This window comes from Salmo trutta, chromosome 27 (assembly GCF_901001165.1).
Source record: "Salmo trutta chromosome 27, fSalTru1.1, whole genome shotgun sequence".
Classification (NCBI taxonomy): Eukaryota; Metazoa; Chordata; class Actinopteri; order Salmoniformes; family Salmonidae; genus Salmo; species Salmo trutta.
Genome location: NC_042983.1, coordinates 42,105,404 through 42,177,492, shown reverse-complemented (window position 1 = coordinate 42,177,492; position 72,089 = coordinate 42,105,404). Strand labels below are relative to the sequence as shown.

The following is a 72,089-nucleotide window of genomic DNA, read 5'->3' as shown; positions in this document are numbered from 1 at the left end:
GTGTGATGTTGTGGTACAGGGATATGGTGTGATGTTGTGGTACAGGGATATGGTGTGATGTTGTGGTACAGGGATATGGTATGATGTTGTGGTACAGGGATATGGTGTGATGTTGTGGTACAGGGATATGGTGTGATGTTGTGGTACAGGGATATGGTATGATGTTGTGGTACAGGGATATGGTGTGATGTTGTGGTACAGGGATATGGTGTGATGTTGTGGTACAGGGATATGGTGTGATGTTGTGGTACAGGGATATGGTGTGATGTTGTGGTACAGGGATATGGTATGATGTTGTGGTACAGGGATATGGTGTGATGTTGTGGTACAGGGATATGGTGTGATGTTGTGGTACAGGGATATGGTGTGATGTTGTGGTACAGGGATATGGTCTGATGTTGTGGTACAGGGATATGGTGTGATGTTGTGGTACAGGGATATGGTGTGATGTTGTGGTACAGGGATATGGTGTGATGTTGTGGTACAGGGATATGGTGTGATGTTGTGGTACAGGGATATGGTATGATGTTGTGGTACAGGGATATGGTGTGATGTTGTGGTACAGGGATATGGTGTGATGTTGTGGTACAGGGATATGGTGTGATGTTGTGGTACAGGGATATGGTGTGATGTTGTGGTACAGGGATAGTACAGTATTATGGTATTGTACAGTATGTTATGATGCTGTCTTGTTTACGGTGTGCTATGTGATGTTTTTGTGACGTTTTGTGGTGTGGTATTCTAAGCAGCTCTATGTTTAGTCACAGTCTGAGGGACGATATGGTATGAGTGGTGAGAGGAGCTGTGAGCTCCAGAGACCAGACAGTGGACTGAATGAGGAGAGGAGGAGGAGTTAGACTCGCTCAGTCTGCTGGGGGTTAGGAGGGTTAGGTGGGTTAGGAGGGTTAGGAGGGTTAGGAGGGTTATAAGTGTTAGGAGGGTTAGGAGGGTTAGGAGGGTTAGAAGGGTTAGGAGGGTTAGGAGGGTTAGAAGGGTTAGGAGGGTTAGGAGGGTTAGGAGGGTTAGGTGGGTTAGGAGGGTTAGGAGGGTTAGGAGGGTTAGGAGGGTTAGGAGGGTTATAAGGGTTAGGAGGGTTAGGAGGGTTAGGAGGGTTGGGAGGGTTAGGAGGGTTAGGAGGGTTAGAAGGGTTAGGAGGGTTAGGAGGGTTAGGAGGGTTAGAAGGGTTAGGAGGGTTATAAGTGTTAGGAGGGTTAGGAGGGTTAGGAGGGTTAGGAGGGTTAGGAGGGTTAGGTGGGTTAGGAGGGTTAGGAGGGTTATAAGTGTTAGGAGCGTTAGGAGGGTTAGGAGGGTTAGGAGGGTTAGGAGGGTTGGGAGGGTTAGGAGGGTTAGGAGGGTTAGGAGGGTTAGAAGGGTTAGGAGGGTTAGAAGGGTTAGGAGGGTTAGGAGGGTTAGGAGGGTTAGAAGGGTTAGGAGGGTTATAAGTGTTAGGAGGGTTAGGAGGGTTAGGAGGGTTAGGAGGGTTAGGTGGGTTAGGAGGGTTAGGAGGGTTAGGAGGGTTAGGAGGGTTAGGTGGGTTAGGAGGGTTAGGAGGGTTGTAAGTGTTAGGAGCGTTAGGAGGGTTAGGAGGGTTAGGATTGTTAGGAGGGTTAGGAGGGTTAGGAGGGTTAGGGGGTTAGGAGTGTTATGGGGTTAGGAGTGTTGGGGGGTTAGGAGTGTTATGGGGTTAGGAGTGTTGGGAGGGTTAGGAAGGTTAGGAGGGTTAGGAGGGTTAGGAGGGTTAGGAGGGTTAGGAGGGTTAGGAGGGTTATCAGTTAGACATGGTGGGATTTCCTCTTTGTGTGTTGTCTGTGTCTATGAATGACTGGTTGACTAGTCTATAGTAGCCTGCCACAGAGCCAGAGCCATGCCAGGAGATAGGAGCCTGGATAAGAGGGCTCAGACAAAATGTGGTATGACCGTCCGCAAAGCTGACAGCCGTTTACCACTTCCGCCTCTGGTGTGTTGAGTTATTCTCATGAAATAGTATTTCAAAAGACTGAAAAGAAGGAGAAAAAAACACAAACGTGTTGATTGGCTCACGGCACACTGCCTGATTCTGAGTGCATTGTGATTGGCTGAGAGGTATGGCCTCACCTTAAAAGAGGGTTACTCCAGTTCAATGACATTCTGAGAGTGTGTGTGTGTGTGTATGTAAGAGAAAGAGTGGGAGAGAAAGAAAGAGAAAGAATGTGTGTATATCAGTGTGTGTGTGTGTGTGTGTGTGTGTGTGTGTGTGTGTGTGTGTGTGTGTGTGTGTGTGTGTGTGTGTGTGTGTGTGTGTGTGTGTGTGTGTGTAAGAGAAAGAGTGGGAGAGAAAGAAAGATTGTGATTGTGTGTGTGTGTGTGTGTGTGTGTGCGCGTGCGCACGCGTGCATGTGCGTGTGTGTGTGTTTCCAGGCCTATTTCATTGTGGGTTTGTAGGAGGCTTTTCTCAGAAGAAGCACATGTCTGTCGTCAGCAGTGTGAGCAGTAGTGGCCAATACCAGAGCCCAGATTAAAACCAGCTCTCCTGATGCCATCACAACCCAGTGTGCAGGGAAAAGATTACTGCCACGACATACGTTAACACACACACACACACACACACACACACACACACACACACACACACACACACACACACACACACGGGGCATTCAGACACGTAGAAATACACTAACTAGAACGGGGCATTCAGACACGTAGAAATACACTAACTAGAACGGGGCATTCAGACACGTAGAAATACACTAACTAGAACGGGGCATTCAGACACGTAGAAATACACTAACTAGAACGGGGCATTCAGACACATAGAAATACACTAACTAGAACGGGGCATTCAGACACGTAGAAATACACTAACTAGAACGGGGCATTCAGACACGTAGAAATACACTAACTAGAACGGGGCATTCAGACACGTAGAAATACACTAACTAGAACGGGGCATTCAGACACGTAGAAATACACTAACTAGAACGGGACATTCAGACACGTAGAAATACACTAACTAGAACGGGGCATTCAGACATGTAGAAATACACTAACTAGAACGGGGCATTCAGACACGTAGAAATACACTAACTAGAACGTACATCTTGACGGTTCAGTTGATAGAACAATGCGCTTGCAAAATGTACGCAGACACAAACGTGAGTCGCTTTGGATAAATGTATTATACATATACAGTATTATATATGTACAGTATTATATACACACTGATCAAAAAAATAAAGGGAACTCTAAAATAACACATCCTAGATCTGAATGAATGAAATAATCTTATTAAATACTTTTTTCTTTACATAGTTGAATGTGCTGACAACAAAATCACACAAAAATAATCAATGGAAATCCAATTTATCAACCCATGGAGGTCTGGATTTGGAGTCACACTCAAAATTAAAGTGGAAAACCACACTACAGGCTGATCCAACTTTGATGTAATGTCCTTAAAACAAGTCAAAATGAGGCTCAGTAGTGTGTGTGGCCTCCACGTGCCTGTATGACCTCCCTACAACGCCTGGGCATGCTCCTGATGAGGTGGCGGATGGTCTCCTGAGGGATCTCCTCCAGGACCTGGACTAAAGCATCCGCCAACTCCTGGACAGTCTGTGGTGCAACGTGGCGTTGGTGGATGGAGCGAGACATGATGTCCCAGATGTGCTCAATTGGATTCAGGTCTGGGGAACGGGCGGGCCAGTCCATAGCATCAATGTCTTCCTCTTGCAGGAACTGCTGACACACTCCAGCCACATGAGGTCTAGCATTGTCTTGCATTAGGAGGAACCCAGGGCCAACCGCACCAGCATATGGTCTCACAAGGGGTCTGAGGATCTCATCTCGGTACCTAATGGCAGTCAGGCTACCTCTGGCGAGCACATGGAGGGCTGTGCGGCCCCCCAAAGAAATGCCACCCCACACCATGACTGACCCACCGCCAAACCGGTCATGCTGGAGGATGTTGCAGGCAGCAGAACGTTCTCCACGGCGTCTCCAGACTCTGTCACATCTGTCACATGTGCTCAGTTTGAACCTGCTTTCATCTGTGAAGAGCACAGGGCGCCAGTGGCGAATTTGCCAATCTTGGTGTTCTCTGGTAAATGCCAAACGTCCTGCACGGTGTTGGGCTGTAAGCACAACCCCCACCTGTGGACGCCGGGCCCTCATACCACCCTCATGGAGTCTGTTTCTGACCGTTTGAGCAGACAGCAGGCACATTTGTGGCCTGCTGGAGGTCATTTTGCAGGGCTCTGGCAGTGCTCCTCCTGCTCCTCCTTGCACAAAGGCGGAGGTAGCGGTCCTGTTGCTGGGTTGTTGCCCTCCTACGGCCTCCTCCACATCTCTTGATGTACTGGCCTGTCTCCTGGTAGCGCCTCCATGCTCTGGACACTACGCTGACAGACACAGCAAACCTTCTTGCCACAGCTCGCATTGATGTGCCATCCTGGATGAGCTGCACTACCTGAGCCACTTGTGTGGGTTGTAGACTCCATCTCATGCTACCACTAGAGTGAAAGCACCGCCAGCATTCAAAAGTGACCAAAACATCAGCCAGGAAGCATAGGAACTGAGAAGTGGTCTGTGGACACTCACCTGCAGAACCACTCCTTTATTGGGGGTGTCTTGCTAATTGCCTATAATTTCCACCTGTTGTCTATTCCATTTGCACAACAGCATGTGAAATTTATTGTCAATCAGTGTTGCTTCCTAAGTGGACAGTTTGATTTCACAGAAGTGTGATTGACTTGGAGTTACATTATGTTGTTTAAGTGTTCCCTTTATTTTTGTTGAGCAGTGTATATATATATATATATATATATATACAGTATTATATATATACAGTATATGTATGTAATTATTATAATAAAGGGGCAATTAGCAGGTGACATAATAACAAAGCGCCCTCCGGGTTTCTGTAAAAAGGTCAGCGATTGGGTTGGAGAAATGTAACCATTCTCAATAGTAAAACAAACATGTAAATGTGGATGTGTGTGTTGTGCGTGTGTGTATGTGTGTGTGTGTGTGTGTGTGTGTGTGTGTGTGTGTGTGTGTGTGTGTGTGTGTGTGTGTGTGCATGTGTGTGTGTGTGTGTGTGTGTGTTCTTGTACATTATGCTGCTTGATCAGAATGTGTTAATCCCTAATTCCAGGTATACAGCCAGACCCTACACACTGCACAGCCCGTGATGTGTTGCCAGATATTTGGTTTAATCCTGATTAGTCTCACTCTATTTCCCACTCCCAGTCTCTCTCTCTATTCGCCAGTCTTGTCAGCGTCTGTCACTGTTAGTGTTTTCATAATGAAACCTGGAAAACCAGAGCTGAATAAAAGAGGGAAATGATTACTGGAATACTCAGAACACACCCTGAAGAATGTAGTGGTCCTGTGAAGTGTTTACTATAGAGAATGTAGTGGTCCTGTGAAGTGTTTACTATAGAGAATGTAGTGGTCCTGTGAAGTGTTTACTATAGAGAATGTAGTGGTCCTGTGAAGTGTTTACTATAGAGAATGTAGTGGTCATGTGAAGTGTTTACTATAGAGAATGTAGTGGTCCTGTGAAGTGTTTACTATAGAGAATGTAGTGGTCCTGTGAAGTGTTTACTATAGAGAATGTAGTGGTCCTGTGAAGTGTTTACTATAGAGAATGTAGTGGTCCTGTGAAGTGTTTACTATAGAGAATGTAGTGGTCCTGTGAAGTGTTTACTATAGAGAATGTAGTGGTCCTGTGAAGTGTTTACTATAGAGAATGTAGTGGTCCTGTGAAGTGTTTACCATAGAGAATGTAGTGGTCCTGTGAAGTGTTTACTATAGAGAATGTAGTGGTCATGTGAAGTGTTTACTATAGAGAATGTAGTGGTCCTGTGAAGTGTTTACTATAGAGAATGTAGTGGTCCTGTGAAGTGTTTACTATAGAGAATGTAGTGGTCATGTGAAGTGTTTACTATAGAGAATGTAGTGGTCATGTGAAGTGTTTACTATAGAGAATGTAGTGGTCATGTGAAGTGTTTACTATAGAGAATGTAGTGGTCCTGTGAAGTGTTTACCATAGAGAATGTAGTGGTCCTGTGAAGTGTTTACTATAGAGAATGTAGTTTACTATAGAGAATGTAGTGGTCCTGTGAAGTGTTTACTATAGAGAATGTAGTGGTCATGTGAAGTGTTTACTATAGAGAATGTAGTGGTCATGTGAAGTGTTTACTATAGAGAATGTAGTGGTCATGTGAAGTGTTTACTATAGAGAATGTAGTGGTCCTGTGAAGTGTTTACTATAGAGAATGTAGTGGTCATGTGAAGTGTTTACTATAGAGAATGTAGTGGTCATGTGAAGTGTTTACTATAGAGAATGTAGTGGTCATGTGAAGTGTTTACTATAGAGAATGTAGTGGTCATGTGAAGTGTTTACTATAGAGAATGTAGTGGTCATGTGAAGTGTTTACTATAGAGAATGTAGTGGTCATGTGAAGTGTTTACTATAGAGAATGTAGTGGTCATGTGAAGTGTTTACTATAGAGAATGTAGTGGTCATGTGAAGTGTTTACTATAGAGAATGTAGTGGTCATGTGAAGTGTTTATTATAGAGAATGTAGTGGTCATGTGAAGTGTTTACTATAGAGAATGTAGTGGTCATGTGAAGTGTTTACTATAGAGAATGTAGTGGTCCTGTGAAGTGTTTACCATAGAGAATGTAGTGGTCATGTGAAGTGTTTACTATAGAGAATGTAGTGGTCCTGTGAAGTGTTTACTATAGAGAATGTAGTGGTCATGTGAAGTGTTTACTATAGAGAATGTAGTGGTCATGTGAAATGTTTACTATAGAGAATGTAGTGGTCCTGTGAAGTGTTTACTATAGAGAATACAGCTGTACTATATGTAGCAGTAATTTGTGGTTGGACACACACACACACACACACACACACACACACACACACACACACACACACACACTAACCTCTGAAATACACCCAAGGCAAGAAATGGAGTTTGAACGGAAAATATAACACAGCATTTAGATGTTTCTATGTATCAAGGATTCCTTCATTCCTTAGAGACTACGATTATACAGCTGTATTATACTGGTTGTGATTAATGGTCCGTAAGCACAAAGACGGATCGTTGTGTGAAGGACTATCTATGCCATGTATTTCTCACTGTTTATATTACTCACTGTACACAGATGAGAGGCTAGTGACGTTTTCCTAGTCATCTCATAAAGGTTGCCCCTGTATGCTGAAATATAGGTCATCTTCACACCAGACTTGAAATGCTTTGACCTTTGACTACAAGGTTTCATCTCATACAATGTGTCTGTGTTTTATTCATACAACCTACATTGTATGAATAAAATATCTGAGTCCCAGAGGGGCACATTGAGGTTACAACAGACAGACAGACAGACAGACAGACAGACAGACAGACAGACAGACAGACAGACAGACAGACAGACAGACAGACAGACAGACAGACAGACAGACAGACAGACAGACAGACAGACAGACAGACAGACAGACAGACAGACAGACAGACAGACAGACAAAAAAGTATTTGATCCCCTGCTGATTTTGTATGTTTACCCACTGATAAAGAAAGGATCAGTCTATAATTTTAATGGTAGGTTTATTTGAACAGTGAGAGACAGAATAACAACAAAAATATCCAGAAAAACGCATATCAAAATTTTTATAAATTGTATTGCATTTTAATGAGGCAAATAAGTATTTGACCCCCTCTCAATCAGAAAGATTTCTGGCTCCCAGGTGTCTTTTATACAGGTAACGAGCTGAGATTAGGGGCACACTCTTAAAGGGAGTGCTCCTAATCTCAGTTTGTTACCTGTAAAAAAGTAACCTGTCCACAGAAGCAATCAATCAATCAGATTCCAAACTCTCCACCATGGCCAAGACCAAAGAGTTCTCCAAGGATGTCAGGGACAAGATTGTAGACCTACACAAGGCTGGAATGGGCTACAAGACCATCGCCAAGCAGCTTGGTGAGAAGGTGACAACATTTGGTGCGATTATTCGCAAATGGAAGAAACACAAAAGAACTGTCAATATCCCTCGGCCTGGGGCTCCATGCAAGATCTCACCTTGTGGGGATGCAATGATCATGAGAACGGTGAGGAATCAGCCCAGAACTACACGGGAGGATCTTGTCAATGATCTCAAGGCAGCTGGGACCATTGTCACCAAGAAAACAATTGGTAACACACTACACCGTGAAGGACTGAAATCCTGCAGCGCCCGCAAGGTCCCCCTGCTCAAGAATACATATACATGCCCGTCTGAAGTTTGCCAATGAATATCTGAATGATTCAGAGGACAACTGGTGAAAGTGTTGTGGTCAGATGAGACTAAAATGGAGCTCTTTGGCATCAACTCAACTCTCCGTGTTTGGAGAAGGAGGAATGCTGCCTATGACCCCAAGAACACCATCTCTACCGTCAAACATGGAGGCGGAAACATTATGCTTTGGGGGTGTTTTTCTGCTAAGGGGACAGGACAACTTCACCACATCATTTGACGGGGCCATGCACTGTCAAATCTTGGGTGAGAACCTCCTTCCGTCAGTCAGGGCATTGAAAATGGGTCGTGGATGGGTATTCCAGCATGACAATGACCCAAAACACACGGCCAAGGCAACAAAGGAGTAGCTCAAGAAGAAGCAGAATTAAGGTCCTGGAGTGGCCTAGCCAGTCTCCAGACCTTAATCCCATAGAAAATCTGTGGAGGGAGCTGAAGGTTCGAGTTGCCAAACGTCAGCCTCGTAACCTTAATGACTTGGAGAAGATCTGCAAAGAGGAGTGGGACAAAATCCCTCCTGAGATGTGTGCAAACCTGGTGGCCAACTACAAGAAACGTCTGACCTCTGTGATTGCCAACAAGGGTTTTGCCACCAAGTACTAAGTCATGTTTTGCAGAGGGGTCAAATACTTATTTCCCTCATTAAAATGGAAATAATTTTATAACATTTTTGACATGCGTTTTTCTGGATTTTGTTGTTGTTATTCTGTCTCTCACTGTTCATATAAACCTACCATTAAAATTATAGACTGATCATTTCTTTGTAAGTGTGCAAACGTACAAAATCAGCAGGGGATCAAATACTTGTTTCCCCCACTGTATAAATAGAAGATGCATAAAGGATATATAGAGGATATATAGAGGATACATAGAGGATATATAGAGGCTATATAGAGGATACATAGAGGATATATAGAGGATATATAGAGGATACATAGAGGATACATAGAGGATATATAGAGGATACATAGATGCTATATAGAGGATACATAAAGGGAATATAGAGGGTACATAGATGCTATATAGAGGGTACATAGAGGATAAATAGAGGATAAATAGACTCTATTGAGAGGACATATAGAGGATACATAGAGGATACATAAGGGATACAAAACAGATATAAAGAGGACATATAGAGGGTACATAGAGGACATATAGAGGATATATATAGGATATATAGAGGATACATAGAGGATATAAAGGGGATACATAGAGGATATATAGAGGATTCATAGAGGATATATAGAGGATACATAGAGGATACATAGAGGATATATATAGGATATATAGAGGATACATAGAGGATACATAGAGGGAATATAGAGGATACATAGAGGATATATAGAGGATACATAGAGAATACATAGAGGGAATATAGAGGGTACATAGATGCTATATAGAGGATACATAGAGGATACATAGAGGATACATAGAGGATACATAAAGGGAATATAGAGGGTACATAGATGCTATATAGAGGATACATAGAGGCTATAGAGAGGACATATAGAGGATGCATAGAGGATACATAAGGGATACAAAGCAGATATAAAGAGGACATATAGAGGATATATAGAGGATACATAGAGGATACATAGAGGATATAAAGAGAATATATAGAGTGTATATAGAGGATATATAGAGGATACATAGAGGGTACATAGAGGATATATAGTGGATACATAGAGGATACATAGAGGATACAAAGAGGATATATAGAGGATACATAGAGGATACATAGAGGACATATAGAGGATACATAGAGGATATATAGAGGATACATAGAGGATATAAAGAGGACATATAGAGGATACATAGAGGGTACATAGAAAAGACATAGAGGATGTATAGAGGATATATAGCAGATATATAGAGGATATATAGAGGATACATAGGGGATACATAGAGGATATACAGAGGATATATAGAGGATACATAGGGGATACATAGAGGATATACAGAGGATATATAGAGGATACATAGAGGATACATAGAGGATATATAGTAGTTATATAGAGGATATATATAGAGGATACATAGAGGATACATATAGAGGATACATAGAGGATATATAGTAGTTATATAGAGGATACATAGAGGATATATATAGAGGATACATAGAGGATATATAGTAGTTATATAGAGGATACATAGAGGATACATAGAGGATACATAGAGGATACATAGAGGATATATAGAGGATACATAGAGGATATATAGAGGATACATAGAGGATATATAGAGGATTCATAGAGGATATATAGAGGATACATAGAGGATATATAGAGGATACATAGAGGATATATAGAGGATACATAGAGGATATATAGAGGATACATAGAGGATATATAGAGGATACATAGAGGATATATAGAGGATACATAGAGGATATATAGAGGATACATAGAGGATATATAGAGGATACATAGAGGATATAGGACATAGAGATACACACAGTGGACGTTAGCACCTGTCTGTCTGTCTGTCTGTCTGTCTGTCTGTCTGTCTGTCTGTCTGTCTGTCTGTCTGTCTGTCTGTCTGTCTGTCTGTCTGTCTGTCTGCCTGCCTGTCTGTCTGCCTGCCTGCCTGCCTGCCTGCCTGTCTGTCTGTCTGTCTGTCTGTCTGTCTGTCTGTCTGTCCGTCCGTCCGTCCGTCCGTCCGTTTGTTTGTTTGTTTGTTGATAGACCCAAACAGGGACATAGAGGAGGTTATAACAGGTTATATGAGTAATGACTGATGCAACACCATATCTCACTGTGTGTCTGTTCACACACACTTCACACAATTACACACAGTAACTGCAGCCCTTTGTATACCCATCCAAACATACACACACACACACCAGAGTATGTGAGTGTGGCTGAGAAGTCGGAAATCTCGCTCACTGTTCATGGAGCGTTGCTTGGGCGTCCCACATCCTTTCCAACCACTCCTCACTCACAGGGAAAAAAACTGCAGCTCCAAATTCACTCCATTCATTAAAATCACATTTTAACCAACATCCATCTATTTTTGTGACTACCAGGATCCACCATTAGGTTTTGAAGTATTGTAACCAAACCATAGGGATTTGAATGAAAAGTATTATGATAAACATGAAAAGGTGACTGTGAGAAGCGCTCATCATTTCAAATAGGCTCCATGTCATATTAAACATTATTTAGGGTATATTATTTCAATTATTTCAAGTCTACAGCCTACAAAGAAATACATTGTGAAGCATTTGTGAGTGTGACATACTAGGCTGGTAGGGAGTCAGGGACATTAAGAACTCAGCATTTAAACATCGTTTTGTGGTATTAAATCACTATAGTTTAGAAATTGCGCATATAGGCTGTGACTTCGAATTAAATACAAATTAAACAAACAAAAAATATCTTATTAAGCTCAGTCTACAGTTCATTTTTAGAATTCTTTTTTAAAAATGTTTTAGAAACACCAGTTTGGTCAGTCGGTGGTTTCAGGCGATGGTGCTTGGGGAGCAGACCAGCAGCGAGGAATATACTATCGGTGCTTACAGAGCCACTGGGGATGCTTAACACCCCTGCAGGCCAGTTTTGCCAGGCTGGACAGGGATGTAGAGTCGCTTTTTTGTGGGTTTTTTCTTCTTCTATAGGTTGGCCTAAATTTTTTATAAATTTTTTTTGCGAAAAATAACCCAATCAAAATGGAAAGCTCCTTGATAGTTGGAATATGCCAACATCAATGATGGTTTATTTATATAGATAATAGAATAAAAAATGAAGGAAACATTTAAAATAACAGATTTTTTGGGGGGTTTATAAATACTTTGCTACAATGACACATTTAATTAGCTACCCACCTCATTCCTTTCTTTTAGCATGTGCTAAAAGTAAGTAAACAATCATGCTTTCGGGATATGTGTATTCAGATTACACAATAATTTTTTTAGTTGTGAACATAAGAGTATGAGAGCGGGAGCAAAACTGGAACGGAGCGAGGAGCAGAGGAGCAGAGGAGCGAGGAGCAGAGGAGCGAGGAGCAGAGGAGCAGAGGAGCGAGGAGCAGAGGAGCCGAGGAGCAGAGGAGCAGAGGAGCGAGGAGCGAATAGCGAGGAGCAGAGGAGCAGAGGAGCGAGGAGCAGAGGAGCGAGGAGCAGAGGAGCGAGGAGCAGAGGAGTGAGGAGCAGAGGAGCAGAGGAGCAGAGGAGCGAGGAGCAGAGGAGCAGAGGAGCGAGGAGCAGAGGAGCGAGGAGCAGAGGAGCAGAGGAGCGAGGAGCGAGGAGCAGAGGAGCGAGGAGCGAGGAGCAGAGGAGCGAGGAGCAGAGGAGCAGAGGAGCGAGTAGCCATTTCATTAGCTGTTCCGGAGTCTTATGGTTTGGGGTTAGAAGCTGTTTAAAAGCCTTTTGGTCCTAGACTTGGCGCTCCGGTACTGCTTGCCGTGCGGTAGCAGAGAGAACAGTCTATGACTAGGGTGGTTGGAGTCTTTGATACTTTTTAGGGCCTTCCTCTGACACCGCCTGGTATAGAGGTCCTGGATGGCAGGAAGCTTGGCCCCAGTGATGTACTGGGCCGTACACACTACCCTCTGTAGTGCCTTGCGGTTGGAGGCCGAGGTGTTGCCATACCAGGCAGTGATGCAACCAGTCAGGATGCAACTCGATGGTGCAGCTGACTCCCTACCAGCCTAGCATGTCGCACTAGCAAATGCTTCACAATGTATTTCTTTGTAGGCTATAGACTTGAAATAATTGAAGTAATCTAGCCTAAATAATGAATTTCCGTTGCTTCTTAGTCTCGCTGTCTGTCTCCTGACCTATTTAGAGTGTTAATATGCTGTTTAATATGACATGGAGCCTATTAGAAATGATGAACACTTCTTACAGTCACCTTTTCATGTTGTTTAAAGTACTTTTCATTCAAATCCAAATGGTTTGGTTTCAATACTTCAAAACCAAATGGTAGGTCCAGGTAGTCACAAAAATAGATGGGTGTTGGTTAAATTGTGATTTTATTAATGAACAGAGACAATTTGGAGGATGCAGTTTTTTTCTCTCCCTGTAAGCGAAGAGCGTTTTTTAGTGTAGTGGTTGGAAAGGATGTGGAGCGGTTAGCCTCAAGCACTGCTCCGTGAGTGACGAGATGGATTTCCGTCTGCTCATCTCTGCTCACACACTCCCTCTTTTGCTCTTGGTCCTCCTCATCTCTGTAAGTCACCGTGATTTATCACCTGCATATTTCATCAGTTTCTTTATGAAAATATTTGAGTGAACTCCATGACAGTAGCTAAAGCAAGGAGCTATAGCAGCACACAGGTAGACTCCAAATGCATGCTGGGACACGCATTCCCTGAGCTCCTGAAGTGAGCGCTACTGGTGGGAAATTGGAGCGTGCGAGAAGGCGGAAGCTCCAGTATTTGGGAATGTCCCTCCATGTTTCAGTCAAATTGGGAACGCTCCCCTCCTCACTCAGCTCCAGCTCCCCTCCTCACTCAGCTCCGGCTCCCCTCCTCACTCAGCTCTGGCTCCCCTCCTCACTCAGCTCCAGCTCCCCTCCTCACTCAGCTCCAGCTCCCCTCCTCACTCAGCTCCAGCTCCCCTCCTCACTCAGCTCCGGCTCCCCTCCTCACTCAGCTCTGGCTCCCCTCCTCACTCAGCTCCAGCTCCCCTCCTCACTCAGCTCCAGCTCCACTCCTCACTCAGCTCCAGCAGCTCCCCTCCTCACTCAGCTCCAGCTCCCCTCCTCACTCAGCTCCAGCTCCCCTCCTCACTCAGCTCCGGCTCCACTCCTCACTCAGCTCCGGCTCCCCTCCTCATTCAGCTCCGGCTCCCCTCCTCACTCAGCTCCGGCTCCCCTCCTCACTCAGCTCCGGCTCCCCTCCTCACTCAGCTCCAGCTCCCCTCCTCACTCAGCTCCAGCTCCGCTCACATACTCTGACACACACAAACATATACAAACACACACGTGCACATACACACACACACACACACGGACACAAGCACCCACACACAGTAACTCCGCCCATGTGTATACCCACCCACCCTTTGCAAACATCAGACCACCCCACTGGCAGGGCAGGGGTCTCCAGTCTGTGCTGTGTCGCGGGGCCTAGGGGTCTCCAGTGACAAACGGGTGTGTGTGGGGAATACGGCCTAAGGGAGGTTTAGGGTTTCATCCACTATCAGGGGGTGGGGGTGGAGGGGGGGAGGTAAGTTTTCATCCACTATCAGGGGGGGGGGGAAGGAGGAGGGGGGAGGGTAAGTTTTCATCCACTGTCAGGGGGTGGGGGAGGGAGGGAGGAGGGGGGAGGTTAGGTGAGGGCTGTGTTACTATGGAAACTGTCACATTGCGTAGGGTCTGGTTGTGGGTACGGTGCGGTAGGTTCCCGCACCACAAGTCCGGTCAGAACGCTGGGCACCTGATCCTGATCCTTTTAAAGCTCCACATAACCTTTCCCGATCCTTTTAAAGCTCCACATAACCTTTCCTGATCATTTTAAAGCTCCACATAACCTGATCCTGATCCTTTTAAAGCTCCACATAACCTGATCCTGATCCTTTTAAAGCTCCACATAACCTTTCCAACTGGAATATTTGGTGGGATCCGGTTTCACGGACGTAGGACAACGACTAGATTTTCTCCGCCACCGAAAGCTGTCTATCTTTACCTCTGTGAAGACCAAGCATGCGTCCCCAATGGCATCCTTTTCCCTACATAGTGCACTACTTTTGACCAGGACCAATTAGTAGTGCATTACTTTTGACCAGGGCCAATAGTAGTGCATTACTTTTGACCAGGACCAATAGTAGTGCATTACTTTTGACCAGGACCAATAGCAGTGCATTACTTTTGACCAGGGCCAATAGTAGTGCATTACTATAGAGCAGGGCCCATAGTAGTGCACTATGTAGTTGATATGGTGCCATTCGGAACGCAGTCCAACAGAGAGTTACGGAGCAATTGGAACCTGATACGGTTTCTGGCTGCAGTGCTACATGATACCAGGGGAGAGGAGGAGACCCTGAAAGTGCTTCACCGTTTCCATGTCACAACTGTTTCTGCAGTTTTCTATTCACATTAGGGCCTTCTTTTATCCCTGTGGTCCCTGTGGTCCCTGTGGTCCCTGTGAGCCACTGTGTGTCTGTGAGCCGCTGTGAGCCGCTGTGGTCCCTGTGATCCCTGTGGTCCCTGTGAGCCACTGTGTGTCTGTGAGCCGCTGTGAGCCGCTGTGGTCCCTGTGGTCCCTGTGGTCCCTGTGAGCCACTGTGTGTCTGTGAGCCGCTGTGAGCCGCTGTGGTCCCTGTGATCCCTGTGGTCCCTGTGATCCCTGTGGTCCCTGTGGTCCCTGTGAGCCGCTGTGTGTCTGTGAGCCGCTGTGTGTCTGTGAGCCGCTGTGTGTCTGTGAGCCGCTGTGTGTCTGTGAGCCGCTGTGAGCCGCTGTGGTCCCTGTGATCCCTGTGGTCCCTGTGATCCCTGTGGTCCCTGTGATCCCTGTGGTCCCTGTGGTCCCTGTGAGCCGCTGTGTGTCTGTGAGCCGCTGTGTGTCTGTGAGCCGCTGTGAGCCGCTGTGGTCCCTGTGATCCCTGTGGTCCCTGTGAGCCGCTGTGTGTCTGTGAGCCGCTGTGAGCCGCTGTGTGTCTGTGAGCCGCTGTGGTCCCTGTGATCCCTGTGGTCCCTGTGAGCCGCTGTGTGTCTGTGAGCCGCTGTGTGTCTGTGAGCCGCTGTGAGCCGCTGTGTGTCTGTGAGCAGTTCTGTTTCTGCAGTTTGCTTAACATTAGGGCCTTCTTTACGCCAGTCTGAAGGGGGGAAATTATGTTGCTCTTAGTCAGTGATCTGAGATCTGAGATTGACGTACAGTAGCCATGTTATAGTAGCCACGTCACTGATCTGAGATCTGAGATTGATATTGTCACGGCTGTCTGAAGGAGCGGACCAAGATGCAGCGTTTGTGTAGTTCCACATATTTTATTCATCCGTGAAACGTAATGCAAACACCAAATACCAGAAATAACACAAAAACAACAAACCGTGACGCAGGAGGCACAAACACACTCACAAAATATAAACACCCACAAAACACAAGTGAGACAAACACCAACTTAAATATGACCTCCAATTAGAGACAACGACAACCGGCTGCCTCTAATTGGAGGTCATGCCAAACAAAAACCAACCTAGAAATACAAAACTAGAAACTAAACAGAGAAATACAAAAACGGACAAACATCCCATGTCACGCCCTGACCTACTCTAACATAGAAAATAACAACTTACTATGGTCAGGACGTGACAGATATACAGTAGTCATGTTATAGTAGCCACGTCCTCCTGTGGAACTAAGATTACGGTAAAAATTAGACATAGCCACGTCCTCCTGTGGGACTAAGATTACGGTAAAAATTAGACATAGCCACGTCCTCCTGTGGGACTAAGATTATGGTAAAAATTAGACATAGCCACGTCCTCCTGTGGGACTAAGATTACGGTAAAAATTAGACATAGCCACGTCCTCCTGTGGGACTAAGATTACGGTAAAAATTAGACATAGCCACGTCCTCCTGTGGGACTAAGATTACGGTAAAAATTAGACATAGCCACGTCCTCCTGTGGGACTAAGATTACGGTAAAAATTAGACATAGCCACGTCCTCCTGTGGGACTAGATTGGGGTTAAGATGACGGTTTGACATAGACATGTTTTCCTGTGGAACTAATGTAGTTGAGGAATGACTCCTGTGGGATATCAACAAGATGTCATTGTTTTACAAATTTGACATCAGATTCCGATGTTTTAACCCAAAGTTTCTCCAAAATTCTAAATTCGATGTTTCTCCAAACGTGTTCATCGTCCATCCATGTCTGAGGACGTCGGGAGATGACTTGGAAACCGGACACTAGGGGGCAACAGTGAGCGCTGTTCCGTTCAAGTAGGTTTTGGTTTTGGATGAGCGTTGTGGACGGGGATTGCGGATGGGTGTAATCCAGAGATAGAAAGCTGTTTTTTAGATTTTTGCTTTAAGCCTATCCCAAAACCTTAACTCTTACCTTAACCATTCAGAGTTAATGCCTAACCTTAAAAAAAAATCTGAATTTAATTCCTAAACTTAATCTTGGAACAATATAGGGAAGTAACCAAACACTTTAAAATTTGACGTTTGAAAGAACTTTTACATTTGACGGTTTGAGGAACATTGATGAACGTCTAATTCTGACGTGAGAGTGTGAGAGCTGGTTGACCATGACTGTCTTCAAAACAGTGTTTTATTTACACATTTTTCTACATTCACTATAATGGGGGCTCCTGTTTACTGCTAACAACGCCTGCAGTACCGCAGTCAGCCTTGAACTCCTGTAGCTTCAATGAGAAGGGACAGTCATTGTCCCCTTGGTCACACAACACAGACAAACATGAACAATACCCTGACTAAAATACTGAAAACATCAAATCACTACATCTTATTTTGTCCTCTCCTCCTGGGAAAGAAAAAAACACTTAACAACAGTAGAAATAAAACAATTTCAAAGATTTTACTGAGTTACAGTTCAAATAAGGAAATCAGTCAATTGAATAAATTCATTAGGCCCTAATCTATTGATGTCACATGACTGGGCAGGGGTGCAGCCATGGGTCGGCCTGGGAGGGCATAGGCCCACCCACTTGGGGAGCCAATCAGAATGAGTTTTTCCCAACAAAAGGGCAGACAGAAAACAGATAGAAATACTCCTCAATACCCTGGGCATGCACATCTTCCTTTGTGTGCACAGACCATATAGTCTCCGGCACAGCCTCACACGCTGCGATTTGTAAACAAACCAAAAAGCCATATGTCAGGGTAGCTTCGCTAATCGCTACAGAGCACAGCACACCCACCCCCCCCACCCCAAAAAATATTTTGTCGACCCTTGTTATTTTTTTTGCTGTATCATGTTTTGATAACATTACACAATCCATAGATATTAAACGCTGGAATGTAATTTTCGGCGGAACTTGATGTGCAACAGATTCATTCATGTAGGAACAAACTGCAGATCCAACTTAAGTTAGACACTCTGGTGTCCCTTGCCCATTTCAAAAATGTTATGGAGGATCAATATGATGTTGTCTGTGATTGTTTCTGTTGAATTGTGTCTTTGTTTTGTATGTTTGAAATGTTCTTGTCTGTATGCCTAAAACTGTACATGTCAACATGTTTACACAGGGCACAGCCGTAAAAGAGATCCAGGTCTCAGTCTGTTTTCCCTGTTAAAATAAAGATTTAAAAAAAATATATATAATAATAATAATTTACAAATTAACCGACCAAATTTTCTTTGAGTCAAAGTTGTTTGTCATTTTGGTCTGCGGCTGTAAATGTACATGTTGGTCATTTAGCAGACACTTCTATTCAGAGCTACTTCAGTCAGTACATTCAACAAAGGTAGGTAAACAACCACATGTAAAAAAACATAATTTTTTTTTAAAGTACAACGTTTATGTAACCATTACTGAGAATGTTGTTGTAGTTCACCTGGACTGTAGGTTAATTCACTGTACCTTGAGCCCTGCTGGCTCCTAGAGCTGGTCGGAGAATCTCATTGGAAGAGAAAGAAGCGGAAAACATAGCTGAAATCCTCCACTATACCATTGTTAAAATTGTAAATAAACTTTTGAATGTGAAGAAGTGTTTTATTCATTTAGGTGTTACGATGAACACATCCCAAAGAACTACAACTGACACATTGGACTCATTGGGGAGGTACTTGTTCTAATTGAGTTAAAACAATGAGTACATTTTGTTAATCTGACATAATCATTTCTAATTATTATTTCTCAATTCAGTAGTGTTTCAATAACACAATTAAATAGAACTGTACTAATAATTTCATTTAAAATATAACCTGTTTTCATTTGAAGTAACTACTGTCCAAAATAACCTGTTTCCATTTGGTGCAACTACTGTCCAAAATTGAATTAACTTCTATGGGCTATGTGGGACGCTAGCGGGACACAGCCAGTGAAATATCAGGGCGGCAAATTCAAAAACAACAAAATGTCATAATTCAACTTCCTCAAAAATACAACTATTTTACACCATTTTAAAGATACACTTCTCGTTAATCTAACCACATTGTCCGATTTCAAAAAGGTTTTACAGCGAAAGCAAAACATTAGATTATGTTAGGAGAGTACAAAGACAAAAATAATCACACAGCCATTTTCCAAGCAAGGACATGTCAATAAAACCCAAAACACAGCTAAATGAAGCATTAACCTTTGACGATCTTCATCAGATGACACTCCTAGGACATTATGTTACACAATACATGTATGTTTTGTTCGATAAAGTTCATATTTATATCCAAAAACAGCATTTTACATTGGCGCATGATGTTCAGGAAATGTATTCCCACCAAAACTTCCGGTGAATGTGCACATCAATTTACAAAAATACTCATAATAAACGTTGACAAAATATAAAACAATTATTGAAGAATTATAGATAGATTACCCCTGGATGCAACCGCTGTGTCAGATTATAAAATAGCTTTACAGAGAAAGCACATTATTCAATATTCTGAGTACATAGCTCAGCCATCACAGCGAGCTATACAGACACCCGCCAAGTTCGGGGCAACCTAAACTCAGAATTAGTATTAGAAATATTCTCTTACCTTTGCTGATCTTCGTCAGAATGCACTCCCAGGACTGCTACTTCCACAAGAAATGTTGTTTTTGTTCGAAATAATCCATATTTATGTCCAAATACCTCCGTTTTGTTTGTGCGTTCAGACCACTATCCAAAGGCATAACGCGCGAGCGTGGTACCAGAGACGAAAAGTCAAAATGTTCCATTACCGTACTTAAAAGCATGTCAAACGCTGTTTAAAATCAATCTTTATGGTATTTTTAACATAAAATTGTGATAATATTCCAACCCGGACAATAGCGTATTCATTCAAGGAGAAAAAGAAGGAACGGCGCGCTCGCGGGATCGCGCATATCCAATCCCTTTGTTGCCAGGCAGACCACTCAGTAACTGAGCTCCTATTATCTGCCCAGTAACAGGAGAAGGCTCAAACCACTTTCTGAAGGCTGTTGACAGCCAATGGAAGCCTTAGGAAGTGCAACGTAACCCCACATATACTGTAGTTTCGAAAGGGACTAGAAAGAAGAACTACAATTCTCAGATCCTCCACTTCCTGGTTGACTTTTTCTCAGGTTTTTGCCTGCCATATGAGTTCTGTTATACTCACAGACACCATTCAAACATCATTATGTCTGTCATGGATTGGTCATCACCGGGCTATCTGCATTGTGTCCCGCCACCCACCACCTGCCAACCCCTCTGTTACACTACTGCTACTCTCTGTTCATTATATATGCATAGTCACTTTAACCATATCTACATGTACATACTACCTCAATCAGCCTGACTAACCGGTGCCTGTATATAGCCTCTCTACTGTATATAGCCTCTCTACTGTATATAGCCTCTCTACTGTATGTAGCCTCTCTACTGTAAATATCCTGTCTACTGTATATAGCCTCTCTACTGTATATCCTGTCTACTGTATATAGCCTCTCTACTGTATGTAGCCTCGCTAATGTTAAAGCCTCTCTACTGTATATAGCCTCTCTACTGTATGTAGCCTCTCTACTGTATATAGCCTCTCTACTGTATATAGCCTCTCTACTGTATGTAGCCTCTCTACTGTATATAGCCTGTCTTTTTACTGTTGTTTTTATTTCTTTGCCTACCTATTGTTCACCTAATACCTATTTTGCACTATTGGTTAGAGCATGTAAGTATGCATTTCACTGTAAGGTCTACTACACCTGTTGTATTCAGCGCACGTGACAAATAACCTTTGATTTGATTTGATCCGAGCTCATATATTACCCTGAGGACTGAGAATCAGGCAGGGATTTTCTCTCTCTCTCTCTCTATCTCTCTCTCTCCCTCTCTCTCTCTCTGTATACAGTCAAGACAGTGCTGTGGGGGTTCCTACCCACAATGCCTGCGTCGAGCAACCATGATTGTTCAGCCTTGTTGTAGTCCTGACTCTACTCTACTTCAACTAGGTGGTGGAGGGATTTTAGCAGGGTTGGACAATCAAAGGACAATGATTTGCATTTAATTGGGGGAAAGAGAGAATCCACTTTCTCCATTTTCTGGGCGTATGTGAGTTATGATGTTCTTTACAGTGACATAAGCCTACTTTAACAAAAAAAGCTACTCAGATGAATGTACAGTAGACACCGCATTTTACTGGACAAACTTCAGAGAGGCTGGATTGTTGTTGTCTGTTGACTCCTGGGAACACAGGCAGAAAGGAGGAGCTAGTGGATAGTCACATTGTCTGTCATGGATCAATATATAGCCTAAATTCTATGAACTTGACAGTGAGATACAATGACATACTCAAAACATTCTCCACGTGGAGAGAAAGGTGTCTGTCTGACCATGGTTTACTTCTGTGGCTAGTCAGAGCAGAGGGATGCTGGGATGGGTAGCCTAAGAGAAAATGGCGTATATAGGCAAATACAATATTACTTCTCACATCTGGTCCCTGTGTTAGATAGGACAGAATGTTACTCTGCTAAACACAGAAGTGCAAAATTGAGGGATGGATCAAGGCTGCGTCACATCCGGCTGTGATTGGGAGTCTCATAAGGCGGCGCACAATTGGCCCAGCGTCGTCCAGGTTTGGCCGGGGTAGGCCCAAAAAAATAATGTATAAGTTAAGAATTTGTTCTTAACTGACTTGCCAGCAAGCACAGCTAGGTTTATTACTGTAGAGACACCTTGCAATAGTTGGAGACAGCTTTGTGTTTGGTAAGAAAACGAAGGCGATGCGGTAGAGTAAGTACTGGTACAACAATGATTTACTCAGTGAGCTATATATTAAAGTTATATTATATGGATCTACTTCATCGCATAGTTAGCTATGCTGTAGCTACAGCTAGCTAGATAGCCGTACTTGTATAGTTAGCGAGAAACTGCTACTTGCTAGCTAACTACACTTTCGTTGTGGCGGCGCCGTGCATGTGTTTCCAGAAACGATGACGTGTACCAGCTGTGTTGACATTTCACCTATCCACTTCAGCAACTCGTCAAAATGAGATGGCTCTTTTCTTGCTCACTGTTTCCCCCGGCTTCAGAGGGTATTGCAGACTGCAGTAAGCCACAGTAGCAACAGGTTGTAAACAGGAAGTAAGGAGCTCACACGTGTTTGTCAGAAAGAATTTACATTTTAGTCATTTAGCAGACGCTCTTATCCAGAGCAACTTACAGTAGTGAATGCATACATTTCATTTTCATTTAATACATTTTTTTTTCTTTGTACTTGGCCCCCCGTGGGAATCAAACCCACAACCCACAACCCTGGTGTTGCAAACACCATGCTCTACCAACTGAGCTACAGGAAAGGCAGACACAGATTTCCACAAAGTTCCCATTATGGATTTCCCACTTCAAACAAAATAATATATCATACTTTGACTAAAACAATGACTTATTGACTTAAATCGTTGTACAACATCACAAATAAGCGCTGGGCATCGATTTTCATCGGTGTGTGCGTTTAAAAAACGTTGAAAGTAATGGGTATGTTAAAAGTGAGGTCATGTAGGAGAGATTAAATTTATGTACAATGATACTCTGTTTGTTTCTATAATCTGTGAGAGTGTGTCTTAATAATATGTGAATGTGTAGAGCTAAGATTCCAAACCTCTGATAAATATCAAGGAAACCTGTTGTTTCACAGCAGAGAGCAGTGTCATGCAGACCCGACCTGCATGCATATGTTTTTGTTCGCCACGGACCAGGTTGTGTAATGGTCTTACATACCTGGAAACCTTAGTAATCTTTTCCCAGGCGTGTATTGCATTATTCTGAGAATTCTTCACAGTATGTCACTGTGTTGAAAATTCTCTTATCAAATCGGAATGTTTGTTAGTTTTGTGATGTTTTCCTAACCTGTTTTCATCCCTTTTAGCCTATTTTAGCTAAAATCTAAAAACTCACCTGTAGTATTGAGCCTGGGGAGGACATGTTACGTTTTTCATGTTCTGAGTTTTTCTAGGAATTTGTTTTTTGAGTGAAGTCAAATGGTCCAATGGTGTTTTTCTGCAGACGGGGCCCAAGGGCTGACAATATTCTACACTCAGCTATCTGTCGACCTGCCTGCCTGTTCCTTTTCAGTCAGTCAACTTCGGTACAACATACTATGGGAGAATCGCACTCACGCGACTTCGGCTGAAGGATCTACAATCACGCCTAACAGGGCCAATGAGATCTACGCCTCGCTGGAAGCCCCAACCTTCCACAAGGTGATAAGTGTGAGGCTCGGATTCATTCCTTCCATTATTCAGCCCTTCACCTCGATGTGAACCGGAACGATTCACACTACTGAAACAAACAATTGGAAAACGAGACCGTCTTTCGTTTGCACCAACTAAACTGTCCCTTAGTGGTGGAGCGTTCTCACCCCTTGGACGTTGTGTGCTGAAGTTAGTACTTGTTTTCATAAGTTTCTAATAACAACCAATGAGTTATTCTTCAAGTAAGACGGCAAAGGAAATGACCGGGACGACGACGGCTAGGCCGGGACCGAGGTGTAGGAAGTGGAGATAGAGCAAATGTCTTGTCTGCCTGGGAGTGGGGTACCTAACCTGGCTCCTGTGTGCTCTGTCGCTGGTTACGGGAGGCTACTCGAAGACAGAGGACGGCCAGGTTCAGTGGGTGCCGCCTGTGTCTGTCTCGGTCAAGCACTACTTGCCTCTCTTCCCGGACTTGTTGATTGAGGGTCCAGTCCCAGCTAGGTGATCCGGTCCTACGTGGACATTCCAGACCGGGCTAGCTAAACGAGCACTGCATAGCATGCTAGCCAGGTTGGCTAACTCTCATGTTTTATTGGTTTTCAAATCCACTTTATTTCATTGTCCAGAAGCCAAAGGCCCTTAATTATTTTATTAACCTATCCTAGTTGTTTCGTCTTTATATTCCTCCTCTTTCTAAGTTTCTAACAGACGTTTTCATCTCTGTCTCATATGGAACCGCTATCAGGTGAGCTGTTCAGAATGGTGTTTTCACAGGTGAGCTGTTCAGAATGGTGTTTTCACAGGTGAGCTGTTCAGAATTTTGTTTTCACAGGTGAGCTGTTCAGAATTTTGTTTTCACAGGTGAGCTGTTCAGAATGGTGTTTTCACAGGTGAGCTGTTCAGAATGGTGTTTTCACAGGTGAGCAGTTCAGAATGGTGTTTTCACAGGTGAGCAGTTCAGAATGGTGTTTTCACAGGTGAGCTGTTCAGAATTTTGTTTTCACAGGTGAGCTGTTCAGAATGGTGTTTTCACAGGTGAGCTGTTCAGAATGGTGTTTTCACAGGTGAGCTGTTCAGAATGGTGTTTTCACAGGTGAGCTGTTCAGAATGGTGTTTTCACAGGTGAGCTGTTCAGAATGGTGTTTTCACAGGTGAGCTGTTCAGAATGGTGTTTTCACAGGTGAGCTGTTTAGAATGGTCTTTTCACAGGTGAGCTGTTCAGAATGGTGTTTTCACAGGTGAGCTGTTCAGAATGGTGTTTTCACAGGTGAGCTGTTCAGAATGGTGTTTTCACAGGTGAGCTGTTCAGAATGGTGTTTTCACAGGTGAGCTGTTCAGAATGGTGTTTTCACAGGTGAGCTGTTTAGAATGTTTGGTGACACTGTACACCAGTCCCAACGTCAACAGTGAAGAGGCGACTCTGGGATGCTGGCCTTCTAAGCAGAGTTGCAAAGAAAAAGCCATATCTCAGACTGGCCAATAAAAAGAAAAGATTAAAAAGAACACAGACACTAGACAGAGGAACTCTGCCTAAAAAGCCAATATCCCGGAGTCGCCTCTTCACTGTTGACGTTGAGACCGGTGTTTTGCGGGTACTCTTTATGAAACTGCCAGTTGAGGATTTGTGAGGCACCTGTTTCTCAAACTAGACACACTAATGTACTTGTCCTCTTGCTCAGTTGTGCACCGGGCCCTCCCACTCCTTCTATTCTGGTTAGAGACAGTTTGCGCTGTTCTGTGAAGGGAGTAGTACACAGCGTTGTACGAGATCTTCAGTTTCTTGGCAATTTCTCGCATGGAATAGCTTTTATTTCTCAGAACAAGAATAGACTGACGGGTTTCAGAATAAAATAATTTGTCTCTGGGCATTTTGAACCTGTAATCAAACCCACAAATGCTGTTGCTCCAGATACTCAACTAGTCTAAAGAAGGCCAGTTTTATTGCTTCTTTAATCAGAACAACAGTTTTCAGCTGTGTTAACATAATTGCAAAAGGGTTTTCTAATGATCAATTAACCTTTTAAAATGATAAAGTTGGATTAGCTATAAACTATCAAAATAAAGAGAGTCGCACACTCCATAAATAAACTCCCAGTAATTTAATGGGTATTTACCAACGTTTCGGCATCACTGTGCCTTCTTCAGGGTGATGTCATGAATACTTGAGCCAGGTTATGTAGACAAACAGTGCAATTAGTGTAACCAATGACAATAGTGAGGGGTGTGTCGTAATGATTAAGTTAATTAGAATGAATTAGTGAAAATGAAGAAAACAAATGGTTTATGGCTTATTAAATACAATAGGCTATTGTTATCGTATAGAAACATAATTGAATATTGTACATCATATTAGCATAAACATACATTATTGTTTTAATTTAATTTCACATATTTAAGTGTTTCGTATTTCATTACATATTTGTTACATGTAATCTTTTGGTTCAACCTTAATGTATAATAAGCATCGTCAACAGATGGGACTTTTTAGGTGTACGCTAATAAGCAGTAGAAAGAAAATATTAATTTATAAAGAAATAAATAATTTTTCATAAGAAGGGCCTGAGATCAAAGTCAATATTCAGACCACTGAGGGGTCAATGTTTTTAGGATAGGATATCCAGTAAGCCTCCCTCTGTAGTAGTAGGATCTCCGTGTTACCTCCTCTCTTTGGTAGAGCAACACGCTCAATGCCTGTGTATTTGAGGGAGGAGATAGCATGGTTAGCTTCAACAAAGTAAGCTGCAATGTTCTTACACCTGATTGAGCTGCTGTGTTCAGCTATGCGTTGTTTTAATTGTCTTTTTGTTTGTCCTACGCTTTTCCACACGAACAGGTGATGAGATAGATTACTCCTTTGGTCTTGCATGAGATGATCCCCCTCTAACAGGGATTTTTCCACCTGTATGTGGGTGTCTGAAGAAGGGTGTTTTTATAGTGCTGTTGCACTGTGCGCATGAGCCACGTTTGTAGTTCCCATTTGGAATGGGTGTCAAGAGTGTCTGAGTGGACTCAGCTTGGTGAGATCTGACCTGCCCCCTATCTCCAAAATTGCCACCACGCTTATAGACCACCAGTGGGGGTGAGATTTGTTTTGTCTGATTGCAGAATATGTCAGTGCTTTTTCAGCATTGCTTTCATTTTCTCCAACAATACTTAGTGCAAAATATGTTTGCGTTATTTTTCTTCTTTAGTTGAGTTTTTAGTAATTCCTCTCTTGGTTTTTACGATATTTTCATCATTGCAGCATCAAGAGTTTTGTCCTTGTAGCCTTTCATTTTGAATTTATCTGTCTTTTTTTTTTAGCATTTGTCACAAGCGTCGTAGTGAAGAGATCAAGGCGCAGCGTGGACAGTGCTCATTCTTAATTTATTATATGAGAACACTTAAACAGAACAATAACAACGACCAACAGTTCCATCAGGTAAAACAACTAAACGGAAAATAACCATCCACAAAACCCAAAGGATAACAGGCTGCCTAAGTAGGGCTTCCAATCAGAGACAACGAAAGACACCTGCCTCTGATTGGAAACCATACTCGGCCAAACATAGAAAACGAAACATAGAAATAGAAAACTAGAACAAATTCCCCTAGAAAAAAAAACACACAAAACATGATTAAAGTGATTAAGTCAATCTCTCCTCCACTTTGAGCCATGAGAGATTGACATGCATATTATTGATATTAGCTATCTGTGACATCCAAATGCCAGCTGTGCTGCCCTGTTCTGAGCCAATTGCAATTTTCCTAAGTCCTTTTTTATGGCACCTTTACCACATGACTGAACAGTAGTCAAGGTGCGACAAAACTAGGGCCTGTAGGACCTGCCTTGTTGATAGTGTTGTTAAGAAGGCAGAGCATCGCTTCATTATACATATACTTCTCCCCATCTTAGCTACTTCTGCATCAATATGTTTTGACCATGACAGTTTACAATCCAGGGTTACTCCAACAGTTTAGTCACCTCAACTTGCTCCATTTCCACATTATTCATTACAAGATTTAGTTGAGGTTTAGGGTTTAGTGAATGTTTTGTCACAAATACAATGCTTTTAGTTTTAGAAATATTTATGGCTAACTTATACCTTGCCAGCCATTCTGAAACTGACTGCAGCTCTTTGTTAAGTGTTGCAGTCATTTCAGTCACTGTAGTAGCTAACGTGTTGAGTCATCCGCATACATAGACACTCTGGCTTTACTCAAAGCCAGTGGCATGTCGTTAGTAAAAATGGAAAAAAGCAACGGGCCTAAACAGCTGCCCTGGAGAATTCCTGATTCTACATGGATTATGTTGGAGAGGCTTCCATTAAAGAACACCCTCTGTGTTCTGTTAGACAGGTAACTCTTTATCCACATTATAGCAGGGGGTGTAAAGCCAAAACACACGTTTTTCCAGCAGTAGACTATGATCGATAATGTCAAAAGCTGCACTGAAGTTTAACAAGATTTGCCCCAAACATAACATTCGTATTCAGGACAAAAAAATGAATTGCTTTGCCACATTTTTTTGCAGTATTACTTTAGTACCTTGTTGAAAACAGGATGCATGTTTTGGAATATTTTAATTTGTAAGGGCTTGTCTGTGGTGTGGCGGAAAGAAGTGCAGGAAGCAGCGAACACGGTGTGGTAATTTTAATCAACCACAACGTACAAAATTAAAGGACTCCCAACAACAGGGAAAAATACAACAAACAAGCACAGTCGAACAAACTGCAGTCGACACACAGAAAGACAATCCCGCACAATAGGAAGCTGAACTAAATAGCCCTCCTAATGACTAACTCAGGGCAGGTGAGAAAACATAAAAAAAGGGAAAAACAAAAAGGGAATCGGTGGCAGCTAATAGGCCGGTAACGACGACCGCCGAGCGCCAACCGAGCAGGAGGGGGCGCCATCGTCGGTAGGACTCGTGACAGTACCCCCCCCCGACGCGCGGCTCCTGCAGCGCGCCGACACCGGCCTCGAGGCCGACCCGGAGGACGAGGCGCAGGGCGATCCGGACGGAGGCGGTGGAACTCCTTCAACATGGATGGGTCCAAGACGTCCTCCGTCGGCACCCAGCACCTCTCCAACGGACCGTACCCCTCCCAGTCCATGAGGTACTGCAGGCCCCCCGCCCGGCGTCTCGAGTCCAGAATGGCCCTTACGCTGTACGCCGGGGACCCCCCGATGTCCAGGGGGGGTGGAGGGACCTCCGGCACCTCATCTTCTTGTAGGGGACCAGCTACCACCGGCCTGAGGAGAGACACATGAAACGAGGGGTTAATACGGTTATAGGAAGGGAGTTGCAACCGATAACACACCTCGTTTATCCTCCTCAGGACTTTGAAGGGCCCCACACACTGCGGCCCCAGCTTCCGGCAGGGCACGCGGAGGGACAGGTTCCGGGTCGAGAGCCAGACCCTGTCACCCGGTGCGAACACCGGCGCCTCACTGCGGTGGCGGTCAGCACTCCTTTTCTGCCTGGCACTGGCCTCCTTCAGTGAGTCCTGTACTGCTCTCCAGGTCTCCTTGGAGTGCTGAACCCAGTCCTCCACCGCAGGAGCCTTGGTCTGGCTCTGGTGCCATGGGGCCAGGACCGGCTGGTACCCTAACACACACTGGAAGGGTGACATGTTAGTAGAGGAGTGGCGAAGTGAGTTCTGGGCTAACTCTGCCCAGGGAATATACCTCGCCCACTCCCCTGGCCGGTCCCGGCAATACGACCTCAGGAACCTGCCCACCTCCTGGTTCACCCTCTCCACCTGCCCATTGCTCTCGGGGTGATAACCGGAGGTTAAACTGACCGAGACCCCCAGCCGCTCCATAAACGCCTTCCAGACCCTGGATGTGAACTGGGACCCCGATCAGAGAAAATATCCTCCGGCACCCCGTAGTGCCGGAAGACGTGGGTAAATAGGGCCTCCGCAGTCTGCAGGGCCGTAGGGAGACCGGGCAAGGGGAGGAGACGGCAGGACTTAGAAAACCGATCCACAACCACCAGGATCGCAGTGTTCCCCTGAGAGGAGGGAAGATCTGTCAGGAAGTCGATAGACAGGTGCGACCATGGTCGTTGCGGAACGGGGAGGGGCTGTAACTTCCCTCTCGGTAAATGCCTAGGAGCCTTACTCTGGGCACACACCGAACAGGAAGAGACATATGACCTCACGTCCTTAGCCAAGGTGGGCCACCAATACTTCCCCCTTAGACTCCGCACTGTCCTCTCTACACCAGGATGACCCGCCGCAGGTAGCGTGTGCGCCCACCGAATCAACCGATCGCGAACATCGAGCGGCACATACATGCGCCCCTCGGGCACCTGCGTCGGCGCAGGTTCCAACACCAGTGCCCGCTCGATGTCCGCGTCCACCTCCCACACCACTGGTGCCACCAGCCTTGACGCTGGAATGATGGGAGTTGGATCGATGGGTCGGTCATCCGTGTCATACAGACGGGACAGCGCGTCGGCTTTAGTATTAAGGGAACCCGGTCTATATGAGATGGTAAACCTAAACCAGGCGAAGAACATGGCCCACCTTGCCTGACGTGGATTCAGTCTCCTCGCTGCCCGGATGTACTCCAGGTTTCGGTGGTCGGTCCAGATGAGAAAGGGGTGCTTAGCCCCCTCAAGCCAGTGTCGCCACACCCTCAAGGCTTTGACTACCGCTAGCAACTCCCTGTCCCCCACATCGTAATTACGCTCCGCCGAACTGAGCTTCCCTGAGAAGAAAGCACAGGGGCGAAGTTTCGGTGGCGCACCCGAGCGCTGTGATAGCACGGCACCCACCCCAGCCTCGGATGCGTCCACCTCTACTACGAACGCTAAGGACGGGTCCGGGTGCGCCAACACGGGCGCGTCGGTGAACAGTGTCTTCAACTTCTTGAAGGCTCTGTCCGCCTCCGTCGACCATCCCAAACGCGCCGGCCCCCCCTTCAGCAGTGAGGTAATGGGAGCCGCTACCTGGCCAAAACCCCGGATAAACCTCCGGTAGTAGTTGGCAAAGCCCAAGAACCGCTGCACTTCCTTCACCGTGGTTGGAGTCGGCCAATTACGCACGGCCTTAACGCGGTCACACTCCATCACCACCCCCGTGGTGGAAATGCGATAACCCAGAAAGGAGACGGCTCGTTTGAAAAACTCACACTTCTCAGCCTTAACGTATAGGTCATGCTCCAGCAGTCTACCAAGCACCTTGCGCACCAGGGACACATGCGCGGAGCGGGTGGCGGAATATATCAGAATGTCATCGATATGAACAATCACGCCCTGCCCGTGCAGGTCCCTGAGAATCTCGTCAACAAAGGATTGAAAGACGGCTGGAGCATTTTTCAACCCATACGGCATGACGAGGTACTCATAATGGCCTGATGTGGTACTAAAGGCGGTTTTCCACTCATCTCCCTTCTTGATACGCACCAGGTTATACGCGCTCCTGAGATCCAATTTTGTGAAGAGCTGTGCTCCGTGAAATGATTCCACCGCCGTAGCGATAAGAGGTAGTGGGTAACTAAACCCCACCGTGATCGCGTTTAGACCTCTATAATCAATGCACGGACGCAGACCTCCCTCCTTTTTCTTCACAAAAAAGAAACTCGAGGAAGCGGGTGAGATGGAGGGCCGAATGTACCCCTGTCCCAAGGATTCCGTGACGTATGTTTCCATAGCCACCGTCTCCTCTTGTGACAAGGGGTACACGTGACTCCTGGGAAGCGCAGCGTTAACCAAATCGGCGTATTCAGGGGGAATGCGCACGGTGGACACCTGGTCTGGACTCTCCACCGACGTGGCACCTATGGAAACTCCTAGACACCTCCCTGAACACTCCTCCGACCACCCCTGGAGAACCCCCTGTTTCCATGAAATGAGGGGATTGTGACCAGCCAGCCAGGGGACCCCCAGCACCACCGGAAACGCAGGTGAATCAATAAGGAAAAAGTTAATGCTTTCCTTATGACTCCCCAGCGTTACCATGTCCAGCGGCACCGTAGACTCCCTGACTAGCCCTGACCCTAATGGTCGGCTATCTAAGGAGTGCACGGGGAAGGGGGAATCTATCGGCACCCGTGGAATGCCCAGCTTAATGGCAAGTCCACGGTCCATAAAGTTCCCAGCTGCGCCCGAATCGACTAGCGCCCTATGCTGGGAAGAGGGAAAAAAGTTAGAAAATGAAACAGGCAAAAACACATGACCAACAGGGGGTTCTGGGCGAGTCTGGTGCTGACTCACCTGAGGTGACCGAGAAGTGTTCTGCCTGCCTTCTCGACTCCCAGACTGGCTCCTCCTGCACCGGTCGGCCGTGTGTCCTCTCCGACCACAGCTGGTGCAGGAGAAGCCACCTCCTCCGGTGCCCCTTGACACGGCCCCCCCCACCTCCATAGGGGTAGGGGCGGGGGTGCCCGGGGGTGGAACGGGCAGGACCCTCTCCGAACGCCCGCGGGCAGCCAGCAAATTGTCCAACCGTATGGACATATCAATCAGTTCGTCCAGGGACAGATTGGTGTCCCTACAGGCCAGCTCCCTGCGGACGTCCGCCCGGAGACTACACCTGTAGTGGTCTATGAGGGCCCTGTCATTCCACCCTGCTCCAGCAGCCAAGGTCCTAAACTCCAGCGCGAAGTCTTGAGCGCTCCTCGTCTCCTGCCTGAGGTGGAACAGCCGTTCACCCGCCGCTCTACCTTCGGGGGGGTGGTCGAAAACAGCCCGAAAGCGGCGGGTGAACTCTGGGTAGTGGTCCCTCGCCGAGTCCGGAGCGTTCCAGACCGCATTAGCCCACTCCAGAGCTCGGCCCGTCAGGCAGGAAACGAGGGCACTCACGCTCTCCTCTCCTGTAGGAGCAGGCCTGACGGTGGCCAGGTACAACTCTAACTGGAGAAGAAACCCCTTGCACCCAGCCGCCGTCCCATCGTACTCCCTCGGGAGTGCCAGGCGAAGCACGCCAGAGCCAGACGTCGTAGGAGGAGGAGATGGTTGTATCGGGGGGGGGGTGTAGGTGGAGAGAGGATACCACTCCTCTCCCATCGGTCCATCCTCTCCATCACCTGGTCCATGGCGGATCCGATGCGATGCAGGACCAATGTATTTTGTAGGACACGTTCCTCTATCGAGGGTAGTGAAGTGCCCGCTGCTCCCGCTGATTCCATGCTCTTAGTGGTGCGGGATTCTGTAACGGCTTGTCTGTGGTGTGGCGGAAAGAAGCGCAGGAAGCAGCGAACACGGTGTGGTAATTTTAATCAACCACAACGTACAAAATTAAAGGACTCCCAACAACAGGGAAAAATACAACCAACAAGCACAGTCGAACAAACTGCAGTCGACACACAGAAAGACAATCCCGCACAATAGGAAGCGGGCCAGCTGAACTAAATAGCCGTCCTAATGACTAACTCAGGGCAGGTGAGAAAACATAAAAAAAGGGGAAAACAAAAAGGGAATCGGTGGCAGCTAATAGGCCGGTGACGACGACCGCCGAGCGCCACCCGAGCAGGAGGGGGCGCCACCGTCGGTAGGACTCGTGACATAATTCTATACAGGCTTCCTTCTTTTCACTCTGTCAATTAGTTTAGTATGGTGGTGTAACTACAATGTTGTTGATCCATCCTCAGTTTTCTCCAATCACAGCCATTAAACTCTGTAACTGTTTTAAAGTCACCATTGGCCTCATAGTGAAATCCCTGAGCAATTTCCCTCCTATCTGGCAACTAAATTAGGAAGGACGCCTGTATCTTTGTAGTGACTGGGTGTATTGATGCACCATCCAAAGTGCAATTAATAACTTCACCATGCTCAAACGGATATTGAATGTCTTCTTTTAATAAATCGTTTCCCATCTACCAATAGGTGACCTTCTTTGCGAGGCATTGGAAAACCTCCCTGGTCTTTGTGGTTGAATCTGTGTTTGAAATGCACTGTTCAACTGAGGGAGCTTATAGATAATTGTATGTGTGGGGTACAGAGATGAGGTAGTTGTTCAAAAATCGTGTTAAACACTATTATTAGTGTTTGTAAAGCCTACCGGGAGAGGTAAGAACAGGTATAGAAAAACAGATACATAGTTGACAAAGCTACAAAAGAGCAAAATTAGATAATCTGTATATGACTAGGTAAGATACTCTGCTGTGAGTGTGTTGTGAAACCCTCCTCTCTTTCCTTGAAGAACAGTCCTTTGTTTCGGCGACGTTCCTTTGTTTTGCAACAAAACCGCCAGTGACAAGACCGCCGCTTACAGCTGCCGCTGAGAAACCAGGGGAGACTGAAGAACTAACAATAATTGCTAATTGCATTGTTGAGGTGGAGAGCACACCTCCCTGTACTAATTGCTGATTGTCTAGCTGAGGTGGAGAGCACACCTCCCTGTACTAATTGCTGATTGCCTAGCTGAGGTGGAGAGCACACCTCCCTGTACTAATTGTTGATTGCCTTGCTGAGGTGGAGAGCACACCTCCCTGTACTAATTGCTGATTGCCTAGCTGAGGTGGAGAGCACACCTCCCTGTACTAATTGTTGATTGCCTTGCTGAGGTGGAGAGCACACCTCCCTGTACTAATTGCTGATTACCTAGCTGAGGTGGAGAGCACACCTCCCTGTACTAATTGTTGATTGCCTTGCTGAGGTGGAGAGCACACCTCCCTGTACTAATTGTTGATTGCCTTGCTGAGGTGGAGAGCACACCTTCCTGTACTAATTGTTGATTGACTAGGAGAGGAGAAACCACTCCCCCTCCAATACAGTCACAAATTGCCCGGCCCCTTGATCGTGGTTGATGTGTTAACAATCATCTGCAAGTTAATAGCATCTGCAAATGATGAGCAGGCAGCAGTTCACACAACAAGTAGTCTACTGGGAAGACAGGCAGCACTTCACACAACAAGTAGTCTACTGGGAAGACAGGCAGCACTTAAAGTAGCTGGACCTAGCTAGGGAAAAGACAGTACTAGACCACAACAGATAAAGACCACAAAAAATTATACTTATCACTCCTGGATTCCTCAAACTAGACCTAGTTTCTCTCCTGAAACTAGACCTAGTCTCTCACCTCAAACTAGACCTGGTCTCTCACCTCAAACTAGACCTAGTCTCTCTCCTGAAACTAGACCTGGTCTCTCTCCTGAAACTAGACCTAGTCTCTCTCCTGAAACTAGACCTAGTCTCTCTCCTGAATCTAGACCTGGTCTCTGTCCTGAAACTAGACCTGGTCTCTGTCCTGAAACTAGACCTGGTCTCTCACCTCAAACTAGACCTAGTCTCTCTCCTGAAACTAGACCTAGTCTCTCTCCTGAAACTAGACCTGGTCTCTGTCCTGAAACTAGACCTGGTCTCTCTCCTGAAACTAGACCTAGTCTCTCACCTCAAACTAGACCTAGTCTCTCACCTCAAACTAGACCTAGTCTCTCTCCTGAAACTAGACCTAGTCTCACTCCTGAAACTAGACCTAGTCTCTCTCCTGAAACTAGACCTGGTCTCTCACCTCAAACTAGACCTGGTCTCTCTCCTTTAGGCCCTGAAGATCTGAGACTAAATAAAGACAATGCAGTGACAGATAAACTGTGACAGATAAACTGTCTGAACTACACACACCAGTGGGGGCTGGTCGGAGGAGCTACAGGAGGATGGCTCATTGTAATGGCTTGATGGAACGGTATCAAACACATCAAACATATGGAAACCATGGAAACCATGAACACCACATTTGACTCCGTTTACATTTATTCCATTCCAGCCATTACAATGAGCCGTCCTCCTATAGCTCCTCACACCAGCCTCCACTGGCACACACGCACACATGCATGCAGATACATGCACACACACACACACAAACACACACGCACGCACGCACACACACACCTCTCCCTCTCCCTTCCTCACCCCTCCCCACCTCTCCCCTCCTCACCCCTCCCCACCTCTCCCCTCCTCACCCCTCCCCTCCTCACCCCTCCCCACCTCACCCCTCCCAACCTCTCCCCTCCTCACCCCTCCCCTCCTCACCCCTCCCCACCTCACCCCTCCCAACCTCTCCCATCCTCACCCCTCCCCTCCTCACCCCTCCCCACCTCTCCCATCCTCCTCACCCCTCCCCTCCTCACCCCTCCCCACCTCTCCCTTACTCACCCCTCCTTTCCTCACCCCTCCCCACCTCTCCCTTACTCACCCCTCCTCTCCTCACCCCTCCCCTCCTCTCCCCTCTCTCACCCTTCCTCACCTCTCCTCTCCCCTCCCCTCCTCTCCCCTCCTCACCCTTCCTCACCTCTCCCCTCCTCACCCCTCCCAACCTCTCCGTTCCTCACCCCTCCCCTCCTCTCCCATCCCATCCCCTCCTCTCCCATCCCATCCCCACCTCTCCCCTCCTCACCCCTCCCCTCCTCTCCCCTCCTCACCCTTCCTCACCTCTCCCCTCCTCACCCCTCCCCTCCTCACCCCTCCCCTCCTCTCCCATCCCATCCCCTCCTCTCCCATCCCATCCCCACCTCTCCCCTCCTCACCCCTCCCCTCCTCACCCCTCCCCACCTCTCCCTTACTCATCCCTCCCTTCCTCACCCCTCCCCTCCTCTCCCATCCTCACCCCTCCCCCATCCTCTCCCCTCCCCTCCTCACCTCACCCCTCCCCTCCTCACGCCTCCCCATCCTCACGCCTCCTCTCCCCTCCCCTCCTCACCCCTCCCCTCCCCACCTCCTCACTCCTCACCTCTCCCATCCTCACCCCTCCCCTCCCCTCCTCACCTCACCCCTCCCCTCCTCTCCCCTCCCCTCCTCACCCCTCCCCTCCCCACCTCCTCACTCCTCACCTCTCCCATCCTCACCCCTCCCCTCTTCACCCCTCCTCTCCCCTCCCCTCCTCACCCCTCCCCTCCCCACCTCCTCACTCCTCACCTCTCCCATCCTCACCCCTCCCCTCCCCTCCTCACCTCACCCCTCCCCTCCTCTCCCCTCCCCTCCTCACCCCTCCCCTCCCCACCTCCTCACTCCTCACCTCCCCCATCCTCTCCCCTCCCCTCCTCACCCCTCCCCTCCCCACCTCCTCACTCCTCACCTCTCCCCTCCTCACCCCTCCCCTCCCCATCCTCACCCCTCCCCTCTTCTCCCATCCTCACCTCTCCCCTCCTCACCCCTCCCCTCCCCTCCCCTCCCCACCTCTCCCATCCTCACCTCTCCCCTCCTCACCCCTCCCCTCCCCTCCCCACCTCTCCCATCCTCACCTCTCCCCTCCTCACCCCTCCCCTCCCCTCCCCACCTCTCCCCTCCTCACCCCTCCCCTCCTCTCCCCTCCCCTCCTCACCCCTCCCCTCCCCACCTCCTCACTCCTCACCTCCCCATCCTCTCCCCTCCCCTCCTCACCCCTCCCCTCCCCACCTCCTCACTCCTCACCTCTCCCCTCCTCACCCCTCCCCTCCCCATCCTCACCCCTCCCCTCTTCTCCCATCCTCACCTCTCCCCTCCTCACCCCTCCCCTCCCCTCCCCTCCCCTCCCCACCTCTCCCATCCTCTCCCCTCCCCTCCTCACCCCTCCCCTCCCCATCTCCTCACTCCTCACCTCTCCCCTCCTCACCCCTCCCCTCCCCATCCTCACCCCTCCCCTCTTCTCCCATCCTCACCTCTCCCCTCCTCACCCCTCCCCTCCCCTCCTCACCTCACCTCTCCCTTCCTCACCCCTCCCCTCCTCACCTCACCTCTCCCCTCCTCACCCCTCCCCTCCCCTCCCCACCTCTCCCATCCTCACCTCTCCCCTCCTCACCCTCCCCTCCCCATCCTCACCCCTCCCCTCTTCTCCCATCCTCACCTCTCCCCTCCTCACCCCTCCCCTCCCCTCCCCACCTCTCCCATCCTCTCCCCTCCCCTCCTCACCCCTCCCCTCCCCACCTCCTCACTCCTCACCTCTCCCATCCTCACCCCTCCCCTCTTCACCCCTCCTCTCCCCTCCCCTCCTCACCCCTCCCCTCCCCACCTCCTCACTCCTCACCTCTCCCATCCTCACCCCTCCCCTCCTCACCTCACCCCTCCCCTCCTCTCCCCTCCCCTCCTCACCCCTCCCCTCCCCACCTCCTCACTCCTCACCTCCCCCATCCTCTCCCCTCCCCTCCTCACCCCTCCCCTCCCCACCTCTCCCATCCTCACCTCTCCCCTCCTCACCCCTCCCCTCCCCATCCTCACCCCTCCCCTCTTCTCCCATCCTCACCTCTCCCCTCCCCTCCTCACCCCTCCCCTCCCCACCTCCTCACTCCTCACCTCTCCCCTCCTCACCCCTCCCCTCCCCATCCTCACCCCTCCCCTCTTCTCCCATCCTCACCTCTCCCCTCCTCACCCCTCCCCTCCCCTCCCCTCCCCACCTCTCCCATCCTCTCCCCTCCCCTCCTCACCCCTCCCCTCCCCACCTCCTCACTCCTCACCTCTCCCCTCCTCACCCCTCCCCTCCCCATCCTCACCCCTCCCCTCTTCTCCCATCCTCACCTCTCCCCTCCCCATCCTCACCCCTCCCCTCTTCTCCCATCCTCACCTCTCCCCTCCTCACCCCTCCCCTCCCCTCCTCACCTCACCTCTCCCCTCCTCACCCCTCCCCTCCTCACCTCACCTCTCCCCTCCTCCCCTCCTCACCCCTCCCCTCTTCACCCCTCCCCTCTTCTCCCCTCCTCCCCTCCTCACCTCTCCCCTCCTCTCCCCTCCCCTCCTCACCTCACCCCTCCCCTCCTCACCCCTCCCCTCCCCACCTCCTCTCCCCTCCCCACCTCTCCCCTCCTCACCCCTCCCCTCCCCTCCCCTCCTCACCCCACCTCTCCCCTCCTCACCTCTCCCCTCCTCACCCCTCCCCTCCCCTCCTCACCTCACCTCTCCCCTCCTCACCCCTCCCCTCCTCACCTCACCTCTCCCCTCCTCCCCTCCTCACCCCTCCCCTCTTCACCCCTCCCCTCTTCTCCCCTCCTCCCCTCCTCACCTCTCCCCTCCTCTCCCCCTCCCCTCCTCACCTCACCCCTCCCCTCCTCACCCCTCCCCTCCCCACCTCCTCTCCCCTCCCCACCTCTCCCCTCCTCACCCCTCCCCTCCCCTCCCCTCCTCACCCCACCTCTCCCCTCCTCACCTCTCCCCTCCTCACCCCTCCCCTCCCCTCCTCACCCCTCCCACAGTGTGCTCTACAGCTCTGTATAATCTCCCTTTGCCGTAAAGCCTCTTTTAAATTCCCCAGACACGTCCCACAGAGAATGGCCGCTCTGTTCCCCAGACATCAATCAGAGGCCCCCTGAAAACCTCTTTCACGCTCTCTACCGTCACCTCTAACTCTGATCAGCTCGCCGGCCCGGGACAGCCGCCCTACCATTCTGGACTCCTAGAAGCTGAGCGCTGTGGTCGTCGCCAGTATCCATGGTTCCCCCCAGTCAAAAGGAAGTTCTTTCTCTCCGCAGGAGAGCTAGAGAATGCTGCTGTGACTCCGGCTGAGGGGTGCTGTGGAGCGCAGTGTAGCAGCAGGGAGGGACAAACACACGCCTACACACACACACACACACTCACTCACTCACTCACTCACTCACTCACACACACTGGGGGAAACACACAGAAGCAGCATGTGGTGGTGTGGTTACTTGGCAGTATGCCACACATCAGTCAGGGAGGGTCTTCAGAGACTGGGTGACTGACAGTGGGTGCACAGACGCACACACACATACGCGCGTGCACGTTAGCGCACACACATACTCATACACACACACACACGTAAACAAACAAAACACACTCACACACAAACCCCCTCATGCTAACAGAAGTGAATTTGTATGAAACTGAACATACAGATAGATGTAAACACACGTCATACCTGGACGGTATCACTGGCAACTCCGTGCTCACCTAGAGATGTTAAAGTGTCGTGACCGGAGGTCAGATTCCATATGACCATTGAGTCAAGTAACTAGGGTTCTCCGAAACTGCCGATGGTCACTAGTAGCCTACCAAAAATTGCTAAAGGCAAGTTGCTAACGGCCTGCTACTCTGTGCTCTATTGTCCCACTAATCAGTCTGACATCAATGTAAATAACTGAAAATCAAATCCAACACTTCACGAGAGCCCTGGAATTCAGAGTTAGAGCGGAATAGGATCACTTGTTGTGTAACGAGAGACGGCTCCTCATAGCTGGTTGATGCATGGAATGAAATATGTATTCCTGTAAGCCCATGTTGCGCAACATGTTTATAGACTATGCTATGCAATGGCATGAGAAAACAGAGTTTGATGGCCTCTAATGAAAAGAGGAGGATCCCATCAGCTTTCTATAGGCTAGGCCTACTATATTTATTTCTGAACTTTCCTAATACTAAGCACATTGCTTCGTTCTACAACTGGAGAAGACTACCTGGCTGGCAAATGAACATTTTCTTATCATTGTGGCATGCATCATGTACCCCTATAGGCCTAAGAGCCCTGGAATACAGTTGGAGAGCCTTTCGCCTACAGAGCCTAGTGAAACAAGACCCCTGGAATACGGTTGGAGAGCCTTTAGCTTACAGAGCCTAGTGAAACAAGACCCCTGGAATACGGTTGGAGAGCCTTTAGCTTACAGAGCCTAGTGAAACAAGACCCCTGGAATACGGTTGGAGAGCCTTTAGCTTACAGAGCCTAGTGAAACAAGACCCCTGGAATACGGTTGGAGAGCCTTTAGCTTACAGAGCCTAGTGAAACAAGACCCCTGGAATACGGTTGGAGAGCCTTTAGTGAAACATGTGTTCTTGTAAGCCCAGTCATTGCGCAATCACGTGTGACAATACAGTTTTGACTGACTACTGTTTAAAAGAGTATTCCAGCTTTCTCATGCTGTTATATTTATTGCTCAATTCTTCATGTTAGGCACATGAATCCGCTTTACAAACGGTGTAGACTACTTGGCATATTAAAAACTTAACCGCATGTAACCTCCAGTTATTCCAGTGCAGGGTATGGACGACATGTAAAAAAGAAAGAGAAATAAATTGTGGGCCATTCTAAATCAAAAATAATTACACACATACAGAACCAGTCAAACGTTTGGACACACCTATTCGTTCAAGGATGTGTCTTTATTTGTACTGTTTTCTACACTGTAGAATAATAGTGAAGACATCACAACTATGAAATAACACATATGGAATCATATAGTAACCAAAAAAGTGTTAAACAAATCAAAACATATTTTTTATATTTGAGATTCTTCAAAGTAGCCACCCTTTGTCTTGATGACAGCTTTGCACACTCTTGGCATTCGCTCAACCAGCTTCATGAGGTATTCACATGGAATGCATTTCAATTAACAGGTGTGGCTTGTTAAAATTACATTTGTGGAATTTCTTTCCTTCTTAATGCGTTTGAGCCAGTCAGTTGTGTTGTGACAAGGTAGGGGTGGTATACAGAAGATAGCCCTATTTGGTAAAAGACCAAGTACATATTATGGCAAGAACAGCTCAAATAAGCAAAGAGAAATGACAGTCCATCATTACTTTAAGACATGAAGGTCAGTCAATCAAGAAAATGTCAAGAACTTGTGTCTTCGAGTGCATTTGCAAAAACCATCAAGCGCTATGATGAAACTGGCTCTCATGAGGACCTCCACAGGAAAGGAAGACCCAGAGTTACCTCTGCTGCAGAGGATAAGTTCATTAGAGTAACCAGCCTCAGAAATTGCAGCCCAAATAAATGCTTCCTAGAGTTCAAGTAACAGACACATCTCAACATCAACTGTTCAGAGGAGACTGCGTGAATCAAACCTTCATGGTATAATTGCTGCAAAGAAACCACTACTAAAAGACACCAATAAAAAGAAGAGACTTGCTTGGGCCAAGAAACATGAGCAATGGACATTAGACTGGTGGAAATCTGTCCTTGGGTCTGATGAGTCCAAATTTGAGATTTTTGGTTCCAACCGCCGTGTCTTTGTGAGTCGCAGACTAGGTAAATGGATAGATCTCCGCATGTGTGGTTCCCACCGTGAAGCATGGAAGAGGTGGGATGGTGCTTTGCTGGTGACACTGTCAGTGATTTATTTAGAATTCAAGGCACACTTAACCAGCATGGCTACCACAGCATTCTGCAGCGATACAACATCCCATCTGGTTTGTGCTTGGTGGGACTATCATTTGTTTTTCAACACCTCTAGGCTGTGTATGAGCTATTTGACCAAGAAGGAGAGTGATGGATTGCTGCATCAGATGACCTGGCCTCCACAATCACCAGACCTCAACCCAGTTGAGATGGGTTGGACCGCAGAGTGAAGGAAAAGCAGCCAACAAGTGCTCAGCATATGTGGGAACTCCTTCAAGACTGTTGGAAAAGCATTCCAAGTGAAGCTGGTTGAGAGAATGCCAAGAGTGTGCAAATCTGTCATCAAGGCAAAGGGTGGCTACTTTGAGAATCTAAAATCTAAAGTATATTTTGTTTTGATTAAGAGTTTTTTGTTTACTACATGATCCCATATGTGTTATTTCATAGTTTTGATGTCTTCACTATTATTCTACAATGTAGAAAATAGTCAAAAATAAAGAAAAACCCTTGAATGAGTCGGTGTGTCCAAACTTTTGTATGGTACTGTATATTAGTAGTTTATTTGTAAAGACCAGATTAAATTGAGAACAGTCTGATGGGTGAAAATATTATGAAGAGATTGTCAAATTGTGAACGAGAGACTGATGAAGTGTGTGCAGACTTGGAATGGATTAGAAATGAAATCATATAGCCTAACGTTTGTATCACAACTGAAGTTGCATAAATAACTCTAAATTAATCATATAAGAGGACCTGTTTCTTTGTTAACTGCTCAACACAGAATAACAACTCTTTCGGGAATTGTTTGGGGAAAAATATATTTTCTATTTTATTCAGCTATTTTCCATTTTATTGTTTTTACTATAACATAATATAAAATAATGCCATGGGAATTATAAGCAAATCTTGTCTGCTAAATTAACTAATGTAGCCCACAGCCATATGACATAGCCAGATCAGGGTCTAACATACAGTAAGGGCGACTCTTCTGAAATAGGCAACATTTTCATAATATCATAATGTTTCTTTAGAACTGTCTAAAATAAATAATGGATTTATTGTAATGTTGTAGGCTATATTAAATGGATTTATTCAACTTTTTAAAAATGTAGATGTTCCAAAGGTTCGCTGCGCATGGAAGCCAGAGCTGCTAAACATGTTTCTGTTAATTAACAATCAAATACCGTGAGACCGGCGAGTATTTGCATGACATTCAAAGGCTGACAATATTTCACTCATGCTGGCACACTGTCTCTCACACTATCTCTCTAACCTACAGTAACCTCTCATACTTACGCATTACTCATCTCTGTGAGCACATCCACTTAAAACAGGTTAGAACAGCTCACCTCCGACACACCCCTAATCTCCGACACACCCCTAAATGACTCAACAGGAAAGAGGACAGGGAATGGTGTGTATGAAAAACACACTACCGTTCAAAAGTTTGGGGTCAAAAAGAAATGTCCTTGTTTTTGAAAAAAAAAATTAAAAAAAATTTGTACATTGAAATAACATCAAATAACAAGGACATTTCTAAGTGACCCCAATCTTTTGAACAGTAGTTTATATAAAGACACAGATAGGATGTAGGCCTAGTCCATATAGCAGATCATACAACGGGACAGATAGGACGTAGGCCTAGTCCATATAGCAGATCATACAACGGGACAGATGGACGTAGGCCTAGTCCATATAGCAGATCATACAACGGGACAGATAGGACGTAGGCCTAGTCCATATAGCAGATCATACAACAGTTATACAATAGGACAGATAGGATGTTATACAATAGGACAGATAGGAGGTTATACAATAGGACAGATAGGATATTATACATTAGGACAGATAGGATGTTATACAATAGGACAGATAGGAGGTTATACAATAGGACAGATAGGATGTTATACAATAGGACAGATAGGAGGTTATACAACGGGACAGAGAAGGTGAATCCAGGTGAAAGTTATGATCCCTTATTGATGTCACTTGTTAAATCCACTTCAATCAGTGTAGATGAAGGGGAGGAGACAGGTTAAAGAAGGATTTTTAAGCCTTGAGACAATTGAGACATGGAATGTGTACGTGTGTCATTCAGAGGGTGAATGGGCAAGACAAAAGATTTAAGTGCCTTTGAATCGGGTATGGTAGTAGGTGCCAGGCGCACCGGTTTGTGTCAAGAACTACAACACTGCTGGGTTTTTCACGCTCAACAGTTTCCCGTGTTTATCAAGAATGGCCCATCACCCAAAGGACATCCAGCCAACTTGACACAACTGTGAGAAGCATTGGATTCAACATGGGCCAGCATCCCTGTGGAATGCTTTTGACACCTTGTAGAGTCCATGCCCTGACGAATTGAGGCTTTTCTGAGGGCAAAAAGGGTGTGCAACTCGATGTTAGGAAGGTGATCCCAATGTTTTGTAAATTCTGTGTATTTAGCTGGCTAGTTAGCCTGAAGGCTTCGTTTGAATACTAGCAAGCTAGCTTGGTAACTAAGGCTATATGTTTACTCACACAGTGTACAACTTCAACTATTCAATCTATTTGATCCCTACTTCAAAAGTCTAGATTTTCATTAGAAGAAAATTCTGCGTTTTTAAGTAAAAAAAAAAACAACGTTTCAATTAGTAATGTATGGGTTGACTCATAACCAGCAGTCCAGGTGGTTAGACCTATATCCAGGGGAGCGGGCGGGTTTAAGGTCATGAAATGTGGATGGGTGGCGATCAAGTTGAATAAAGAGAAAACAATACCCCCCCAAAAAAATCCATAAATGTATAATTATTATGCAATTTATATCTATAGGCTACATTGAGGGTTTTCTTTCATTATGTTTAGGCTATCTGGCATAATACGTTAAGCCTAAGCTTTAGGGCCTAACTTTACGCGCTGCAAATAGCTTACACATGCCAATCCCTTTTGGGAACGGGCAGAAAAAGTTCATGTCGATCCACTGAGACAAAAAGGACAATGTTTGAGTTTATTAATTCAATAAGAGAAAAGCTGCGAAATAAAGAGAAGGGAGGTCCAGAAAAGTGATTTTTGGGAAAAATGTGGTTAAGCGGTGATTGTGAAGGGCTATACAAATTCCAGTCACAAGATGGGGACTTCAAATAGGTCTATGGCACGTCAAGAGAACTGAAATCTGGACACTGACTGTAGGTCTATAACCTCTCAAATAATCTAAATATTAACTCCTTCAGAATTAAGCATTTCTTGAAGTAAAATGATACACCAAATGTAGGAACAGGAGTGGAGAAATACGACTAATTTCTTCCAGCAACTTGAGAGAAAGCGAATCCAAAGTTAGGGGCCGTCTGTAAAGGTGGCTTCTTTATCAGCGTCATAAAAGCTGATAGTACACATATGCATCCAAGCCTAACTGAAATCTTATCAGAAACATGTTGGGTTGTTTTCACAGGTTTCTGTTTCTTTACAACCGGTCAAACTGATGTCATTTGGACATTTTACACAGAAAATCAAACTTTTTTTTTGTTATTACACTTTCTCCCCGGTCCCTAACCGTCTTTGCTCCATGAAAGAAGCAGAGATGACAGAGAAAGCTTTACCAATGTCTACTAGATTGAAGAGTTCATTGTATCGATTTATGACATTATTCTGGTGAGCAACGGTTGATTTCGTCTCCCAGGACAACAAGTAATGACAGAAGAGAAGCTGCATGTATCTATTTGTAGACAAGATGACTAACAAATAGCCTATCGAATTATCGGAAATTAGGTTTAAAGCAGATTTTCAATATCACATATAGTACGGCAGTTGCGGATGGGTTATGAGCAATTGCAGGCGGATGCGGGTCAGCACTGGTGGAGAGGATGTTGAGGTGAGATGGGTTGGAAAGTGGTTTGGAAAGTGGTTTGGAAAGTGGTTTGGAAAGCGGTTTGGAAAGTGGTTTGGAAAGCGGTTTGGAAAGTGGTTTGACAAGTGGTTTGGAAAGCGGTTTGGAAAGTGGTTTGGAAAGCGGTTTGGAAAGCGGTTTGGAAAGCGGTTTGGAAAGCGGTTTGGAAAGCGGTTTGGAAAGTGGTTTGACAGCTCCTTTAGGACGTTATATATTCTATCCCCAAAAAAGAGCCAATGATACAGAAATACAGGACATCAATCCAATTCTAGGCCATTCTAGGGCAGTGTGATTGTCAATTACATACAAGGATCAAAAAGTCTACATAGACCAAGAAATGCTTCTGAGTGGTAGAATCCTGATATTGGAGTGGGGGAGCAGTCAATCATTTGGGGGAAATGGGTAAGAGAAGGGGTTCATACTCTGGGTGACCTGCACAAGAATTTGGTATTTTTGTCATTTGAAGAAATGGGGGATAAATAAACTGTGTGATGAGGTATGGAGATATACTGATTAAAAGCTATGTGATAATGATGTATGGAGATATATGCTAATTAAAGCTGTGTGATAATGAGGTATGGAGATACATGCTAATTAAAAAGCTGTGTGATAATGTATGGAGATATGCTAATTAAAAGCTCTGTGTCAGAAGGTCATACACAGGAAGAGGCAGGTAGCTGGGTCCAGGGGCAGGCAGAAGGTCATACACAGGAGGAAGCAGGTAGCTGGGTCCAGGGGCAGGCAGAAGGTCATACACAGGAGGAGGCAGGTAGCTGGGTCCAGGGGCAGGCAGAAGGTCATACACTGGAGGAGGCAGGCAGCTGTGTCCAGGGGTAGGCAGAAGGTCATACACAGGAGGAGGCAGGTAGCTGAGTCCAGGGGCAGGCAGAAGGTCATACACAGGAGGAAGCAGGTAGCTGGGTCCAGGGGCAGGCAGAAGGTCATACACAGGAGGAGGCAGGTAGCTGGGTCCAGGGGCAGGCAGAAGGTCATACACTGGAGGAGGCAGGCAGCTGTGTCCAGGGGTAGGCAGAAGGTCATACACAGGAGGAGGCAGGTAGCTGGGTCCAGGGGCAGGCAGAAGGTCATACACAGGGGGAGGCAGGTAGCTGGGTCCAGGGGCAGGCAGAAGGTCATACACAGGAGGAGGCAGGTAGCTGAGTCCAGGGGCAGGCAGAAGGTCATACACAGGAGGAGGCAGGTAGCTGGGTCCAGGGGCAGGCAGAAGGTCATACACAGAGGGTCCAAAAGGGCAACAGTACAGGCAGGGAAAAGGCTAGTAACGTAGTCCAGGAGATTGGGCAAGAGGTTGATAACAGGAAATCCAATAGGCTAAAGTACAGGCAGGGAATAGGCAAAAGGCGTCGTTAGTGAGGCAGGCAAAATCCTATCATACACGGGAGGATTAAATCACAGGAAAAACAGCATACCGAAAGACGTGTGTCACAAAACGAACAATACCTCACAATGATGGGGTGCAAAGAACTGAACTAAATAGTGTGTGATAATGACATACAGGTGTGTGAACGGGTGAATAGAATTCAGGTGATTGGGATCTGGAGAGTGAGCTGCGTTCAGGGGATCTATGTGTTTGAGTTGGACACAGACGTTACACTTCAACCCCTCCAGGACCCCTGGACATTGAATAAGGTACTGACCTGTCTATCCAACCACTCCAGGACCCCTGGACATTGAATAAGGTACTGACCTGTCTATCCAACCACTCCAGGACCCCTGGACATTGAATAAGGTACTGACCTGTCTATACAACCACTCCAGGACCCCTGGACATTGAATAAGGTACTGACCTGTCTATACAACCACTCCAGGACCCCTGGACATTGAATAAGGTACTGACCTGTCTATACAACCACTCCAGGACCCCTGGACATTGAATAAGGTACTGACCTGTCTATACAACCACTCCAGGACCCCTGGACATTGAATAAGGTACTGACCTGTATATACAACCACTCCAAGACCCCTGGACATTGAATAAGGTACTGACCTGTCTATACAACCACTCCAGGACCCCTGGACATTGAATAAGGTACTGACCCGTCTATACAACCACTCCAGGACCCCTGGACATTGAATAAGGTACTGACCTGTCTATCCAACCACTCCAGGACCCCTGGACATTGAATAAGGTACTGACCTGTATATACAACCACTCCAGGACCCCTGGACATTGAATAAGGTACTGACCTGTCTATACAACCACTCCAGGACCCCTGGACATTGAATAAGGTACTGACCTGTCTATACAACCACTCCAGGACCCCTGGACATTGAATAAGGTACTGACCTGTATATACAACCACTCCAGGACCCCTGGACATTGAATAAGGTAGTGGCACTGTCCTGTATATGTGTTTCTGTATTCTCGTCGTAGTTCTTGTGTGGTTTTTATTCTTATTATATATTCTTATTATATATTATTACTACATATTATTATTATTCTATATTATTATTCTATATTATTATTATCACTGCACTGTGGGAAAGAGGTCTCAAGGTAAGAATTTAACTGTACTGTTTTACACCTGTTGCACGTGGCAAATAGACGTTGAAACTCGAAGCACCTGTGCGACACTAGCCACTTTATATTAGCAAATAAAGTCGTACTTGACAATAGCACGTTCATTATTTACAGCGCCTTCGGAAAGTATTCAGACCCCCTTGACTTTTTCCACATTTTGTTATGTTACAGCCTTATTCTAAAATGGATGAAATAAATAAAAATCCTCAGTTTATTATTATTTATACTACTTGTACTTTACATTTTGTATTTTTTATTTGACTCTTATTATCGATATGGATTAATTTACTGCAATATTGAGGGAGTTAACACAGACACACATGGATTTCACTGCATATTCTATGGCTGCTGGAAACTGTATGTGACTAATAAGATGTGATTTGATAATGGACAGATATACTGATACCATCACCTGTAGCTTTTCCCATCACAAACACTTTCAGAACCGAAGTAAGATCGGTTTCAACGGGTACCTGGGAAACCCAGTGGACTTTCTTTCTCCACTTCAGAGAAAAAAACATCTTACTGAGCCTGCACAGTACTCAAACCGTAAAGACAAAACCCCTGACGGTGCACTTGTTCCCGCAGAGGGCCTGGAGAAGCCTTTTCCGCTGCGGCTTCTGAGAAACCACATGGGATTTCCCCACATCTCAAGAGATGGGAAAGCAACCAAAACTCCCTCCCGCCCAGGGATGGAACAGCGCTCTGAGGGGCCAACCATAACAATAACTCCCGGTTCCGTGTCAGACCCATCCAAGTGGCCAACCATAACACTAACCCTGGGTTGGGTTCAGAGTCAGACCCATTCAAGGGGCCAACCATAACACTAACCCTGGGTTGGGTTGGGTTCAGAGTCAGACCCATCCAAGGGGCCAACCATAACACTAACCCTGGGTTGGGTTCAGAGTCAGACCCATCCAAGGGGCCAACCATAACACTAACCCTGGGTTGGGTTGGGTTCAGAGTCAGACCCATCCAAGGGGCCAACCATAACACTAACCCTGGGTTGGGTTCAGAGTCAGACCCATCCAAGGGGCCAACCATAACACTAACCCTGGGTTGGGTTGGGTTCAGAGTCAGACCCATCCAAGGGGCCAACCATAACACTAACCCTGGGTTGGGTTCAGAGTCAGACCCATCCAAGGGGCCAACCATAACACTAACCCTGGGTTGGGTTGGGTTCAGAGTCAGACCCATCCATGGGGCCAACCATAACACTAACCCTGGGTTGGGTTGGGTTCAGAGTCAGACCCATCCAAGGGGCCAACCATAACACTAACCCTGGGTTGGGTTCAGAGTCAGACCCATCCAAGGGGCCAACCATAACACTAACCCTGGGTTGGGTTCAGAGTCAGACCCATCCAAGGGGCCAACCATAACACTAACCCTGGGTAGGGTTCAGAGTCAGACCCAGCCATGGGGCCAACCATAACACTAACCCTGGGTTGGGTTCAGAGTCAGACCCATTCAAGGGGCCAACCATAACACTAACCCTGGGTTGGGTTGGGTTCAGAGTCAGACCCATTCAAGGGGCCAACCATAACACTAACCCTGGGTTGGGTTGGGTTCAGAGGCAGACCCAGCCATGGGGCCAACCATAACACTAACCCTGGGTTGGGTTGGGTTAACCACAGCATAGCCTAGTGATTGGAGCGTTGGACCAGTAACCCGAAAGGTCACAAGATCAAATCCCCGAGCTGACAAGGTATAAATCTGTCGTTCTGCCCCCTGAACAAGGCAATTAACCCCACTGTTCCTAGACCGTCATTGTAAATAAGAATTTGTTCTTAACTGACTTGCCTAGTTAAATAAAGGTCAATTAAACATAATTGGCAGATGCTGCAGCTCTCATTTCCGTCAACTCAGGACTCCTTTTACGTCCAGGTTTCCAGGGTTTTCTCGGGCTAGTGCACGGCCAGAGGAATCTCTCCTTTAACGGGAAGTTCACATGAAACCACGCAGCCCTTCGCTCCATTAGGAGCTAAAAGGAACAAGTCAAGTCACAGTGATTTTTACACATTGACTGAATATCAGGTACCTTGTGCTTAATCTGAGATTAATAGAACTACTACATGCTGTTATGGATCCCTGATATTGACAACGTGTTACAGTAAATGAAAAGTGACAGTCCAGTTAAAGTAGGTGGCAATAAATCAGACTGGATAATCAGACTGGAGAATCAGACTGGATCATGTACATTCTTCACTCAAAGCATTTGCACTTCAGCAAACGTTCTAGACTACTTATTTTAAAATAGTGAATAAGAAACTTTACCTTAAGATGTTACTTAGCTATTATCTCCCTGTTTGGTGTCAGTGTATCCAGTCATTCTGCCGTGTAGTTCACAGAACCAGGGACCTGCCAGGACAACAGCAGTACAATTACATTACTCTAACTCCCTCTGCTGGATTACATTACTCTAACTCCCTCTGCTGGATTACATTACTCTAACTCCCTCTGCTGGATTACATTACTCTAACTCCCTCTGCTGGATTACATTACTCTAACTCCCTCTGCTGGATTACATTACTCTAACTCCCTCTGCTGGATTACATTACTCTAACTCCCTCTGCTGGATTACATTACTCTAACTCCCTCTGCTGGATTACATTACTCTAACTCCCTCTGCTGGATTACATTACTCTATCTCCCTCTGCTGGATTACATTACTCTAACTCCCTCTGCTGGATTACATTACTCTAACTCCCTCTGCTGGATTACATTACTCTAACTCCCTCTGCTGGATTACATTACTCTAACTCCCTCTGCTGGATTACATTACTCTAACTCCCTCTGCTGGATTACATTACTCTAACTCCCTCTGCTGGATTACATTACTCTAACTCCCTCTGCTGGATTACATTACTCTAACTCCCTCTGCTGGATTACATTACTCTAACTCCCTCTGCTGGATTACATTACTCTAACTCCCTCTGCTGGATTACATTACTCTAACTCCCTCTGCTGGATTACATTACTCTAACTCCCTCTGCTGGATTACATTACTCTATCTCCCTCTGCTGGATTACATTACTCTAACTCCCTCTGCTGGATTACATTACTCTAACTCCCTCTGCTGGATTACATTACTCTAACTCCCTCTGCTGGATTACATTACTCTAACTCCCTCTGCTGGATTACATTACTCTAACTCCCTCTGCTGGATTACATTACTCTAACTCCCTCTGCTGGATTACATTACTCTAACTCCCTCTGCTGGATTACATTACTCTAACTCCGTCTGCTGGATTACATTACTCTAACTCCCTCTGCTGGCCACATTCAGAGCGCAAACACACACACACACACACACACCGACACACACTGACACACACACACACCGACACCGACACACACACACACACACACACACACACACACACACACACACACACACACCACACACACACACACACACACACACACACAGACACACACACACACACACATGTAGGAGGCCCCAACAGCCTATTTGGTTGGTGTGAAGTAGCAACAGTACACACGGAGACAGAGGATCAGGTTATAGTAACTGCATGGTGTTAACAGTGTGGGCGATGAGAAATGCTCATAAACTCTTACATCTGTGTACATGACAGAGCTATGGTAATTACATGTTACCTAGACAAACAGCTCTCCAAGAATGAGGAATATGGACCTCATAAAATGACCTAACCTCACCTGGCATAAAGCAGGCTATCTGCTTTATGACGGTCGAGCTAACGTGCGCTAATGTGATTAGCATGAGGTTGTAAGTAACAAGAAAAACTCCCAGGACATAGACATATCTGATATATGGGCAGAAAGCTTCAATTATTGTTAATCTAACTGCACAGTCAAATTTACAGTAGAAATAATACCATGCTATTGTTTGAGGAGAGTGCACAGTTATGTACCAATTACATAAACCAATTAGGCACATTTGGGCAGACTTGATACAACATTTTGAACAGTAATACAATGGTTCATTGGATCAGTATTTAACTTTGCACATACACTGCTGCCATCTAGTGGCCAAAATATAAAGTGTGCCTAAACTGCAATAATACATTATGGCCTTTCCCATGCATTTCAAAGATGATGAAAAACAAACAAACAAAAAAAATGCATATGACACGTCCTGACCCTTGTAAGATGTCATTTTCTATAGTAGAGTAGGTCAGGGCGTGATGGGGGTGTTTTTGGGTGGTTTTCTTGTTATCTGTTTCTATGTTGTTTTTCTAGGTTTCTATTTCTATGTTGGGGTTGTTGGGATGATCTCCAATTAGAGGCAGCCGGTTTTCATTGTCTCTAATTGGAGATCATATTTATGTAGGAGGTTTTTTCCATTTGTGTTTATGGGTTGTTAATTTTTGAGTAGTGTTATTTTCTCTGCGTCACGGTTTGTTGTTTTGTTGTTACAAGTATTTTGGTGTATTGCAAACGTTTCACGGAATAAATAAATATGTGGAAATACGACCATGTTGGTTCGATCCCTTGAACAGCCGTGACATTTGTGTTTTTTTTCTATGTATTATCTTTTACCAGATCTCAGGGGGTTATATTCTCCTACATTAATTTCATACTTTCCTTTCAAATGGTATCAAGAACACGCATATCCTTGCTTCAGGTCCTGAGCTACAAGGCAGTTAGATTTGGGTATGTCATTTTAGGCGAAAATTGACAAAAAGGGTCCGATCATTAAGAGGTTTTTAAGTACCTTACCGTGATTGGTTTCAATCAAAATTATGAAAAAGAAACAGCAAAAACAAATTTCTCAAGCAAGAATTTAGCTAAGACGGAATCCTACTCATTACTCCATGTGCTTAACCTACGTCACTTTTGTCAAGCAAGATGGCGCTGACAGAGATGGTCGCCTCGCTTCGAGTTCTTAGGAAACTATGCAGTATTTTGTTTTTTTTAAATCTATTATTTCTTACATTGTTACCCCAGGAAATCTTAAGTCTTATTACATACAGCCGGGAAGAACTATTGGATAAAAGAGTGACGTCAACTTATCAACAAGTGGATTCTCTGTTCGAACCACCACCAAATCCCAGAAGCCGACCCAAAACAACGCCGTCGCAGACGGAGTGGCATCCTGGTCAGGCTCTGTGGACGTGCACATCAATCAATCAATCAAATGTATTTATATAGCCCTTCTTACATCAGCTGATGTCACAAAGTGCTGAACAGAAACCCAGCCTAAAACCCCAAACAGCTAGCAATGCAGGTGTAGAAGCACTGTGGCTAGGAAAAACTCCCTGGAAAGGCCAGAACCTAGGAAGAAACCTAGAGAGGAACCAGGCTATGAGGGGTGGCCAGTCCTCTTCTGGCTGTGCCGGGTGGGGATTATAACAGAACATGGCAAGATGTTAAAATGTTCATAGATGACCAGCAGGGTCAAATAATAATAATCACAGTGGTTGTCGAGGGTGCAACAGGTCAGGACCTCAGGAGTAAATGTCAGTTGGCTTTTCATAGCCGATCATTCAGAGTATCTCTACCGTTCCTGCTGTCTCTTGAGAGTTGAAAACAGCAGGTCTAGGACAGGTAGCACGTCCAGTGAACAGGTCAGGGTTCCATAGCCGCAGGCAGAACAGTTGAAACTGGAGCAGCAGCACCACCAGGTGGACTGGGGACAGCAAGGAGACATCAGGCCAGGTAGTCCTGAGGCATGGTCCTAGGGTTCAAGTCCTCCAAGAGAGAAATAAAAAAATTAAAGAGAGAGAATTAGAGAGAGCATACTTAAATTCACACAGGACACCCGATAAAACAGGAGAAATACTCCAGATATAACAGACTGACCCTAGCCCCCCGACACATAAACTATTGCAGCACATCGCCCATATACTACTCTCCAATGTCCAGTCTCTTGACAACAAGGTAGACAAAATTCGAACAATAGTTGCCTTCCAGAGAGACATCAGAGATTGTAACATTCTCTGTTTCTCGGAAGCATGGTTCTCTCGGGATATGTTATCGTAATTGGTTCAGCCACTGGGCTTCTCCATGCATCGCGCCGACAGAGATAAACACCTCTCTGGGAAGAGGAAGGGTGGAGATGTACACTTCATGATTAACGACTCATGGTGTAATCATAACAACATACAGGAACTCAAGTCCTTCTGCCCACCCGACCTAGAATTCCTTGCAATCAAATGCCGGCCATTTAACCGGCATTTGAATTCTCATCAGTTATAGTCACAGCTGTGTACATTCCCCCTCAAGCAGACACCAAGACGGCCCTCAAGGTACTTCACTGGACTCTATGTAAACTAGAGACCATATATCCTGAGGCTGCATTTATTGTAGCTGGGGATTTTAACAAAGAAAATTTGAGAACAAGGCTTCCTAAATTCTATCAGCATATTGATTGCACTACGTGCAGGGGTAATACACTTGTGGGTGAAGGTAGGAAACAACATCTCCACTTCGGTGACCCTCAACACTGGGGTCCCACAAGGGTGCGTTCTCAGCCCCCTCCTGTACTCGCTTTTCACACACGACTGCGTGGCCATGCACACCTCCAACTCAATCATCAAGTTTGCAGACGACACAACAGTAGTGGGCTTGATTACCAACAACGACGAGACAGTCTACAGGGAGGAGGTGAGGGAACTTGGAGTGTGGTGTCAGGATAACAACCTCTCACTCAATGTCAACAAAACAAAGGAGATGATCATGGACTTCAGGAAACAGCAGAGGGAGCACCCCCCTATCCACATCGATGGGACAGTAGTGGAGAAGGTGGAAAGTTTTAAGTTCCTCGGCGTACACATCACAGACAAACTGAAATGGTCCACCCACACAGACAGCGTGGTGAAGAAGGCGCAACAGTGCCTCTTCAACCTCAGGAGGCTGAAGAAATTTGGCTTGTCACCCAAAACCCTGACAAACTTTTACAGATGCACAATCGAGAGCATCCTGTCTGGCTGTATCACAGCCTGGTACGGCAACTGCACCGCCCTCAACCGCAAGTCTCTCCAGTGGGTGGTGCGGTCTGACCAACGCATCACCGGGGACAACCTACCTGCCCTCCAGGACACCTACAGCACCCGATGTCACAGGAAGGACAAAAAGATCATCAAGGACAACAACCACCCGAGCCACTGCCTGTTCACCCCGCTAACATCCAGAAGGTGAGGTCAGTACAGGTGCATCAAAGCTGGGACCAAGTGACTGAAAAACAGCTTCTATCTCAAGGCCATGAGACTGCTAAACAGCCATCACTAACTCAGAGAGGCTGCTGCCTACATGGAGACCCAATCACTGGCCACTTTAATAAATAGATCACTAGTCATTTTAAACAATGCCACTTTAAAAAATGACACTTTAATAATGTTTACATATCTTACATTACTCACATCATATGTATATACTGTATTTTATACCATCTACTGCATCTTGCCTATGCTGCTCAGCCATCGCTCATCCATATATTTATATGTACATATTCTAATTCACCCCTTTTGATTTGTGTGTGTTAGGTAGTTGTTGGGGAATTGTTAGATTACTTGTTTGATATTAATGCACTGTCGGAACTGGAAGCACAAGCATTTCGCTACACTCGCATTAACATCTGCTAACCATGTGTATGTGACCAAAAAAAATTGATTTGTGGGTCAAAACGGGCACCTGGTTCATGCCCAGGAGGCAGCCCGGTTCCAACGCCAACCCAGTTGACCCGGGGCAGGCCCGTGGGGCAGGCCCGTGGGGCAGGCCCGTGGGGCATTAATCTAATACCTTCGATCAGGTCATATGTGTGTGGAGGGAAAGTGGAAGGAAAATGTTCCATGTGTTCCCTCAATCTTCGCAGCTTTTTGACTGTTCAATAATTTTCTGAATGTGTAAAAAAGAGACGAAACGAACGATAACAATGCGATAAACAAGAGTTTATTTATTGACTAAAGTAGTATTTGAGCAGTACAAATGAAACTCAGTCAGTTCCAGAACAAAAAAAGTTACTTTACTGTTACATTTCTAATATAGAAGTACCCTGTCACACTGTTAGGCTGTTAGGCCACTCATACGGTCTGTTGAAGATAACCTTTTCACCAATAGTAGAGACAACATGTCAACAATAAAGTCAATCGTTCAAAAAGCTAAATAATGTCTACAAAAAGCTAAATAATTTGTACAAAAGGCTAAATAATTTGTACAAAAAGCTAAATAATTTGTACAAAAAGCTTAATAATTTGAACAAAAAGCTAAATAATTTGTACAAAAAGCTAAATAATTTGTACAAAAAGCTAAATAATTTGAAGAAAAAGCTAAATAATTTGTACAAAAAGCTAAATAATTTGAAGAAAAAGCTAAATAATTTGAAGAAAAAGCTAAATAATTTGTACAAAAAGTTAAATAATTCAGACAAAAAGTTAAATAATTCAGACAAAAAGCTAAATCATTCAGACAAATGCGAAATCATTTTCATGGGCTTTTCACATTTCACTTGTTATTTCCCTTTGTTTGCCTCTCAAATGGCACCCTTTTTGCTACGTAGGGCACTATATAGGGAATAGGGTGCCATAAGGCTCTGGTATAAAGTAGTGCACTATGTAGGGAATAGGGTGCCATTTGGGAACTAAGGCTTTATTTCGTGCATGTAATATGCATACTTTATGACATACAACTAATGTACATTTCTCCTATCTATATGCATAAGGAGGAAACATGTTTCCATGCCCAGCACGAAAATCATGACTACAGACAATGTGTTGTAAAAAGTTAAATAAATAAATAAAATCATTTTCTAAACGGCATATTGAGGTCAAAATACCTATTTTTCTAACCTGTTTATTAAAGAGGCAGCTTAACTAATTCTCAATGCTTCTCATTAATTCCTAGTCGATAATAAAAATCTACTTTGCACTTAAGTGTGTATCAATATTTTTCTAAAACGTATACTTAAAAAGGTATATCTTGTTCAGATTAAACTATTTTGCTTATAAGTATGTATCAAGACTAATAACACATACTGTCTGCAGCTTGTATTCATATTCTCCATTAATCTTTATACTATCAAGAAAAGCTGGTAGATTTGGAAGGGAGAGCTGCTGTTTTCTGATGGTGGACCAGTTCTAGTCAGGTGGCAGCTCAACAATGCATTCTCCAGGAGGGGGCGCCACTGCTCTAGGACCAGTTCTAGTCAGACAACGCATTATTCTTCAGGTGGTAGCTCAACAATGTATTCTTCATTAGGGAATTCAACTGATCTAGGACCAGTTTTAACCATGTCTAAAATGTATTCTTCTTCAGTAGGGAGTTCTTCTGATTCCAGATCAGGTTCAGGAGCCTGGACAGCATCTAGAGACAGGGACATGGAGTGTGAGCATGGCCTGAAACCTCACTTATCAAAGTGTTGTATTCTAACTTTTGATTGATTGATTGATTGGTCAATCGGCTAGCTGGCCAGTTTGATCGATCGATAGATTGATTTGATAGAGTGATTGATCCATGGTCAGACTCACTTCTCTTCAGGATGAGGTAAAGTATGCAGAGCAAGACAGCCAAATAGATTAACTTAACCACACTCAGTACCATGGCAACCACCTGCTGCCCACCATCGCCCCCTAGTGGAGAGAAGAGACCTGAAACACACATCCATATTACCCCTCCCCCCCTAGTGGAGAGAAGAGACCTGTAACACACATCCATATTACCCCCACCACCCCCCCCCCCTAGTGGAGAGAAGAGACCTGTAACACACATCCATATTACCCCCCCCCCCCCCCCCCCTAGTGGAGAGAAGAGACCTGTAACACACATCCATATTACCCACCCCCCCCCCCCCCCCTAGTGGAGAGAAGAGACCTGTAACACACATCCATATTACCCACCACCCCCCCCCCCCCTAGTGGAGAGAAGAGACCTGTAACACACATCCATATTACCCACCCCCCCCCCCCCTAGTGGAGAGAGGAGACCTGAAACACACATCCATATTACCCCCCCCCCCCCCCCTAGTGGAGAGAAGAGACCTGTAACACACATCCATATTACCCCACCCCCCCCCCCCCAGTGGAGAGAAGAGACCTGTAACACACATCCATATTACCCCCCCCCCCCCCCCCCCCTAGTGGAGAGAGGAGACCTGAAACACACATCCATATTACCCACCCCCCCCCCCAGTGGAGAGAGGAGACCTGTAACACACATCCATATTACCCACCCCCCCCCCCCCCCTAGTGGAGAGAAGAGACCTGTAACACACATCCATATTACCCCCCCCCCCCCCCCCTAGTGGAGAGAAGAGACCTGTAACACACATCCATATTACCCCCCCCCCCCCCCCTAGTGGAGAGAGGAGACCTGTAACACACATCCATATTACCCACCACCCCCCCCTAGTGGAGAGAAGAGACCTGTAACACACATCCATATTACCCACCACCCCCCCCCCCCCCCTAGTGGAGAGAAGAGACCTGTAACACACATCCATATTACCCACCTCCCCCCCCCCCCTAGTGGAGAGAAGAGACCTGAAACACATCCATATTACCCACCACCTCCCCCCCCCTAGTGGAGAGAAGAGACCTGTAACACACATCCATATTACCCACCACCCCCCCCCCCCTAGTGGAGAGAGGAGACCTGTAACACACATCCATATGGTGTCACACTCACCTATTGTTGTGATGGTCACCGTGACCGGGGCACTGTCGGTGGCGACGTCGTCGCCGGTGACAGGATCTGGGCGCTTGATCACTGTGGCAACACTGACGGTGTACTGGGTCCCCGGGGTTAGGCCAGAGATCCGGATTGAGTGGGAGGTGGAGCTGTTGGAGCAGGGGAGGTGGAGGAGGCAACACGAGGTGGTAGGGTGGGAAGGACAGAGGAAAAGAGGAAGGGTGTGGCGAGGAGGGAGAGAAGGGTGGAGGAGAGAAAGATGAGGGTGATGCTGGAAGCTACATGTGGTGATTCTGTAGCTATGATCAGCTGTCTGCATCAGAGGGGGCGTGTCCCAATGCACAGTCACATGATCAGTCCCTTCAGACTCCGCCTTTAGCCGCTCAGGGGGTACAGCGCCTGTCAATTCAATAGATATAAATGTCAATTCAATTGATATAAATGTCAATTCAATAGATATACACTAGTGTTCAAAAGTTTGTGGTCACTTAGAAATGTCCTTGTTTTTGAAAGAAAAGCAAACATTTTTGTCCATTAAAATAACATCAAATTGATCAGAAATACAGTGTAGACATTGTTAATGTTGTAAATGAATGTTGTAGCTTGAAACGGCAGATTTTTTTAATGGAATATCTACATAAGTGTACAGAGGCCCATTATCAGCAACCATCACTCCTGTGTTCCAATCGCACGTTGTGTTAGCTAATCCAAGTTTATCATTTTAAAAAGGCTAATTGATCATTAGAAAACCATTTTGCAAATATGTTAGCACAGCTGAAAATTGTGGTTCTGATTAAAGAAGCAATAAAACTGGTCTTCTTTAGACTAGTTGAGTATCTGGAGCATCAGCATTTGTGGGTTCGGCTACAGGCTCAAAATGGCCAGAAACATTTCTTCTGAAACTCGTCAGTCTATTCTTGTTCTGAGAAATGAAGGCTATTCCCATGCGAGAAATTGCCAAGAAACTGAAGATCTCATACAACGCTGTGTATTACTCCCTTCACAGAACAGCGCAAACTGGCTTTAACCAGAATAGAAAGAGGAGTGGGAGGCCCCGGTGCACAACTGAGCAAGAGGACAAGTACATTAGAGTGTCTAGTTTGAGAAACAGGTGCCTCACAAGTCCTCAACTGGCAGCTTCTTTAAATTGTACCCGCAAAACACCAAGTCTCAACGTCAACAGTGAAGAGGCGACTCCGAGATACTGGCATTCTAGGCAGAGTTCCTCGGTCAAGTGTCAAAACACCAAGTCTCAACGTCAACAGGCAATTCATGGGATGCTGGCTTTCTAGGCCAATGGAAACAGTGATTCAGCCAGTCATTTCACTGCTCTAGACCCATTCTCTCTCTATTTCTTTCAGGAGCTTCCAACATATTGCTTTCACCTCATTGCAGATCATATACCGTACAGTAATAAGGTACAGGTTACAGTAGGGCTCCTATGTACTCTCTTTAGATCCAAGGGGAAGGAGTAAGGAGTGAATAGGGACTGATTGTTAAACTGTCAGTCGTCCTCACTCACCTTGGCAGATGAAACCATGTCGTTCCGCGATCTCGCCACAGGATCTCGACAGCAGTTTATTTTCCCCTTTGAGGCTGGTCTCCAGACAACCACAGAGTCCAGGTCCAGGATTCTTTATGTACCAGCGATCGTAGCTCAGCCCCTGGCCATCCACCCACTTCCACCCCCAGCCACCAGGGGCAGTGTGGGGCTGCAGACCCAGCCAGAAGGTGTCCCTCTCACCAGCCATGGTCTGCAGAAGGAACTGGTACTGGTCCTGGGTGCTTAGGACAGCCAGGTCAACGTAGTGCCTATGTTACCACAGGTAGAAAGAAATACATCCTTTGTTTATTCTAAATTGAGACACATTTGGGCAAAGGTCCGTCCTTCTGCTCTCTCTCTCTTCCGTGACCTGGAAACCGATATGTGGTCGAGGAGAGTGTTGTTAGCAGGCAAACAGAAGACGGTGCTCCCCTCCGCGATAGTCTCCTTTAGATAGGTAGACAGATGACTCATCTTTGTATCTCTTACATTATAGCGTCTGTGACAGTATGGGCAGCACCGTTGAGGCTATCTCCGTTTAAAGTTGGTTGTCCCACCAAGGTTGACTACTTTAAAATGGTGGAAGCCCTCAATGGCGGTTCCCATGCTAATAAAGCCTTTTAGAGACCTCTATCATTCTCTATGATCCTTCCCACTTTGAATCAGCTATTGTTTTCTCAAAGTAGAAAAGTATGCAAACATTTAAATGATATACTACTTTTTAAATCGATAAAATGTTTTGCTAAATTCGTTTTTGGGGGGGGATTCCAGCCTGCGAATGTCATTTGCCTGATGACACGCAATTGGAGAAGGAGAGTCTCATTTCATACAAGCGCATTTTCTATCCACCTTCCCTTTTCCTCGAATACCTTTGACTTTGAAAAAAACCCAACAAGGATGCTAGAGAGGATGGAGGAGAGAGGACGGTGGAGAGAGGACGGAGGAGAGAGGATGGAGGAGAGAGGATGGAGGAGAGAGGATGGAGGAGAGAGGATGGAGGAGAGAGGATGGAGGAGAGAGGACGGAGGAGAGAGGACGGAGGAGAGAGGACGGAGGAGAGAGGACGGAGGAGAGAGGACGGAGGAGAGAGGACGGAGGAGAGAGGATGGAGGAGAGAGGATGGAGGAGAGAGGACGGAGGAGAGAGGATGGAGGAGAGAGGATGGAGGTGTTGAGTGAATCTAATTGAGAGAAGACCCTGGTCATGTTTATTTTGGTCACTCCTACTGGCTAAGTCTGGCATCTGCATCTTTGGTTTAATTTTACAGTGCAACTTACTGTGTAAAAAAAATAAACAAAATACACTCAAACTTTCTTTTTTTCTCTTCCTGACACTGATTGTGTCTCTGGATAAGAGGATCTACTAAATGACTCAAATGTAAATGTACCTCTGACAGAACCGCCTGGCCTGGACCCAGGTCACAGCCCTGTCCGCGTCTCTCCGCTCCACTTGGTACCACAAGGTAGAGCAGTTCAGTCCCAACGCCAGGCCCTGCCACAACACTACGACAGATACACAAATAACAAGCAATAAATAATAAACATGGTCTACCACAACACTACGACAGATACACAAATAACAAGCAATAAATAATAAACATGGTCTACCACAACACTACGACAGATACACAAATAACAAGCAATAAATAATAAACATGGTCTACCATGATAGCGATAGTGTCCTGCGTTACTTCAGGTCTGTCATCCGCTGTCTCTACATAACCATGGTTACTCTACTGTCTCTACATAACCATGGTTACTCTACTGTCTCTACATAACCATGGTTACTCTACTGTCTCTACATAACCATGGTTACTCTACTGTCTCTACATAACCATGGTTACTCTACTGTCTCTACATAACCATGGTTACTCTACTGTCTCTACATAACCATGGTTACTCTACTGTCTCTACATAACCATGGTTACTCTACTGTCTCTACATAACCATGGTTACTCTACTGTCTCTACATAACCATGGTTACTCTACTGTCTCTACATAACCATGGTTACTCTACTGTCTCTACATAACCATGGTTACTCTACTGTCTCTACATAACCATGGTTACTCTACTGTCTCTACATAACCATGGTTACTCTACTGTCTCTACATAACCATGGTTACTCTACTGTCTCTACATAACCATGGTTACTCTACTGTCTCTACATAACCATGGTTACTCTACTGTCTCTACATAACCATGGTTACTCTACTGTCTCTACATAACCATGGTTACTCTACTGTCTCTACATAACCATGGTTACTCTACTGTCTCTACATAACCATGGTTACTCTACTGTCTCTACATAACCATGGTTACTCTACTGTCTCTACATAACCATGGTTACTCTACTGTCTCTACATAACCATGGTTACTCTACTGTCTCTACATAACCATGGTTACTCTACTGTCTCTACATAACCATGGTTACTCTACTGTCTCTACATAACCATGGTTACTCTACTGTCTCTACATAACCATGGTTACTCTACTGTCTCTACATAACCATGGTTACTCTACTGTCTCTACATAACCATGGTTACTCTACTGTCTCTACATAACCATGGTGACTCTACTGTCTCTACATAACCATGGTTACTCTACTGTCTCTACATAACCATGGTTACTCTACTGTCTCTACATAACCATGGTTACTCTACTGTCTCTACATAACCATGGTTACTCTACTGTCTCTACATAACCATGGTTACTCTACTGTCTCTACATAACCATGGTTACTCTACTGTCTCTACATAACCATGGTTACTCTACTGTCTCTACATAACCATGGTTACTCTACTGTCTCTACATAACCATGGTTACTCTACTGTCTCTACTCTACTGTCTCTACATAACCATGGTTACTCTACTGTCTCTACATAACCATGGTGACTCTACTGTCTCTACATAACCATGGTGACTCTACTGTCTCTACATAACCATAGTTACTCTACTGTCTCTACATAACCATGGTTACTCTACTGTCTCTACATAACCATGGTTACTCTACTGTCTCTACATAACCATGGTTACTCTACTGTCTCTACATAACCATGGTTACTCTACTGTCTCTACATAACCATGGTTACTCTACTGTCTCTACATAACCATGGTTACTCTACTGTCTCTACATAACCATAGTTACTCTACTGTCTCTACATAACCATGGTTACTCTACTGTCTCTACATAACCATGGTTACTCTACTGTCTCTACATAACCATGGTGACTCTACTGTCTCTACATAACCATGGTTACTCTACTGTCTCTACATAACCATGGTTACTCTACTGTCTCTACATAACCATGGTTACTCTACTGTCTCTACATAACCATGGTTACTCTACTGTCTCTACATAACCATGGTTACTCTACTGTCTCTACATAACCATGGTTACTCTACTGTCTCTACATAACCATGGTTACTCTACTGTCTGTCTACTTAGATATGGCAGCAGTGTTGACCATTGTTCCTCCAGGGATGAGGGTCTGCACGTTGCCTTGTTACCCAAAATGGAGGCACTTTTTAGTTTTTGTCTATTATGATTTGATTAGAGGAATCTGCTTGTTGTGCCTGAGCAAAAAAAACGAAATGGTTTTGAGTATGAGTTAGTTGGAAAAGTTAAAGTGTGTTCTTTACCCAGGAGAGCCAATCGCTGCAGGGGTGAGAGGTCAAAAAGGTCCATGGGTCCGTTGGGTAGATCTATTCATCTCCTCCTGACCCCTCGTGTGTTGCACTCTCGGTCCATTTCTCTCTCTGTCTTTTTTTTCTTCCTCTCTCTGTCTTTCTTTCTCTGTCTCTCTCTCTCGCTCTCTCGTTCTCTTTCTTTGTGAGCCTGTTCCTGTCTTCCCAGTATTATTATACTCCAACAGCAGGCGTAATGCAAGTAAGTGGGTGGCGCTATTAGGCATGGCTTACAGCCAGCATGGTGGAAGTAGGAGGGGACCAAGGAGCAACCGGTTTTCTCCTCTCCCATGTTGCAGAATGTTTTCTTCCTCCTGTAAATGATTGTTACTTGGGGCTCAGATCTCTCTTGCAGCCATGCATGTCATCACAGCTATGTCACAGGCCTATTGTACGTAGTAATCTCATGGTTGACCTTTGAGTCACCTTTTGGCAGCAGTTACTTATTTGACAAGTCTCTACCAATTTTTGCATAAGGTCTGTTAAGGGGACCTATAGACCTTCATTTAAACTTCTGGTGTCTAGAATGAAACTTGGATATTTCGGGAATGTATTCAGACCCCTTGACTTTTTGCACATTTTGTTACTTTACAGTCTTATTCTGAAAGGGATTAAATATCCTTCTTTCCTCATCGATATACACACAAAACGCCATAATGACAAAGCCAAAACAGGTTTTATAAATGACACCATGAGAAACAAGATTGAACTCTTTGTCCTGAATGCCAAGCGTCACGTCTGGAGGAAACCTGACACCATCCCTACGGTGAAGCATGGCGGTGGCAGCATCATGCTGTGGGGGATGTTTTTCAGCGGCAGGAACTGGAAGACTAGTCAGGATCGAGGGAAAGATGAACGGAGCAAAGTACAGAGAGATCCTTGATGAAAACCTGCTCCAGGGCGCTCAGGACCTCAGACTGAGGTGAAGGTTCACCTTCCAACAGGACAACGACCATAAGCACACAGCCAAAACAACGCAGGAGTGGCTTTGGGACACTCCCCATCCAACCTGACAGAGCTTGACAGGATCTGCAGAGAAGAATGGGAGGAACTCCCCAAATGCAGATGTGCCAAGCTTGTAGCGTCATACCCAAGAAGACTCGAGGCTGCCAAAGGTGCATCAAAAAAGTACTCAGTAAAGGGTCTAAATACTTGTGATATTTCTTTTCTTCTTTTTTTAAAAATAAATTTGCAAAAATTTACCGTGCACAGAGAACAGTGTTATATATCCACAGGGTTCTACCGAGCACAGAGAACAGTGTTATATATCCACAGGGTTCTACCGAGCACAGAGAACAGTGTTATATATCCACAGGGTTCTACCGTGCACAGAGAACAGTGTTATACCTCCACAGGGTTCTACCGTGCACAGAGAACAGTGTTATATATCCACAGGGTTCTACCGTGCACAGAGAACAGTGTTATATATCCACAGGGTTCTACCGTGCACAGAGAACAGTGTTGTATATCGACAGGGTTCTACCGTGCACAGAGAACAGTGTTGTATATCCACAGGGTTCTACCGAGCACAGAGAACAGTGTTATATATCCACAGGGTTCTACCGTGCACAGAGAACAGTGTTATATATCCACAGGGTTCTACCGTGCACAGAGAACAATGTTATATATCCACAGGGTTCTACCGTGCACAGAGAACAGTGTTATACATCCACAGGGTTCTACCGTGCACAGAGAACAGTGTTATATATCCACAGGGTTCTACCGTGCACAGAGAACAGTGTTATACATCCACAGCGTTCTACCGGGTACAGAGAACAGTGTTGTATATCCACAGGGTTCTACCGTGCACAGAGAACAGTGTTATGCATCCACAGGGTTCTGCCGTGTACAGAGAACAATGTTATATATCCACAGGGTTCTACCGTGCACAGAGAACAGTGTTATATATCCACAGGGTTCTACCGTGCACAGAGAACAGTGTTATATATCCACAGGGTTCTACCGAGCACAGAGAACAGTGTTATATATCCACAGGGTTCTACCGTGCACAGAGAACAGTGTTATACCTCCACAGGGTTCTACCGTGCACAGAGAACAGTGTTATATATCCACAGGGTTCTACCGTGCACAGAGAACAGTGTTATATATCCACAGGGTTCTACCGTGCACAGAGAACAGTGTTGTATATCGACAGGGTTCTACCGTGCACAGAGAACAGTGTTGTATATCCACAGGGTTCTACCGAGCACAGAGAACAGTGTTATATATCCACAGGGTTCTACCGTGCACAGAGAACAGTGTTATATATCCACAGGGTTCTACCGTGCACAGAGAACAATGTTATATATCCACAGGGTTCTACCGTGCACAGAGAACAGTGTTATACATCCACAGGGTTCTACCGTGCACAGAGAACAGTGTTATATATCCACAGGGTTCTACCGTGCACAGAGAACAGTGTTATACATCCACAGCGTTCTACCGGGTACAGAGAACAGTGTTGTATATCCACAGGGTTCTACCGTGCACAGAGAACAGTGTTATGCATCCACAGGGTTCTGCCGTGTACAGAGAACAATGTTATATATCCACAGGGTTCTACCGTGCACAGAGAATAGTGTTATATATCCACAGGGTTTTACCGTGCACAGAGAACAGTTTTATACATCCACAAGGTTCTACCGTGTACAGAGAACAGTGTTATACATCCACAGGGTTCTACCGTGTACATCTACTATATGTCAATAATCTTCTCACAGTATAGCACGCATTTTAGAATGAACAGAAGAAGTTTGGCTGTGTAAAAATCGGCCAGATGTTTGGATGGTTTTAGTGACCCAGTCAGTGTATTTAGATATGAATGTTTTGACTGTAGGTCTGTTGATGGGACCACATCCTCCAGCAAACAACACGAATTCCCTTAGTGCATCTCTACACACCAACTGGCCACTGGAGTCTCCCTGAAACACACAGACAATACATGTTGATTACTTACACACACTACACACACACACACACACACACACACACACACACACACTACACACACTACACACACTACACACACTACACACACTACACACACTGCACACACTACACACGCTACACACACACACACACTACACACACTACACACACACACACTACACACTACACACACTACACACACTCACACACACTCCAGTTCCCCCAACCCTGGTCTTCCAGTACCCCTAACCCTGGTCCTCCAGTACCCCCAACCCTGGTCCTCCAGTACCCCCAACCCTGGTCCTCCAATACCCCCAACCCTGGTCCTCCAGTACCCCCAACCCTGGTCCTCCAATACCTCAAACCCTGGTCTTCCAATACCCCCAACCCTGGTCCTCCAGTACCCCCAACCCTGGTTCTCCAATACCCCCAACCCTGGTCCTCCAATACCCCTAACCCTGGTCCTCCAGTACCCCCAACCCTGGTCCTCCAATACCCCCAACCCTGGTCCTCCAATACCCCCAACCCTGGTCCTCCAATACCCCCAACCCTGGTCCTCCAGTACCCCCCTAACCCTGGTCCTCCAGTACCCCCAACCCTGGTCCTCCAGTACCCCTAACCCTGGTTCTCCAATACCCCCAACCCTGGTCCTCCAGTACCCCCCAACCCTGGTCCTCCAGTACCCCCAACCTTGGTCCTCCAGTACCCCCAACCCTGGTCCTCCAATACCCCCAACCCTGGTCCTCCAGTACCCCCAACCCTGGTCCTCCAGTACCCCCAACCCTGGTCCTCCAATACCCCCAACCCTGGTCTTCCAATACCCCCAACCCTGGTCCTCCAGTACCCCCAACCCTGGTCCTCCAATACCCCCAACCCTGGTCCTCCAGTACCCCCAACCCTGGTCCTCCAATACCCCCAACCCTGGTCCTCCAGTACCCCCAACCCTGGTCCTCCAGTACCCCCAACCCTGTTCCTCCAATACCCCCAACCCTGGTCCTCCAATAAACCCCAACCCTGGTCCTCCAATACCCCCAACCCTGGTCCTCCAATACCCCCAACCCTGGTCCTCCAATAAACCCCAACCCTGGTCCTCCAATACCCCCAACCCTGGTCCTCCAATAAACCCCAACCCTGGTCCTCCAATACCCCTAACCCTGGTCCTCCAGTACCCCCAACCCTGGTCCTCCAATAAACCCCAACCCTGGTCCTCCAATATCCCCAACCCTGGTCCTCCAGTACCCCCAACTCTGGTCCTCCAATACCCCCAACCCTGGTCCTCCAGTACCCCCAACCCTGGTCCTCCAATACCCCCAACCCTGGTCCTCCAGTACCCCCAACCCTGGTCCTCCAGTACCCCCAACCCTGGTCCTCCAATACCCCCAACCTGACTCACGTAGACACACACAGACACGTAGATACACAAACACACAGACACACAGACACACAGACCAGGCACAACAAGATGGTGGGTCCCCAACCTCCCACCATCGTGTTGTGGCCCCCACCTCCCATCGTGTTGTGGCCCCCACCTCCCATCGTGTTGTGGCCCCCACCTCCCATCTTGTTGTGGTCCCACCTCTCATCTTGTTGTGGCCCCCACCTCTCATCTTGTTGTGGCCCCCACCTCCCATCATCTTGTTGTGGCCCCCACCTCCCATCTTGTTGTGGCCCCTACCTCCCATCATCTTGTTGTGGCCCCCACCTCCCATCTTGTTGTGGTCCCCACCTCCCATCTTGTTGTGGCTTCCACCTCTCATCTTGTTGTGGCCCCCACCTCCCATCTTGTTGTGGTCCCTACCTCCCATCTTGTTGTGGCCCCCACCTCTCATCATCTTGTTGTGGCCCCCACCTCCCATCTTGTTGTGGCCCCTACCTCCCATCTTGTTGTGGCCCCCACCTCTCATCTTGTTGTGGCCCCCACCTCCCATCTTGTTGTGGTCGCCACCTTCCTACCATCTTGTTGTGGCCCCCACCTCCCATCTTGTTGTGGCCCCCACCTCCCATCTTGTTGTGGTCGCCACCTTCCTACCATCTTGTTGTGGTACCCACCTCCCATCTTGTTGTGGCCCATACCTCCCTTCTTGTTGTGGCCCCAACCTCCCATCTTGTTGTGGTCGCCACCTTCCTACCATCTTGTTGTGGTCCCCACCTCCCATCTTGTTGTGGCCCCCACCTCCCATCATCTTGTTGTGGCCCCCACCTCCCATCTTGTTGTGGTCCCCACCTCCCATCTTGTTGTGGCCCCCACCTTCCCACCATCTTGATGTGGTCGCCACCTCCCATCTTGTTGTGGTCGCCACCTCCCATCTTGTTGTGGCCCCCACCTCTCATCTTGTTGTGGTCCCCACCTCCCATCTTGTTGTGGCCCCCACCTCCCATCTTGTTGTGGCCCCCACCACCCATCTTGTTGTGGCCCCCACCTCCCATCTTGTTGTGGCCCCCACTTCCCATCTTGTTGTGGTCCCCACATCCCATCTTGTTGTGGCCCCCACCTCTCATCTTGTTGTGGCCCCCACCTCCCATCATCTTGTTGTGGCCCCCACCTCCCATCTTGTTGTGGCCCCCACCTTCCCACCATCTTGTTGTGGTCGCCACCTCCCATCTTGTTGTGGCCCCCACCTCTCATCTTGTTGTGGTCCCCACCTCCCATCTTGTTGTGGCCCCCGCCTCCCATCTTGTTGTGGCCCCCACCTCCCATCTTGTTGTGGCCCCTACCTCCCATCTTGTTGTGGTCCCACCTCTCATCTTGTTGTGGCCCCCACCTCTCATCTTGTTGTGGCCCCCATCTCCCATCAACTTGTTGTGGCCCCCACCTCTCATCTTGTTGTGGCCCCCACCTCCCATCATCTTGTTGTGGCCCCGCACCTCCCATCTTGTTGTGGCCCCCACCTCCCATCATCTTGTTGTGGCCCCCCACCTCCCATCTTGTTGTGGTCCCCACCTCCCATCTTGTTGTGGCCCCCACCTCTCATCATCTTGTTGTGGCCCCCACCTCCCATCTTGTTGTGGCCCCCACCTCCCATCTTGTTGTGGCCCCCACCTCCCATCTTGTTGTGGTCGCCACCTTCCTACCATCTTGTTGTGGCCCCCACCTCCCATCTTGTTGTGGCTCCACCTCCCATCTCGTTGTGGCCCTACCTCCCATCTTGTTGTGGTCGCCACCTTCCTACCATCTTGTTGTGGCCCCTACCTCCCATCATCTTGTTGTGGCCCCCACCTCCCATCTTGTTGTGGTCCCCATCTCCCATCTTGTTGTGGCCCCTACCTCCCATCTTGATGTGGTCCCCACCTCCCATCTTGTTGTGGTTGCCACCTCCCATCTTGTTGTGGCCCCCACCTCTCATCTTGTTGTGGTCCCCACCTCCCATCTTGTTGTGGCCCCCACCTCCCATCTTGTTGTGGTCCCCACCTCCCATCTTGTTGTGGCCCCCACCTCCCATCTTGTTGTGGCCCCCACCTCCCATCATCCCCCCCAGTAGCTAGTTAGTCTACACCCCCAGTAGCTAGTTAGTCTACACACCCCCAGTAGCTAGTTAGTCTACACCCCCAGTAGCTAGTTAGTCTACACCCCCCAGTAGCTCGTTAGTCTACACACCCCCAGTAGCTAGTTAGTCAACACCCCCCCAGTAGCTAGTTAGTCTACACCCCTAGTAGCTAGTTAGTCTACACCCCCCAGCAACTAGTTAGTCTACACACCCCCAGTAGCTAATTAGTCTACACACCCCCAGTAGCTAGTTAGTCTACACACCTCTTGTAGCTAGTTAGTCTACACCCCGAGTAGCTAGTTAGTCTACACCCCCAGTAGCTAGTTAGTCTAGACACCCCCAGTAGCTAGTTAGTCTACACACCTCCTTGTAGCTAGTTAGTCTACACACCCCCAGTAGCTAGTTAGTCTACACACCCCCAGTAGCTAGTTAGTCTACACCCCCAGTAGCTAGTTAGTCAACACCCCCCCAGTAGCTAGTTAGTCTACACCCCTAGTAGCTAGTTAGTCTACACCCCCCAGCAACTAGTTAGTCTACACACCCCCAGTAGCTAATTAGTCTACACACCCCCAGTAGCTAGTTAGTCTACACACCTCTTGTAGCTAGTTAGTCTACACCCCGAGTAGCTAGTTAGTCTACACCCCCAGTAGCTAGTTAGTCTAGACACCCCCAGTAGCTAGTTAGTCTACACACCCCCTTGTAGCTAGTTAGTCTACACACCCCCAGTAGCTAGTTAGTCTACACACCCCCAGTAGCTAGTTAGTCTACACCCCCAGTAGCTAGTTAGTCTACACACCCCCAGTAGCTAGTTAGTCTACACACCTCCAGTAGCTAGTTAGTCTACACCCCTAGTAGCTAGTTAGTCTACACACCCCCAGTAGCTAGTTAGTCTACACCCCTAGTAGCTTGTTAGTCTACACACCCCCAGTAGCTAGTTAGTCTACACCCCCCCAGTAGCTAGTTAGTCTACACACCCCCAGTAGCTAGTTAGTCTACACACCCCCCTAGTAGCTAGTTAGTCTACACACCCCTAGTAGCTAGTTAGTCTACACCCCTAGTAGCTAGTTAGTCTAGACACCCCCAGTAGCTAGTTAGTCTACACACCCCCTTGTAGCTAGTTAGTCTACACACCCCCAGTAGCTAGTTAGTCTACACACCCCCAGTAGCTAGTTAGTCTACACCCCCAGTAGCTAGTTAGTCTACACACCCCCAGTAGCTAGTTAGTCTACAAACCCCCAGTAGCTAGTTAGTCTACACCCCTAGTAGCTTGTTAGTCTACACACCCCCAGTAGCTAGTTAGTCTACACCCCTAGTAGCTAGTTAGTCTACACACCCCCAGTAGCTAGTTAGTCTACACCCCCCCAGTAGCTAGTTAGTCTACACACCCCCAGTAGCTAGTTAGTCTACACACTCCCCTAGTAGCTAGTTAGTCTACACACCCCCAGTAGCTAGTTAGTCTACACACCCCCCTAGTAGCTAGTTAGTCTACACACCCCCAGTAGCTAGTTAGTCTGCACCCCCAGTAGCTAGTTAGTCTACACACCCCCAGTAGCTAGTTAGTCTACACACCCCCAGTAGCTAGTTAGTCTACACACCCCCAGTAGCTAGTTAGTCTACACACCCCCAGTAGCTAGTTTGTCTACACACCCCCAGTAGCTAGTTAGTCTACACACCCCCAGTAGCTAGTTAGTCTGCACCCCTAGTAGCTTGTTAGTCTACACACCCCCAGTAGCTAGTTAGTCTACACCCCTAGTAGCTAGTTAGTCTACACACCCCCAGTAGCTAGTTAGTCTACACCCCCCCAGTAGCTAGTTAGTCTACACACCCCCAGTAGCTAGTTAGTCTACACACTCCCCTAGTAGCTAGTTAGTCTACACACCCCCAGTAGCTAGTTAGTCTACACACCCCCCTAGTAGCTAGTTAGTCTAC

The 72,089-nt window shown here is 46.5% G+C and overlaps 1 protein-coding gene across 1 annotated transcript; it reads right to left on the bottom strand.

The window, feature by feature from the left end:
* Positions 1 to 56,462: 56,462 nt before the first annotated feature.
* Positions 56,463 to 63,981, bottom strand: LOC115165030 (uncharacterized). Its single transcript, XM_029718048.1, has 6 exons — positions 63,703 to 63,981; positions 61,451 to 61,565; positions 60,043 to 60,332; positions 58,518 to 58,919; positions 57,362 to 57,463; positions 56,463 to 57,197 (listed from the first exon to the last, which is right to left on the bottom strand). Exons 1-6 carry the CDS (start codon positions 63,746 to 63,748, stop codon positions 57,052 to 57,054), a joined length of 1,101 nt encoding a protein of 366 aa, XP_029573908.1. The 5' UTR covers positions 63,749 to 63,981; the 3' UTR covers positions 56,463 to 57,051.
* Between the last annotated feature and the right edge of the window lie 8,108 nt (positions 63,982 to 72,089).

Bases quoted from the DNA above. Each gene is read 5' to 3' on its own strand.
- LOC115165030 (XM_029718048.1), bottom strand. From the start codon at position 63,748: ATGGACCTTTTTGACCTCTCACCCCTGCAGCGATTGGCTCTCCTGG. The intron at 61,566-63,702 runs GTAAAGAACACA...TATCTGTCGTAG, and splicing joins GCAGCGATTGGCTCTCCTGG to TGTTGTGGCAGGGCCTGGCG. The intron at 58,920-60,042 runs GTGAGTGAGGAC...TTGAATTGACAG, and splicing joins ACATGGTTTCATCTGCCAAG to GCGCTGTACCCCCTGAGCGG.